Below are 72,089 nucleotides of genomic sequence, written 5' to 3'. Positions count from 1 at the left end.
ATGGGCTGGTCAATAGTAGGAGCTCTCTGGCTGGCTGATGTATTTGGTGTGCGAACTTCTGACATTTCTCGCACTTCTTCACATACTTCTCCGAGTCTGCCTGCATCTATGGCCACCAGTATCCTTGCAAAATGGCTCTGTAAGCTAACGATCTTCATCCTTGGTGGCTTTCGCACACCCCTTCGTGTATCTCGAACAAGAATGCTTCCACTTTGCTGGGGTGAACACACTTTAGATAAGGTCCTGAGAATGACTTTTTGTACAATGCCATAGAAGGGGAGAGCCAAAATCGCTGCGACTTTGCTCTAATTTTGTTGGCCTCTTTCTTTTCTTCTGGTAAAACGCCGTCTTTTAAGAACAGTATGATGGGATCCATCCATGAGGGGCCTAGTTCGGCGCAACATACCTCTTTTGCTTCGGGGTCTTCAATGCTTGGTCTTGGTAGGTAGTCGATTAGCAGCGGATGAGGGATGGATATATTTGCCATTGAAGCAAAGCCTGCTAGTTTGTCTGCTCTGCTGTTTTCCTCCCTGCTAATCTGTTCTATCCTTACTACTTCAAATCTCGTGATATCTTTTCTGACTAAGTCTTGGTACTTAGCCATCCTGTCATCCTTTGCTTTGTAGTCACTTGAAATTTGGTTTACCACCAGTTGTGAGTCGCTGTAAACCATTAGCTCAGTGGCCTTCATGTAGAATGCTGATTTGAGACCTGCAAGAAGTGCTTCATACTCTGCTTCGTTGTTTGATGCTGGGAAGCCAAGGTTGACTGCTTGCTCCACAACTAGGCCGTCTGGTGAGATGAGGACTATGCCAAGTCCTGCGCCGTGCCGGTTAGATGCTCCATCTACGAAGAGCTTCCACATCTCTCTAACGAACAATTTCCAGCAAGTGGAGGAGTCAGATGATACCGTGGGGTCAAGAATGTTACTGGTGTTTTCTTCAAGGTCCATGCTTGCTGTCCGCCCCTCACTATCTGATTGTACCAAGTCTTTATTTGTTGGTGAGTCTTGGCTTGGTGTAGCATGGTTCGCTTCTTCCTTGCTTTCTTTACTCTGGTCTGCCTTGGGGTCTGACTGAGTATCCTGCACCAGGGATTGCGATATTCCGGCATCAACTTCTATCCTTAGTTCAGTTGTGTCAGTCAGGTCGACTGGGCAGATATGATGACTTCCTGGGGTGAATTCTGTGACAAAGTCTGCCAAAGCTTGGGCCTTTATCGCAGTTCTGGGTTGAAACTTGATGTCGAATTGTCCCAACTCTACTGCCCACTTCAAGATTCGCCCAGAAAAGTTCGCCCTCTCAAACAAAGCTTTTAATGGGAAAGCTGTGAGGACGACTATGGTGTGGGCGTGAAAGTAATGTTACAACTTTCTTGAGGCCATCATCAAGGCCAAGGCCAGTTTTTCCAGTGGCAAGTACCGTGTTTTGGCGTCCAGCAATGTCTTGTTGACATAAAAGATGGGCAGATGTTGGATTCCTTCCGCACGGACCAACACTGCGCTAATTGTGTGCTGAGAGACTGCCAAGTACAGGAAGAGTTCTTCTCCAAGTATTGGGGTGACAAGCAGTGGTGGATAAGACATGTATTCTTTCAAGCTTTTCAGAGCGCGGTCGCATTCTTCGTCCCATTCGAACTTGGCTTTTAATGCTTGAAAAAATGGTCGTAGTCTATCTGACGACCGGCTTATGAATCGGTTGAGTGCAGCTGCCATACCGGTGAGATGCTGCACTTCTTTTACTGTTTTAGGCCTCTCCAGATCTTGAATAGCTTTGATCTGGGAGGGGCATGCCTCTATACCCCGGTTGGTCACTAGGAAGCCCAGGAATTTGTCAGATCCCACACCGAACGCGCACTTAGATGCATTAAGGCGCAACTTGTGCCTCTTCAGAATCTGGAATATCTCACCTAGGTCCCTTAGATGGTGGTTCTCGTCCTTTCTCTTGACCACCATGTCGTCGATGTAAGCCGCCATTGTTCTGCCTAACAGCGGCTCAAACATCTTGGTGACCATTCTCTAGAATGTTGCCCCTGCGTTCTTTAGGCCAAAGGGCATGACCTTGTAGCAATACAGTCCTCTTGGAGTTGTAAAGGACATGACCTCCTGGTCTGGTTCGTACATGGCGATCTGATGGTAGCCTCTGTACGCATCAAGAAAGCTAAGTCGGTTGTGCCCCGCCATTAGGTTTACCAGTTGATCTATCTGTGGTAGGGAGAAGCTGTCCTTTGGGCATGCTTTGTTGATTGTCTTATAGTCGACGCAGACGCGCCATTTGCCATTCTTCTTTGGCACCACGATGGTGTTGGAAATCCATCTGGGGTAGTGCACCTCTCTGATAGCTCCTGCCTCTAGCAAATTTCCCACTTCTTCTGCCACTATCTCGGCGTGGTGGAGTGCTGATCTGCGAGTGCACTGAATGATTGGTCTGGCGGATGGGTGGACATTGAGTTGGTGACAGATGAAGTTTGGATCAATGCCTGGCATGTTATAGGGTGTCCAGGCGAACACTTCGATGTTAGAGGTCAAGAATTCCAAGACCTTTAATCTTTCAGTGCTGGACAACGACGAACCGAGCAAAAAGAACTTATCCGGGTTCTTTTCATCTATTCTTACCTCTATCAAGTCTTCCACCGCTTTCTGATTAGCTGCTTTGCCGACATCTGCAAACAGTTCATTGTTCTCAGGTTCTTCCACCGAATGAACATATCCCTTGGCAGCGCGGCTGCCATTAACCGTGACAAAGCATTGCTTGGACATAATTTGGTCTCTAAAGACCTCTTCAATTACCCCGGTTTCGTTGGGGAATCACATTACTTGATGGTAGGATGAAGCTACCGCTCGCAAGGCATGCAGCCATGTTCTTTCCAAGATTATGTTGTAAGTGGAAGGGACCTTCAACACCCAAAATTCCACTTGTTTTATCATGCTTCCTGCCCTGACTGGAAGGATAATCTTACCGACTGGCCACTCTGGCATTGAGTTGAATCCGATCAGGGGGGATACAGCTGGTGCCAAGTCTTTGTCCTCCAATTTCAGTTGTTTGAAGGTGTCGTAGTACATTATCTCACATGAGCTCCCTTGGTCAATCAAAATCCGCTTGACGTCAAAATCCTTGATTCGGAGAGTGACGACCAGTGCATCATTGTGAGGGCAGTATATCCTTGCCAAGTCTCTATCTAAAAAAGATATGACGTTTGTGGCTTTTGTTTTTCCCTTTTTAATGGTGGGCTGCACACTTAATACCTCCCTTAAGTGCTCAGCCTTCTTTATCATGCCCCTGAGCTCACATACTCGCTCAGGCTCGAATACCCCATGTATTACGTTTATCACGCCTTGAGGTGGGGCGTCGTTCGGTGTTCCGTCTGGGTGGTCGTGGTTTTGGGGGGTTGGCTGCGTCCCTCCTTCTATGTACCGGTCTAAGTGACCTGCTGCCACTAAGTCCTCCAGATGCTGTCTTAACGGCGTGCAGTTTTCAGTGCGGTACCCCTTTTCTTTATGGAAGGTGCACCGAGATCTTTCGTCGTAGTCCTTCTGTGCCTCTCCTAATTTAGCTGGCCATTTGACGAAAGGTTCATCGCGTATCTCACTGAGAATTCGGTAGATTGGTTTCTTGAATACTGTGGTAATAACAGTGCGGACTCTCAACCATCTTTTATCTCGGTCCTCTTCGTTGTCTCGCCTGCCTCGTCCATTCTTGTTTTGACATTTTACCGTATTGACCTTTGCTGTAGTCTTCTTATCTGGTGTTGCTGTTGCACCAGATTTTGCTTTGGCACGGGCGCCATCCTCCTCCACCCGAATATGTTAGTGCACTCTCTCCATCAAGGCTTCCATCATGAGGGGTGAAGTCATTGTAATTGAATCCCTCAATCTGTTTCCAACTGGAAGTCCTCTTTTATATTGTTCGATGGCGAGATTTGTGGGGCAGTCCCCTATCTGGTTGAATGTCTCCCAGTAGTGACTGTTGTAGGACCTTAGTGTTTCTTTGTCGCCCATGTCAATGGAGAGTAGCTGATCAATCTCCACTGGCGTCTTGGTGTTCGTTCTGAATCTTGTCACGAACGCCTCCGCTAATTGCGCCCAGGAGGCTATGCTGCCTTCTAGTAGCCTTTCGAACCAGGTTAAACCTAGGTCGCCAAGGCTGGATGGGAATAGGATGCACATCAAGCTTCGTTCCACTGGTATACCGCCATGACCTGGCGAAAGTGGCTTAGGTGCATGTAAGGGTCTGTCTTCCCTTCGTACATGGTAAATTTAGGCTGGATGAAGCCTGAGGGTAATGGTGCGTTCTCAATCGTCGGAACGAACGGCGAGCTATGTAGTCTTACCAACACTTTATCTGTTGGTTCGTAAGCAAGGTGCGGTATTGGTATTCCAACCTCGACGCTTCCATGCGTCCGATGAGCCAATCGCTGAAGGGCTGAAATTCTGTGTGGGCCGCGTGCCCTGGCATCCTCCTTCTGTCGCGCCCTTTGTTTAAGCACAGTCCATAAGTCGGACGATCTAGGCAACTTCATTTGCCTGGATGATGTCTGGTGCATATGTGAGGGCCGATAGGTACTTCCATCAGTGTAAGACCTCAATGATCTCGTTCTCTCAGACCTGGAGTAACAAGTTCTGGAGGTCCTTGATTGAGTGTCGCCTGTTCTGAGGCTTCTACTCTCTGCTTACGATGGCATGGTATGCCTACCACGATCTTCTGAGTGGCGAGGAAGCGTATTGCCTTTGCGCCCTTCTCCTGTCGCCACCCCTTTTCCCTTGATCTGGTGCTTCATAGCCTTCATGTTCGCCGCCATCTTCCTTATTAGTTCATCTTGCTCTTTTACATGATCCTCTAGAGCTTGAGGGTCGATTCTTCACCTTTGCCTTTCAGGACTTGGTGAGTGAGAGCGACGGGGACTGTTGTTCCACCTCCCTCTTGCATCCCTCCGGGGATTCTGTCGCTGGGGCTCTAAGTCCGCCATGGGAGGGATAAAGGGCAATCCTTCGCACCTCCCACCCCCCTCTAGGGTTTGTCCGTCAATGGCGGACTACGGCAAATCTTCGTTGTACGCCATTCAATTAGCGAGGGAAACTTGATCAAGAGGTTTTGTTCTTTATCTGGTATTCCCACAGATGGCGCCAATTGTACAGGAAAGAAATAAACCTTCTCGTATAATCCTGTTGATCAAGTCTGCGCTCCTCCGTACGTCGTCGCTTTACTTCCTGAAAAAACAAACGTGAGCTAGCCGGTGGGTGTGTGTCGGATACCTCTCCGATGCCTAAGTCAACAAAAATAGACAAATAGACAAAGCTCTGTGTATTCGAGAATCAAAGTTGTGTTACCTCTCCATAGGTGATGTTGTGAGCTTTTATAGGTTCCATGTGGCACAATCCTCGTAGGACTCTTACTCCTCCATGTAGAGTCCTCTTAGGAATCACATTCCTGAAAGATAATACGTATCCTTCAACACCCCCCTCACTGCTTAAACCAAGTGAGATGGTTTTACCTAGATCGGATATCAATACGACCGGGATAACGTGGCCATGCTAAAGCCGCAGACTAGACCGAGCTTCACCTAGCTCGGTTCTTCCTTTCGCAGCGTGTACCTCGGCTCGACATACTCTAACCAGGCTGTTGAGATCATGCTAACCATACTAAGCTAGGACCGAATTAACCCATAGGATGGTTCGGAGGAAAGCTTTACATACTCTGGCTCAATATGGTATGACCGGGCTAACTGTTACCACGCCGACCGTGGTGACCGAGCTAACCACCAAGCTCTTTCGGACCGGGCTAACTGCAAGGCACCTCTGGACCAGGATAACAATAAGGCGTTCTCAGGACCGGGCTAACTCCAAGCCCCTGTTTATCCAGCCCTTCTTATCATGGCCCAATGAACGGCCCATTACCCAGCTCGGCCTAATTTATATATAAATTACCCTCTCAATTGTCAAATGATATGAGCTTCAATTATATGATCATTATGTGCTATCATTTTTTTGGGTATCATAGAGCTACCTTGATATGGATGATTATTTGTGTTATAATGAGACTTACATTATTTCATCCTATATGTTGTACCATACTCCCTCCTTGTGCTTGATTTTGTTGAAAATGTCATCGGGGGAGAAAAAGAGACTTGATGGTTTTAGTATCTCTGATTATTTTGGTATCTCTATGCTTTTGGTATCTTAATTCTTACAACATGACCTTTGAGCTGATTAATTGTTGATAATGTAAGAGGAAGATCGTTTTCCTCAAGGAAGAGTGACTTGAACTTTAGCTCTATATTTATGCTCTTGCTTGACAACCTTGTTTGATCTATGCACTGTTATGTCTATTGTAGTCTTGAGATTGGTATGCTCTTGCTTAAATCTTCATATTTGTATGCTCTTGCTAAAAAATTGAGAATTAGAACATACTCAAATGTTTCTCATATACTCATTAACAATTTGGTCTCTCCTTGGCTCTTGCTTAAAAATGGATTGAAATAGCATGATAAAAACAACAACAAATCAAAATACAAATATTTACATAATAAAAAAAATAAAAATAAAAAACCTTTCATTTTTTTTTACGGCCATACGCCAATCAAAATAAACATTAAAAAAAAAAATACAACAAACCCTTCATTTTTTTTTTCCGGCTCTACGCTGATCTTACTTACTCGCCTCTTCCACCACTCTTTTCTTTTTTTTATCACCTTGGCGACCCTTGACGCCCCTGCCCCCATGCTTTCGTCAAGAGCGACGACTCCCCGCTGACTATCAAAGGCCAAGAACGACATTGCTCCAAATCGGGCCATGGAGGTGGTCTTTTGTTTAAGCTCTTTATTTTCGGCCTTCAGTGCACCTATTTCTGTTCGCGCATCCTTGTACTTGCGCTGGAGCAGAAAAAGTTGGACGTTGACCTGATGGAACTTACGCGTCCTGTTCTACAATTGTACGAGCACGAAATAATTCTTCTCGTATGATCCTGTTGATCAAGCTTGCACTCCTCCAAACGTCATCGCTTTGCCACCTGAAAACACAAACGTGAGCTAACCGGCGAGGATGTGCCGGAAACCCCTCCGATGCCTAAGTCAGCACAATAGACAATAGTCACAAAAACTCTGCGAATTCAGGAATCAAAGTTGTGTTATCTCTCCATAGGTGATGTTATGAGCTTTTATAGGTTCCGTGTGGCACAATCCTAGTAGGACTCTTATTCCTCCATGTAGAGTCCTCCTAGGAATCACACTCCTGAAAGATAATGCTTATCCTTCAACACCCCCCTCACTGCTTAAACCAAATGAGATGGTTATACCTTGGTAGTATGACCATGTAATCGAACTAACAATACCTCTGTCATACCCAAACCAACATCTTCACATGCAACACATAGCTCGGTTCTTATTCACTGATACCTCGGTTGAGTCCATTGAGACCGAGCTAACTACAGCAAGTTCTAACCGCGCTAACCAAAGCAAGGTCCTCCCAAAGAAGCCATAATACCTCGGTTCCAAACACTGCGACCGAGCTAACTATACCTCCGACTGGGGTAACCGAGCTAACTATAAGGCCCTTTTTGACCGAGCTAACTTTATAAGGCCTTTTTACTCAGCCCTTTTAACTTCGGCCCACAGAACGGCCCATTACCGCGCCTTGGCCTAGCTTGGCCCTAGTGCATATAAAAACTCCTTCTCAATTGCCCCTTAATTCCATCTGCGCAGCATGACTGGGATTACCCGTCACCAGCCGAGCTAAAAACACTTGCCTTTCAACCGAGCTATAATGCTGTCGGGCCACCGATTGGTACGGTTACAAAACGTCTCTTCAGTCACTGTAACTGAATCGTTTCCCTCGCCATCGACACATGGCAAACTCTCATTGGCCCAGCATAGCTGTCACGCTGTCTTCGTACTCCGAAATTTTTGAACAGTCCCGCATTTTCTTTATGCCTTATCCAAAACAAAACCCTATTTTTCGAATCAAAGTACCACTATTCATCTTCCCTCTCTCTCTTTGGGCCTCCATTTTTCCAAACTCTTGCCTGCGAAGCTCGTGCTCTCTGCTAATACTGTGTTCACCCTCGATTCCTTCATTCTGAACTGGTATGTAGCTCTAATCTGTTTCTCTTTTTGTTCATTTCGTACTTTTTTTGTAATACACAGTGTAGTATCTATGTTTTTTCAAAACACTTTGTAGTTTCCATAGGATATGGCTACTTTTGCCCAAGAACCATATAATAGATCCACCAGATTCACGAACAATCTGGGAAACAATGCTTTTGATCCAAAATAATACTTCAACCGAACTAGGAAGTTGTTTGTATTAGGTGCAAACTTGGCCAAACTGAACAACCGAACTAAAACTTCATACCATACCCCTAGTTTCAATAGGTCCAAGTACCTTCTGTTTTATTTAGCCGTGCTAAGGAACTGCATTAGGCATGCGTACCACCGAACTAAAAAACCTTAACCAAAGACTGGGCTATCACTTGGCCCCAAACCAGCTCTTTTACTTAATAAAAACTAAATTAAGAATGCTGCATCATAGGCTTCAACCGGGCTACGAACTTCTCACTCCACTAATCCGAGCTAATGTCGTTCGCTCCCACCGAGCTAAGGACGGATAGTATCCCACATAGCCGAACTAGGACTCCATTTATTTTGCCTCTATTTCTTTTAGCACGGTCCAACGATCTGTGCTTAACACCTTTCTTCTTCACTTTGCAGACTGACTTAGGCTGGCCAGGCACACCATTGTACGCTCAACCGAGATACCGAAGGTCATCTCATCGCCGAGCTAAATTATATATAACTTAAGGCCACATGGGGAAGTATCGATTTTTAGTGAACTCTCCAGGGGCCATAGCCGAGTTCCCAAAGGATTACCAAATTCCGGATGACGTCCACCTCTCCTTAGCCGAACTAGATACCATTCCATGGGGAAAACCGGGCTTTGTCCTTTTTAACGTTATTTCCATCGTAGAGGCCGGTCTCTGCTTTTTCGTTCAGCCTCTTCTCTGTGAATTCCTCAGACAAACAAATCTTTGCCCTACCCAGCTTTCAACAAACTCATACCGAATAATAAATGGCATTGCCGAGCTAAACCGCCGACTTGGCCTCAACCTCGGTTTGGCCGAGCTATTTCACCAGTACTCTCTAGGCCAAAATGAGGACGGTTGGGTTTACTATTTAAGGATAAGGCGCCGTCGTGAAAAGATAATAAAGAAAACCCCAGACAAAGATGTAAACGACGATGATTTTTTCTGGGTTTCTGGGAATTTTGAAGACCATGAAGCCCAGATCCCAGGCGACCGAATAAACTGGAACAAAGGAGTCGCCGGTATAATTACCTCGGCTTAATTTCATGTTTTTCTTTACTTCGTTGCTTATTTTCAACCGTACTAACCGTTGTCTTTTTCCTTTATGCAGACTTGGATTTTCAAAAGTCGTTGTATAGTTACCCCAACCTTGATGCCCTTTGTGCCGCACTAAGATACCGTAATCGGAATTGGGCCGAGCTACTCAACTTTGAGTCAACCTATCGATACAACAGCCGCAGAAAGACCAGGGTGACCGATTTCTTGTTGGAGCCCTCACCTGAGCCTGATCTTACCCTTCCATAAATCAACCTCGTTCCATTAATAGCGGCGCAAGAGATGGCAAAAAAGAGAGCAGTGAGAGCCCTAATTACCGAGACAAACCTAGCCGAGGTACAACAAGCCGGCCAAACTCAAGAGACCGTGGTGGCACTTCCAACCCATCAGCCTTCATCATCTCGGCTCCGCAAGCACGCTCGGTCTTCTACAACCAAGCCATGCCTTGCCGATGAGGTCGAAACTGTGCTTCCCCCAACCGCACCACCGAGCCCACAACCTGAGAGCTCAGACTGAGCTAACTCTTCTGGTTAGGCACCGAGATTAACATACTAGAACCGAGCCATCAAAAAGACAGATTCAGTGGTGGCAGACAAAGGCCATATGCTCGCCTTCAACCTGGCTAAGAGCGTGTGCCTGCCCCTTGACATGGATCACCATGTTCACCTCACCGAGCTAAAAGCTATCCGCTCGGCCACCAAATCAATGGTGCTGGTGAGTACTCTTTACTTTTTTTCTCCACTTTGTGCATCTGTTAGCTCGGTTCTTACTCCAAATTTGCTTACCACTTTTATGCAGGCCATGCAGAAAAATCATATTGCACATAAGCGTGTGCTAGAGCTTCGCAAAACAACAAGGCAAGTTGTGGCTGATGCTGATAAGAAGACAGCCGAGCTAAACGAGGCCAAACAAAAAATGGTCAAGCTTCAATCAGAGGTCACCAGGCTTGGCGGGCATGTAGATTCGACAGAGGCAGAAAAACAGAAAGCCTTGACCAAATTAAAAAATCGTTCTCTGCGTGAGCTTGCCACAGTTGAACAGAAGAAGAAGGCCGAGATAACTGAGTTGGAAAAGAAGATGGAAGACGTAAAAGACCGCGGCTATAAAGAGGGCGAAGCCACCTACATCAAACAATGTGAGGCTACAAAAGATATTTTCTTCAAATGTGGATGGAAGGTGGCGGTCGCACAGCTCGATCATGATCCAGAGACCGAGGTCTTCCAAAACCCTCATCCACATTACATACTGAGCTACATGATGGAATATGCTACAGCCATTCAACAACAATTTCTTCAAGAAGGGGAAGAAGAGGAAGAATCTGAGCCTAACAATGCCCCAGCCGTCGTTAATGATCTTGTCGTTCAGTCAGCTCAGGTGGAGCCACCGATGGAAGACTTGACGACCGAACTATCAGCTGAAACCGGGCTCTGAGTTGAACTGGATGCGGATCTTGATGACCTCTTTGCTTGATCTTCTATTTTCTTCTCTTGTATTTTTGAAAAGAAACGGTAACTGGGCAGAGCCCCACTTTTGTAACTTTTGCATTTTGAATGAAATCTCCTCTTGTTTCAACTGTTAGTTCGGTTAATTATCATGCTGTGCTGGTATTTACTTTCCAATTGTAATCTGAATGAGGTATAACATTTTCTGGCCGAGATACCTATCTTGGTTCTTAACCTTGTAATCTGCTTTATTCATTCTAGCCAACCACTCCTCAGCCTAAATCCTTATCTCAGCTGAAGAGTATTAAGAGTTGGTTTTTTCAGCCAACCACTCTTCAGCCTAGATCCTTATCTCGGCTGAAGAGTACTAAGAGTTGGTTTTTCCAGCCAACCATTCTTCAGCCTAGATCCTTATCTCGGCTGAAGAGAACTAAGAGTTGGTTTTTCCAACCAACCATTCTTCAGCCTAGATCCTTATCTCGACTTAGAAGAGGTAAGTGTTGGTTTTTCTATCCAACTTCCTTCAGCATAGATCCTTATCTCGGCTTAGGAGAGATAAGTGTTGGTTTTTCCAGCCAACTTGAAGTGTTTGGTTATTCCGGCCAAACGTCCTGCAGCCTAGATCTTTATCTTGGCTTAGGAGAGGTATTGGTTTTTCCGGCCAACCTCTTCAGCCTAGATCCTAATCTTAGCGGAAGAGAGCTCAAAGTCGGTTATTCCTGCCAACTAAGAGCGAAGTGTTTGATTTTTCTAGCCAAACGTCCTGCAGCCTGGATCCTTGCCCTCGGCTTAGGAGAAGTGTTGGTTTTTCCAGCCAACCTTCAGCCTAGATCCTTATCTTAGCTGAAAAGAGCTCAAAGTTGGTTATTCCGGCCAACTCTGAGCAAAGTGTTTGGTTTTTCCAGCCAAACGTCCTGCAGCCTGGATCCTTATTCTCGGCTTAGGAGATGTGTTGGTTTTTCCAGCCAACCTCTACAGCCCAGATCCTTATCTTAGCTGAAGAGAGCTCAAAGTTGGTTATTCCGGCTAACTTTGAGCAAAGTGTTTGGTTATTCCTGCCAAACGTCCTGTAGCCTAGATCCTTATCCTCGGCTTAGGAGAAGTGTTGGTTTTTCCAACCAACCTCTTCAGCCCGGATCCTAATCCTAGCTAAAGAGAGCTAAAAGTTGGTTATTCTGGCCAACTCTGAGCAAAGTGTTTGGTTATTCCTGCAAAACGTCCTGCAGCCTAGATCCTTATCCTCGGCTTAGGAGAAGTGTTGGTTTTTCCAGCCAACCTCTTCAGACCAAATCCTAATCCTAGCTGAAGAGAGCTAAAAGTTGGTTATTCCAGCCAACTCTGATTTCATTGCCCCTAGTTCCCTAAAATTATTTTTACAGAGGAAAACAATGCCTGCTGAAAAAAAAAACTACTTATTTTATTGAAAAAAATAAAAACTACAAGTAAGTTTAAGGAAAAGTTAAAAATAAAATAGTTTGAGATTGGCAGTGTTCCATGGCCTAGGAATGGCTTTGCTATCTTCATCTTCCAAGTGGTATGCCCCTTTTCCTGCTAATCCAACCACTTTATAAGGTCCTTCCCAATTGGGCCCTAACTTGTCATCTCCGGGTACCAGGGTGTTTCCTATTACTTTGCGCAGCGCCCAATCTCCGATCTTGAATTTCCTTGGATGTACTGTCTTGTTATATTTTCTGGATAACTCTTGCTGGTATGAAGCAATGTGAATCGGTGCTCTTTCTCTTCTTTCTTCTGCAAGGTCGAGTTCCAATGCTATGGCTTCTCCATTTAACTCTGGGTCAAAATTTTTGCTTCTGATGGTGGGGAGGCCAATTTCCAGTGGGATTACAGCTTCCATGCTGTAGGCTAAGGAGAATGGCGTTCCGCCAGTTGATTGCTGAGGTGTGGTGCGGTAAGCCCATAAAACATGAGGAAGCTCTTCAGCCCACTTTCCTTTTGCTTTCTCTAATCTTTTCTTCAATCCATCCAAGATGACTTTGTTTGATGCTTCCGCCTGGCCGTTTGCTTGGGGTATGCTGGTGTAGAGTTGTAGAATTCTATCTTGTACTCCTCACAAAAGCCTCTGAAGATTTTGCCATCGAACTGAGTGCCGTTGTCAGATACTAGAGCCTTGGGTATGCCAAATTGAGTGATGATATTCTGCTAGACGAACTTCTTCACATCTTTCTCCTTTATTGATGCGAGTGCTTCTGCCTCCACCCAGTTTGTGAAGTAGTCTGTTGCTGCGAGAAAGAACTTTCTGTTGCCGGGTGTCGTTGAAAGTGGCCCTACTATGTCTAAGCCCCACATTGCGAAGGGCCATGGGCTAGTTAAAGGTAGAAGCTCTCTGGCTGGCTGATGTATTTGGTGTGCGAACTTCTGACATTTCTCGCACTTCTTGACATACTTTTCTGAATCTGCTTGCATATAAGGCCACCAATATTCTTGCAAAATTGCTCTGTAGGCCAATGATCTGCCCCTTTGGTGGCTTCCGGATACGCCTTCGTGTATCTCGAACAAGAATGCCTCAACCTTGCTGGGATGGACGCATTTCAAGTAAGGTCCTGTAAAGGATTTTTTGTACAAGACCATTGACGGGGAGAGCCAAAATCGCTGCGACTTTGCTTTTATTTTGTTGGCCTCTTTCTTCTCTTTGGGTAAGATGTCGTCCTTTAAGAACACTATAATGGGATCCATCCAAGAAGGACCTAGTTCGGCACAACATATTTTGGCTTCTTCGGGTTCTTCAATGCTTGGTCTTGGTAGGAAGTTGATCAGCAATGGATGCGGGATGGATGTGTCTACCATTGAAACAAATCCTGTTAATTCGTCTGCTCTGCTATTTTCTTCTCTGCCAATCTGCTCTATCCGCACTACTTCAAACTTTATGATCTCTTTTTTGACTAACTCTTGGTATTTAACCATCCTTTCATCCTTTGCCTCGTAGTCGCCTGAAATTTGGTTTACCACTAGCTGTGAGTCACTGTAAACCATTAGCTCGGTGGCCTTCATGTAGAGTGCTGATTTCAAGCCCGCTAAAAGTGTTTCATACTTCGCCTCGTTGTTTGATGCTGAGAAGCCAAGGTTGACTGTCCGTTCCACTACTAGGCCATCTGGTGAGATGAGGACTATGCCGAGTCCTACACCGTGCCTGTTAGATGCTCCATCCACAAAGAGCTTCCACATCTCTCCAACGAATAGCATCCAACAAGTTAAGGGGTCGGATGATGTCTTTGGGTCATGAGTGTTGCTGATGTTTTCTTCCAAGCTCACACCTTCTGTTTGCCCCTTACTCTCTGACTGTACTAGGTTCTTGTTTGTTGATGAGTTTTTGGGGCTTGGTGTAGCATGGTCTGCATCTTTGTGCTTGTCTTCAGGCCTGTGTGATTCACAATGTGGCTGAGTATCTTGTATTAGGGGTTGCATGTTTATTGCGACGCTTTTCGTCGCCATTGTGGTTGTTCTAGTCAAATCAACCGAGCAGATGTGATGGCTTCCTGGCGTGAACTCAGCCACAAAGTCCGCCAAAGCTTGGGCTTTTATTGCGGTTTTGGGTTGAAACTTGATATCGTACTGCCCTAATTCCACCGCCCACTTCAAGATTCGTCTAGAAAAGTTTGCCCTCTCAAACAAAGCTTTTAATGGAAAAGCTGTGAGGACGATTATGGTGTGGGCATGAAAGTAATGCGACAACTTCCTTGATGCCATCATCAAGGCTAAGGATAGTTTTTCCAATGGAAAATACCTAGTTTCTACACCCAACAAGGTCTTGCTGACATAAAAGATGGGCAGGTGTTGGATTCCTTCCGCTCGGACCAACACTGCACTAACTGCGTGCTGTGAAATTGCCAGGTACAAAAAGAGCCCTTCTCCAAGTATTGGGGTTACTAGCAATGGTGGAGAAGACATGTATTCTTTCAAACTCTCTAGGGAGCGGTCGCATTCTTCATCCCACTCAAACTTGGCCTTTAGTGCTTAAAAGAATGGTCGACATCTGTCTGACGACCGACTTATGAATCGGTTGAGCGCAGCTGCCATGCCAGTGAGATACTGCACTTCTTTTACTGAGTTGGGCCTCTCTAGATCCGGAATTGCTTTGATCTGAGAGGGGTCTACTTTTATACCTCGGTTGGTCACCAGGAAGCCTAGGAATTTGCTAGATCCTACGCCGAACGTACACTTGGATGCATTAAGGCGCAACTTGTTCTTCTTCAGGATCTGGAACATCTCATCTAGGTCCCTGAGATGGTCCTTCTCATCCTTGCTCTTGACCACCATGCCGTCGATGTAAGCCTTCATTGTTCTGCTTAACAATGGTTCAAACATCTTAGTGATAATCCGTTGGAATGTTGCCCTTGCGTTCTTTAGGCCAAAGGGCATGACCTTGTAACAGTGCAATCCTCTGGGCGTTGTAAAAGATGTGACCTCCTGGTCAGGCTCATACATCGCAATCTGATGGTAACCTCTATACGCATCAAGGAAGCTAAGTTGATTATGGCCTGCCGTCAAGTCTACCAGTTGGTCTATCCTGGGTAAGGGAAAGCTATCTTTTGGGCATACCTTGTTGACTGTTTTGTAGTCCACACAAACGCGCCATTTTCCATTCTTCTTTGGCACCACCACTGTATTGGATATCCACTTAGGATAGTGCACTTCTCTTATAGCTCCTGCCTCTAGAAGGTTTCCCACTTCCTCCGCCACTATCTCAGCATGGTGGAGTATCGATCTATGAGTGCGCTGTATAACTGGTCTGACAAATGGATGGACATTTAATTGGTGATAGATAAAGTTTGGGTCAATGCCAGACATGTCATACGGCGTCCAGGCGAACACTTCGATATTAGAGGTTAAGAATTTCATGACCTCTATTCTCTCAGTGCTGGACAATGACGAGCCAAGCAAAAAGAACTTTTCCGGGTCTTTTTCATCTATCCTTACCTGTACCAAGTCTTCCATTGCCTTTTGATCAGCTGCTTTGCCAACATCTGCGAACAGCTCATTACTTTTAGGTTCTTCCACCATCTGTACATATCCCTTAGCAGCGCGACTGCCATTTACTGTGACGAAGCATTGTTTGGACATAATTTGGTCTCTAAAGACCTCTTCAATTACTCCAACTTCGTTGGAAAACTGCATTACTTGATGGTAGGTTGACGCTACCAATCGCATGGCATGCAGCCATGTCCTTCCCAAGATTATGTTGTAAGTGGAAGGGACTTTCAATACCCAGAATTCCACCTGTATCGTCATGCTTCTTGCTTTGACTGGGAGAATTATCTTGCCAGCTGGCCACTTTGGCAATGAATTGAATCCAATCTGGGGGGATACGGCGGGTGCCAAGTCTTTATCCTCTAGTTTCAGTTGTTTGAAGGTTTCGTAATACATTATCTCACATGAGCTCCCTTGGTCAATCAAAATCCGTTTGACGTCGAAATCCTTGACGCGGAGAGTGACAACTAATGCATCATTGTGAGGGCAATATATCCTTGCCAAGTCTTTGTCTGAAAAGGATATGACATTCGTGGCCTCTGTTCTCCCCTTTTTGGTGGTAGGTTGTGCACTTAGTACCTCCCTTAAGTGCTCAGCCTTCTTGATCATTCCCTTGAGCTCATATACTCGCTCAGGTTGAATACCCCATGTATTACGTTAATCACGCCTTGAGGTGGGGTATCGATCGGCATTCCATTTAGGTTGTTGTGGTTCTGGGGGGCTGACTGTGTCCCTCCTTCTATGTACTGGTCCAGGTGCCCAGCTGCTACTAACTCCTCCAAGTGTTGTCTCAATGGCATGCAATTTTCGGTGCGGTGCCCCTTTTCATCATGGAAGGTGCACCGGGACCTTTCGTCATAGTCCTTTTATGCTTCTCTCAACTTAGCTGGCCATCTGACGAAAGGTTCATCGCGTATCTCACTGAGAATTCGGTAGATCGATTTTTTGAACACTGTTGTGATGGCAGTGCGAACTCTTAACCATCTTTTGTCTGAGTCCTCTCTGTTGGCCTACCTGCCTCGCCCATTCCTGTTGGGGAGTTCTACCGTATTGACTTTTGCCGCAGTCTTTTTATCTGGTGTTGTTGCTGTGCCAGATTTTATTTTAGCACGGGCACCATCCTCCTCCACTCAAATATGCTGGTGCACTCGCTCCATCAAGGCCTCCATTGTGAGGGGTGGCGCCATAGTTATTGAATCCCTGAACTTGTTTCCGACTGGTAGCCCCCTTTTGTACTGCATGATGGCAAGATTTGTGGGGCAATCTCCTATCTGGTTGAAGGTCTCTCAATAACAACTGTTGTAGGATCTCAGCGTCTCCTTGTCGCCCATGTCAATGGAGAGTAGCTGATCGATCTCCACTGGTGTTTTGGTGTTCGTTCTGAATCTAGTCACGAACGCCTCGGCCAATTGCGCCCAGGAGGCGATGTTGCCTTCTGGTAGCCTCTCGAACCAGGTTAAGCCTAGGTCGCCAAGGTTGGATGGGAATAGAATGCACATCAAAACCTCGTTCCACAGGTATACTGCCATAACCTGGCGAAAGTGGCTTAGGTGCATGTAGGGATCTGTCTTCCCTTCTTAAGTCGTAAACTTAGGCTGGAGGAAGCCGAAAGGTAACGGCGCGTTCTCAATTGCCGGAACGAATGGCGAGCTATGCAACCTTCCTAATGCTTTTTCCGTTGGTTCAGGCAAGGCGCGGTATTGGCATTCCTACCTCGACGCTTCCGTGCGTCCGAGGAGCCAACCACTGAAGGGCTGAAACTCTGCGCGGGTCACGTGCCCTGACATTCTCCTTCCATCCTGCCCTTTCTTCAAGCACAGTTCGCAAATCAGACGATCTAGTCAACTCCGTCTGCCTGGATGACGCCTGGTGTGTGCGCAAGGGCCGATAGGTGCTTCCTTCGATATATGACCTCTCAGTTCTCGTTCTCTCAGACCTGGAGTAACGAGTGTTGGATGTTCTTGTTTGAGTGTCGCCTGTTCTAAGGCTCCTACTCTCTGCTTGTGGTGGCGTGGTGTGTCTACCATGACCTTCCGAGTGGCGAGGGGGCGTACTGCCTTTGCGCCCCTCTCTTGTCGCCACCCTTTTTCCTTTTATCTAGCACTTCATCAACTCCATGTCAGCCACTATCCTTCGTATCAACACGTCATGTTCCATCATGCGATCCTCCAGAACCTGAGGGTCAATCCTCTGCTTCTGCCTTTCGGGGCTTTGAGAGTGACGGGGGCTGTTACCCCACCTTCCCCTTGCATCCCTCCGGGAGTTCTGTCGCTGGGGCTCTAAATCCGCCATGAGAGGGATAGAAGGCAAACCTTCGCGCCTCCCTCCCCTCCTCTGGGGTTTGTCCGTCGATAGCGGACTGCGATAAGTCTTCATTATGCGCCATTGATCTCAACTAGAGAGGAAAGTTTGATCAAGAGGTTTTGTTCTTTGTGGAATTCCCACCGACGGCGTCAATTGTACAAGCAAGAAAAATTTCTTCTCGTATGATCCTGTTAATCAAGCTTGCACTCCTCCAAACGTCGTCGCTTTGCCACCTGAAAACACAAACGTGAACTAACTGGTGGGGATGTACTGGAAACCCCTCCAATGCCTAAGTCAGCACAATAGACAATAGACACAAAAGCTCTGCAAATTCAGGAATCAGAGTTGTGTTACCTCTCCATAGGTGATGTTATGAGATTTTATAGGTTTCGTGTGGCACAATCCTAGTAGGACTCTTATTCCTCCATGTAGAGTCCTCCTAGGAATCACACTCCTGAAAGATAATGCTTATCCTTCAACACCCCCCTCACTGCTTAAACCAAGTGAGATGGTTATACCTCAGTAGTATGACAATGTAACCGAACTAACAATACCTCTGTCATACCCAAACCAGCACCTTCACATGCAACACATAGCTCGGTCCTTATTCACTGATACCTCGGTTGAGTCCATTGAGACCGAGCTAACTACAGCAAGTTCTGACCGCGCTAACCAGAGCAAGGTCCTCCCAAAGAAGCCATAATGCCTCGGTTCCAAACACCGCGGTCGAGCTAACTATACCTCCGACCGGGGTAACCGAGCTAACTATAAGGCCCTTTTTGACCAAGCTAACTTTACAAGGCCCTTTTACTCAGCCCTTTTAACTTCGGCCCACAGAACGGCCATTACCGCGCCTTGGCCTAGCTTGGCCCTAGTGCATATAAAAACTCCCTCTCAGCAATCGGTGAGCCAATTTTGTGACTGCAGTCACCGTCTCCATACAGGACGTCAGTGTGAAATGATTGGCTTCAGTGTCTGATTGAGTTGCCATTATTTACTCAATCGACATCATAGGAAGGTTGGGAAGAGTGGGAGCTGGGACACTCGGCCCAGCAGAGCTTATGGGATCGTTCAAGTCCAGAAATTGAGTGAGGGGACGAGATGAGGAAGCCATGGTTTAGAGGTGAGAGGTGTAAAAGAAATGAGTTGCGAAGAAACAGAAGAGAGTGGTGAAGAAGAGATAGAAGAGAATGGTGATGAAGAAAATAGAAGAGAGTGTGATTAAGAAGAAAGCTGAAGAGAAGAGGCTAAAGAGAAGAAGACAAGGAGGGAGAGGTAACCGTGGTGAGCGACAATCGAGGAGAGCTGCTTTTGTCGGTCGGCTAATGCAAAAGCGAGGACGCGTGTTCAGCGCGATTTTTTCAAAAAAAAAAAAGAGACGCGAGCGAATCATATATATGTATATATATATGTTTTGATTATCTTTTTTTTTTTTTATGCCATTTATCACTATCCTTTTCCTCCTCCTCCTCCTCCAGATTCTGACCTATGATTTCCTTTTGATAATGTAACAGGGGAGAAATTATATGATGTTATGTATTATGCTATTATTTTCAAACTAATCTGATGTTATGTATTTATAATTTGATATCTTAATCTTATATCATGTTGTTGATTAAAGCTTATTTATTACACATGTGCTAAACTATGTGTTTATAAATGAATTCAGGAAGTATGACTTGAGGGGGAGCCTTTCTTACTCCCAAATCAAATCAAAACATCATTGTGTGCCATCATCAAAAATGGAGAGATTATTAGACTTATTTATTTTGATGATTTATTTAATTATGTTTTAATTTATTTGGAAGAAAAAAATAGAATCAAAATTTATTTTGATGATTTTATTTGAAAAAGAAAAGTAGAATCAACATTTATTTTGATGATTTATTTAATTATGCTTTAATTTATTTGAAAGAGAAAAATAGAATCAAAATTTATTTTGCCCCATTATTTCTCACCTAAACCTTTATCCTAAATATTGTTAGAATGTATTTAATATTTGATTAAATCAGGAATTCAAATAGCCCAAAAATAGAGGTTCCAACAGCCCAGCACAACAACAGTTCAAAAGGTTTAAGTGGAAGATATTCAAATTTGTAATGATGGAGTAGAAGGTATTCAAATTAGTAATGATGGAGTACAACGGCTATAAACAACTATAAACTCAAATGAATAAAAATTTGTAATGATAGAATGGAAGATATTCAAATTAGTAATGATGAAGTACAACGGCTATAAACGGTTATAAATTCAAATGAATACAACGGCTATAAACGGCTATAAGTTTCATTATATATACCAAAGTCTCTAACGTAAACAAGTTAGAACAAAAAAAATCAGAAAAAATTCTCTGATCTATAATCACTCACGTCTATTCTCTGAAAAATTCTCTGAGAAATATTCTTTAATTTTTGTTTACATCCTCTCTCAGAAATTATACACTAAGCCTTATAGCTTTAAGCCTGTCTTTCCTGTGTGATTTACAGAAAAACCAGAGCTTCATTTTGTATATCCATCTTTGAGAGATATTTATTGTAAGCTTTCTTTGAAAGCAAAAATACCATTTCATCTTGTAAAAGTGTTGCAAACACTGTGTTCTTGAAATCTTGAGAGTGATTGTGAATCACCTAAGATTTGCAAGGGTTTGGGCTTGTGAAGTCTGTATAAAATCTATAGAGGATTGCTCTATGTTTATAAGGTTGCTAGCACCACTACGAAGCTAGAAGATGGTGAAAAATCTCAGTGAAGCTTGAGGAGTAGATGTAGGCTTGGTTGAAGCCGAACCACTACAAATCTGTTTGTCTCCGTTCTCTAATTTCTTTACTTTCCTACTACTGCTATAGCTATCTAACATTCATGTGTTAATCATTTGATTTACCATGTATGTTAGTTATACTTCATTGTTATTTTTCTTGATCATTGACTGCTAAATTTATCATTGTGCTTGTTAATAATTTGTTGTACTAGTAATTAATTTTATTGAGGTATTATTAATTTTAATTTATAAAAACCTAATCCATCCCCCTGTTAGATTGCTTTTTAGGTAACAGATATTATATGTAATCCAAGTTTATAAACGTATACAAATATTGCATGACATTAATGGGGAGCTAACTCAATTGACCAAAGAGAGTTGAAGGCAAGACTCCTATAGCTCCATTGTAAAAAAGAAAAAAGAAAAATATACGAAATTTTACTTCGATCTCCATAATTTTAATTCATCAGTTTATATACTGCACTTCCATTTTCATTTCAATGTGATCCCTCCTTCAATTGTCATTAAAATTTTGGACCCCACATGCAACTCATATGAGAATTTCAGTAATTTCCATACAAGAAATAAATAAATTGCTATGTTGATTTCTTATGGTTTTTTCAAATTTCAGTTTGATCCTCTAATTTCACAGATGAACTACATTGAAACAAAATTGCAAGTGTGGAAATTAAATTAATAAAAAATAGTTTTTCAAGTTTTTGATTCGTATTTTTGTTTCTTTAATATTTTTAAAATATTTTAATCAGTTTTTTTTTTTAAATTTAGATCCACTTAATCTTAATATACTTAAAAAGTAAAAAAAATTATGCAAAATTTTTTAAAAATTCATTGAATAAAACAAAATATAAAAATATTTTGAATTTTCCTATTTTTTTAATTTTTTTTTTTTTTTTTTTGTGTTTAGTGATTTTATTTTTGTTTAAAAATTATAAATATTATACTTTTAAACATATTTAGATTAGGTGAATTTAAAAAAAAAAATTTGTGTGAAATATTAAAGAAATTTACTAAAAATATAAGAAATAAAAAAAAATACAATTTTTTTAGGAAAAATTATTGATAAATCCCATTTAGAAGTGTTTTAACCCAAGAAGTCCATGAAGGAATTTTTTAACCCATTTAGTCCCATGTATGTATAGTTTTATTCCATAAAGTCATTTTTCTTGATTTACACTATTTTCTTGGATACTTATGCCCTTATATTTAATTTTGATACCCTTATAAATATTTTTTGAACGGTTAGCAATTTTATGATGTGAACATTCATATTTTAAAATTCACATTGGTAGGAATGTAAAATTGGCCCGTAGGCGGCCCGAAACCCGTCTGTGAGCCGGGGCGGGCCTAGCCTGTTGACAATGTGAATATTCACATTAACATGTTAACATTCACATTAATAGGAGTGTAGAATTGGCCCGCGTCCCGTGGCGGCGCGAAACCTGCCTGCGGCCCATGGGCGGCCCAGGGCGGGCCCGGTCCGGGCCGTTGACAATATGAATATTCACGTTGACATGTTAACATTCACATTGATAAGAGTATAAAATTGGTCCGCAGCCCATGGGCAGCCAAAAGCCCACCCGCGGCCCGGGGCGGGCCCAGCCCGGTCCATTGACAATGTGAATATTTACATTGACATGTTAACATTTACGTTGATAAGAGTATAAAATTGGTCAGCGTCCCGTGGGCGGCCAAAAGCCCGCTCGCTGCCCGGGGCGGGCCCGGCCTGGCCCGTTGACAATGTGAATATTCACATTGACATGTTAACATTCACATTGATATAAGTGTAAAATTAACCCGCGCCCCATGGCTGCCCGAAACCCGCCTACGGCCCGTGGGCGGCCCGGGACGGGCCCGGCCCGTTGACAATGTGAATATTCACATTGACATATTAATATTCACATTGATAAGAGTATAAAATTGGCCCGTGCCCCGTAGCTGCCCAAAAATCGCCCACAGCCTGTAGGCAGCCCGGGGCGGGCTCGGCCCAGCCTATTGACAATGTGAATATTCATATTGACATGTTAACATTCACATTGATAAGAGTATAAAATTGGCCCGTGCCCCGTGGTTGCCCGAAACCCGCCCATAACCCGTGGGCGGCCCGGGGCGGGCCTGGCCCCGTCTGTTGACAATGTGAATATTCACATTGACATGCTAACATTCACATTGATAAGAGTATAAAATTAGCCCGCGGCCCATGGGCAGCCAAAAGCCCGCTCGTAGCCCAGGGCGGGCCCGGCCAGGCCCATTGACAATGTGAATATTCACATTGACATGTTAATATTCACATTGATAAGAGTGTAAAATTGGCCCGCAGCCCGTGGACAGCCCGAAGCCTGACCACAGCCTGAGGCAGGCTTGGCTCGACCCGTGACAATGTAAATATTCACATTGACATGTTAACATTAACATTGATAGGAGTGTAAAATTTGCCCGCTGCCCAAAGCTCGCCCGCGGCCCGGGATAGGCCCGGCCCGTTGACAATGTGAATATTCACATTGACATGTTAACATGCACATTGATAGGAATGTAAAATTGGCTCCCCGCCCGTGGGCTACTCGAAGCCCGCCCACGGCCCGGGGCAGGCTCGTTTGAGTCCGAGCACGAGCATGTCCGAGACCCTAAGCTAGGGCCTAGGCCATCACTTTGAAGCCCAGCCCGACCAATCGGCCCGCTTAAGGCCCATTCAAGGCTCGGTCCGAGGCTTAGCCCGCCTGAGGCACAATGTCGTTTTTTGGGGAAAATAATAAAATTTTGGTAGAAAAAATTAAAAAGAATTAAAAAAAAATGGCCAGGCCAGCCCAAGCCCGGCCTAAGCTCGAGCCTAGGCCTAGGCCCACCGGCCCGACCCGAGACTGTCGTCTTCGAGCCGCGGCCAATTTTATACTCCTATCAATGTGAATGTTAATATGTCAATGTGAATATTCACATTGTCATGGGCCGGGCCGGGCCCTCCCCGGGCAGCGGGTGGGTTTCGAGTCGCCCACGGGCCGCGGGCCAATTTTACACTCCTATCAATGTGAATGTTAATATGTCAATGTGAATATTCACATTGTCACGGGCCGGGCCGGGCTCGCCCCGGGCCGCCCATGGGACGCGAGTCAATTTTACACTCTTATCAATGTGAATGTTAACATGTCAATGTGAATATTCACATTATCAACGGGCGGGCTTCAGGTCGCCCACAAGCCGCGGGGCCAATTTTATAGTCCTATCAATGTGAATGTTAATATGTCAATGTGAATATTCACATTGTCACGGGCCGAACCGGGCTCGCCCCGCGCCGTCCACAGGCCGCGGGCTAATTTTACACTCTTATCAATGTGAATGTTAACATGTCAATGTGAATATTCACATTGTACATGGGCTGGGCCCCTACACATTGACGATATGAACATTCACATTGACGGTGTGAACATTCACATTAGGGGTATTTTGGTAATTATGTCACCCATAGGACTTATTGAAACATAAGAAAATAATATGAACCAAATAGAACACAAGTAGATGAAAAGGGTATTTTGGTCTTCTTATCTCAAATAGGACCTAATGGAATAGTCAAAAAGAATATGGATTGGATGGAACATAAGTAATTAAAGATGGATTTATGGAAAAAGCTTCCATTTTTTTAATAGTGGAGTCAATTTTGTGAGACCAAACCTGTTGAATCATTCTCATCTACAAAGCTGTATATTGTAGGAAGGAGATGTGTATTCTGATAGAAAGCTGGTAAGGTGTACCATTATCCATCAATTAATGTGCCTGTTTCTAAGAAACACAAAAAAATCTTCATTAGATACCCACATGAGTGAAAAAAAAATCTTGATTTATATAAGATTAATATATGGGAAAATCTCTTTTCAAGTGTTTATATTTCAATTAGTTCATAAAATATTCTTATATTTTAATAAATCTTATTATTTGAACATTTAATCTATCAAATCCTAATTCTCATATTTAAAGTATTTTATTGACATTTTTACCCTTACAAATATTTTTTAAATGGTTAACAATTTGGTAATGTAAACATTCATATTTTACAATATGAATATTCATATTAACATGTGAATGTTTACATTGACAGCGTGAACGTTCACATTGATATGTTGCCATTCACAGACCGAGCTGTAGATGATCGGCTGGGTATCTCGGAGCTTGGCCAGTTGGTAGAAACTGCTCTTGTAGATTGCCACACACTGGGTTGTGGATAACTTAACAGGGACTGCTATATGGCCAATTGAAGAGCAGAGGAAACCCATTATCTGTACACGTCAATATCGTTTGGCTGTTTTGTTGATGCTGTTTGGCAGTATTGTCGCGTACACATGTGTAAAACGATGAGAGGATAATACATCTAAGTGTCGAATAAATGATGAACGAGGTAGTGCATGCACAAACTATATAAACCGTATAGCACCTCCATGCAACAGGTTTGCAATCTTCCTTACACTGAGCTATCTTCTCTTTTGTCATCTTCTCTCTAAGGGTGCTAACTTGACCGTTAGAGAGGTTTTTCGGTAACACTTGCTAGGTAGCTCACCGTCACTATGTTCTTAGCTTTAACAATGTTGTTCAAAGTGACGCGTAAGGAATACAGAAGCCTAAAATATTTACTCCCTGTACTGTATCAATGAATCAAAGATTTAATGATTCACGGGCGCAAACAAGGACAAAACTAGTGACAAACACACGACGGTAGTAGAGATCAACAATGAGAACGCATATTCGACATCCATGTCGCGACTGTTGGTGTCAGAGCTATCACGAATTCTTGAGCCGATATAGTAGCGGAGAAGATTGCTACAGCAAAGAACACAACCAAAGCCTTGAATGAACTCATGTTCGCCATTGCAGATCGATTATATGTATATAAGTATATATAGAGAGAGAAAGTTGGCCCTAGATCTAGAGGATGGAAGAAGAGAGAGAGAGACGCGATCAATCGACGGGACAGCGGTTGCGACAGTAGTTAGTCTATGGCGATGGCGGCAACAGAGGTGAAGAGAAAGAAAGAGAAGACAGAGAGAGAGAAAAGAAATGGGAGGAATTTGTGCTTCCAAACCGTAGTTACAAAATATATATACACAAGGGTAGTTTGGTCATTTCATCTAAGCATGTCCTTATGGACAAACTATTTTAGAGCTTGAACTTTTGACTAAATAAAATTTAAATTTGAATTTATGGACTGAGTGCCCTTTAATTTATGTAATACTTAATTCCTTTTTTATTAATAATTTATTAATTGTATAGATGAAAAATTAATAATTGTATAGATGAAAAATTAATAATGTCATATTTTTTATACTGAAACATTTATCTTACCTTTATTTATTTTTGTGTCTACAAGGACAAACTATTTTAGAGGTTGGACTTTTGACTAAACAAAATTTAAATTTGCATTTATGGACTGAGTGCCATTTAATTTATGTGATACTTAATTCCCTTTTTATTAATAATTTGTTAATTGTATAGATGAAAAATTAATAATGTCATATTTTTTTATACTAAGATATATATCTTACCTTTATTTATTTTTGTGTCTACAAATTATATGTACTAGTTTCAATCGTTTTAGTTTTATTAAAAGGAAAGTTGATGTAATTACGTCAAATTTATAGTAATTTATTGTAATTTTTTCTTTTAAAATCTCAAAATAGCTAGTGTAATTTACCCTTTTTATTTTTATTTTTTGTTTTGGGTGCTGCCCTAACAAGGTTAGTTTTGTTTAATTAGTTCAATTTCTTATAAAACCTTAGGTAATTATCAAGAAAATTAATAAGAGAAAATGACTTCAACAAGAGTTCATATTAGGGTCAATCATAAAGAAGCAATGAAAATGGGAGACTGCGGTAAGGTACCATATAAATGTGGCTTTTTTTAGACCTTTTACTAGTGCCTTTGACCTAACTTCACCCATCACCAGCCATTATAAAGAGAACCCAATATATATATATATATATATATACATACATAATATATATTAAAAATCTTGGATGTGGATTGCACATCATATGTAACTTTACACAAAATGACGTACAGTTTGTTTGATCATAACTTAAGATTCACTTCTCAAAAAATTAAGCTTTTTACTTTTTGTATTTTTTTTATTTTTATAGAATTTTTTTAATATTTTAAGTAATTTTTTTAATTTTTAAATATACTTAATATAAATACACTTAAAAAGTATGATGTTTGTGAAATTTTTTTAAAAAAATTCACTAAATACAAATATATATATATATATATATATGAAAATTCAATTCTTGTGTATTTATTGATGTTTTAAAATATATTTTTTTTGGACAAATATTTCACTTTTTAAATACATCTGACTAAGGTGTATCTAAAAGAATAAAAAAAATTGCTTAAAATTTTAAAAATATTCAATAAAAATAAAAAAATACGAAAAACAAAAAACTTAATTTCTAGAAAATTGAAACCAAACACAGTCCACACAAACTTACATAAGTGGCCTCAAAAATGTGCAAGTTCAACACAAATTCGCGTAATCATATAAGTTTTCATGAACTTACATAAATTTATATTCAACTTATGTATTTTTGTATGATCACTTATGTAAATTCATGAAACTTACCTAATTTTGTGTAGAGTTACATACACTTAAAATTGCACACCGGAGCATTAAAACTCATATAAACACACAAAAATGTTAAATAATAATAATTCAGATTTTAGTTTTTCATAATGTCTTTTTTTATGTTTAGTTTACTGAAAAAAAAATGCTTAGTAGCTCGAATTTATATGGTCCGAATGACTCGAATGTATCAAAATGATATCGTTTTACTTTCAAAACGACGTTATTTTGAGACATCTGAGCCATTTGAACTATGAAAATTTGGACTACCAAACATTATTGTAAAAAAATTACTTTCAGTGTGTTTGGTTTGAGTTTTTTGAATTAAATTTTTTGAAAACTGAGTTTTTTGATTTTTGTGTTTTTTTGTTTTTAGTGAATATTTTTAAAATTTTAAACATTTTTTTTTACTTTTTTAGATGCATCTTACTTAGATGTATCCAAAAAGTAAAAAATTTGTGAAAAAATATTTTAAAAAATTAATAAATACATAAAAATACAAAAAATGTACTGAATTCTCGTATTTTTTTTATATTTTTGGTATTTAGTGAATTTCTAAAAACTTTTTTTCAATTTTTTTTTTTTTTTTTGTGCTTTTTAGGTATATTTATGTTAGGTATGTCTAAAAACTAAAAAAATTATTTAAAATATTAAAAAAATCAGTAAAAACAAAAAAATACGAAAAATAAGAAAGTAGAATTTTCTGAAAAGTATTTTTAAAAAATGATAACCAAGCAAGGTGTACAATTATCATTCACCATTATAAAAAAATAATAATTTCATATAAAAGTTAAAGAGTGTGACAATTTTATTTCAATAAACCAAACCCTACCAAACCTGTTGGTTAAAGAGGCTCTTTAATTAGCTGCATAGAAAACTAGAGTAATCAAGCTGGACCTCCCCACTCACACGCCAGCAGTGCCGTGCAATGAACCAAAGGCAAAGTTAATTTTAGATGTTTTCCACTGCACCCACATGGGTGATCAATATGTTTCTTTGTTTGCGAGTTTTCAAACATCCTACAAACAAGCAAGCATTTATTCGATAGTCTCAAAGCACTCACGGGACACCCATTTACTGTGATATGTAAACTTATTTTTGTTAAGTAATTAAAAAATATTCATTTATTATGTGTTACAATTTTTCATTAATTAAAAATACTAGTAAACAATGCCACATAACATTATAGTATGAGAGTTTTGGGAAAATTACACTGGTGTCAATAAAAAATATATACAAAAATAGAAAATATAATAAATATTAATAATTAATATCATAAACTTTTTCACTATTATGTAATAATTTTTAAAAACTGCCCCGAATAATAATTTCCCCAAAAATTATTAGTTTAGTACTATTACATACCTATCCCAAACAAAATGTCAACAATTTGAAATCAATGGCAAGATTTATAAAGATTTGGTCCCACAAAAAAAAAAAATAAATTAAATTAAATACACATCAAGATCTATTTTTTATGGTAATTTTTTGGGGAAATATTACAAAAGTGGGAGGTTAAAAAAATAAATACAAATTCAGAAAAATATAACACTCATTTGCAATTATTTTTTCTTCTTCTCATTTTTTTTAATCTTTTCCCAATTTTTTTTTGGTTCCTTAGGCTTTTTTTTTTTTATTAGTTAGAACTAGCATATTACCCGTGCTATGCACGGATACAAATAAATAATCTAAAATCAATTTTTAAATTAAAATAATGATATAAAATTTATTTAAATTATGTAGTAAAAATGATTTATAATCAATTAAATTTTATTCATTTTTTTCCAAAGTTACACATAAGAGAAGATTTTTATTCTGATGTCATTAATTGTGTGCTCTAAATTCTTAATAAAAAATTACTTGTCATCATTTAATTGGTAAAAATTAAAGAATAAATTACAAAAATTATATTTAATATAAAATATAAATACATTTCGTTTTATAAGTTTCATAATTTTAATTTACCATACGATAGTAGTAAATTACATTTATTAATATACTAATTTTTTTCTTATTTTGTTAAGCTTAAAAATTTTTCTACTCAAAATTGTAAATTGTCGTATGTTATAACTCTTACGTAAAAATAAATTAAAATTGAATTGTGGTGTTTGATTAAATATTAGAAGTGACCTAGAAGCTACTTGACTCAATATTTATATGCTAATATGACATTCATCTAATCATTAAAAATTGTCTTTATCGGTTCGTGTCCAGTATGAATTAATTTAGGAGTTTCAATATTAGATTAAATATTAAAAATTAGCCTAAAAAATCTAATTTGAGTCGATTTTTTTCCCAACAATTTCTGGTTTAAGCTATAATACATCATATTTTAATAACTCAATATCATAAAAAAAAAATAATAATAATAATATTAATGTTTATGGTGCTTTTTATTGATCAATAAAAAAATTTATAAATATTAAGAGAATTACATTTGAACAAATTCTAACATAAAATTTTTACTTTACAACTTTAAGACAGCAACTAAAATAAATTTCAATCATTATTATATGGAGAGACGTGTGATAAAAGTATGTAATACACAATTTTAAAAAGTAATATTAATTCAAAATTTTTAGTATGGAAAATGTGTACCCAACTTTATATTATGTTTGATTCATTGATTTGGGTAGAAATTTAGAATAAGAAAGAAGCAGAAAAAAAAAAGATGAAATGTGAATGAAATATAATTACATTTTATCCAATTTTACACACCTTTTCATTTTTCTTTTGAAAATTTCTATCCAAAATCATGAATTAAGCACATCATCAATGTTTGAAAGGAGTTTTGGATCCTTTATTGTATTAATATACACTATCCAAAAAAAAATCTATATAAATTGATACGAGAAGCAAATTCTTAAAATGAATCATTAATCACATTAGAAGAGAATAAAAGTTAGCTAATAATCTTTTTTATTATTTAAAAAATTAAATATCAAGAGAAATAAATTATGGAAGATATGAATTGATTCATATATTTTATTGGTACAAAAATCTAAATTTTAAAACTGTTCATTTTCAAATTTCTAAATTTAAATTTTTTGAAATCAAGGCATAATAAGATTTTTTTTAAATGATTCAATAAAAACTAAGTCTTTTTTTTTTATTATTTTAACACTGATTAGTTAACTTTTTTCTAAAATTTCTAAATTTAAATTTATAAATAGATTAATTAACTTTCTTTTGAAATGTGTAAATCAAGTTATAATAAGATTTTTTTTTAATAATTCAATAAAAGTTAGAAAATAGAAGATTTTTTAATTATTTAAAAAATAAAAAATTTTAAAAATTAGTATGAGAGTTTTGAGTTTCACAAGTTTCTTCTCATTAGAAATCTTATTTTCCTTGATATATAGTATAGATAGATGTAATGTTTCATTATCTGCACGATATTTTTTTATCAATAAAAAACAACACCACATGTTAAGTAAGTTATATTTTGTCTCTTAACTACTTAATAAAAGTGAGTTATATATTTTTTTTACGTAATTGATTCGGAATACTAGGGTGCCACATGATAGTACTACTCACCAATCACAAATCATTATGTCTCTTTTATGTTCTTCAATCACTTAATATAAAATCATAAGCTCTATCACATTTATCAATTACAGTACATGCACAGCATTACGCGACTAACCGATAACTTCTCGTTTTCTTGAAACATGAGACATGGTAAATGCAGCACTCACATCTCTGTTAACAAAAAACGAGACCAGATTGAAACATAAATTTGCCATTTTCACTAGTTTTTCTTTCTTTGCCACCGGATTATAAGGTTTTTTTCCCGACTTATCTTTGCTTTTACTATTTTTTTTTTTTAAAAATAATGTCAAAATTTTACATTTTGTAATTTCATTTAGATTAGATGACTTTAAATTTTTTTTAAAACTTCACTAATGATGGAAAAAATTATAGTACACACCTTTCAAATGATATGCATCATATATATTTTATAATTAAAGAAGTAAAATTGCATAATTTTATATTTTTTGAGTCTTAACTAAAATAAAAAATAAAAAAGTAATAACTAAACACTACATAAGGCATAACCAAATATCTCATGAATTATAACTAAAATAAGATCATAACTGAAGAAGAAATGATATAACTTAGGGATGCATATGGTATGAGGTGTTTATAGTATAATTTCCGGATAAAAATAACCAAATTTTATCCACAAATATATTTTTAAAAAAAACATATAAAAGTTGTTTTTTTATTTGAAACGTATACCTGTTTTATTTTGGAAAAATTGTTGGAAAATGACTTTTGTATTGCCTTATTTTTTGCTAACTTTGATCATTAATTAAGGTAGGACCCAAGCATTATTTTTAACGTTTCTAATTGGATTAATATTTAATGCCGCGTAGTGAATAAATTCATGTATTTGGTTGCTCAAAATTATTTCCGGATGAATGAGAATTCAACTTGCATTTTCGGGTTCGTGAAAATGTTTTTTCGTGGGTTTACTACACATTTGAGTAATGTGCTTGTCCCACATTGGAAAGGCTTAAGGAATTGTTTGGGTTTATAAACCTCAACATTGGATACTTGGGATGGGTCTCAAGGGATATCCAAGTGTGTAGAAAGGTGAGGTTATGAGTGAAGTGGGCTAGACCCATTGAACCGAAAATTAAAATCACACGAGGGCAAGCTGGGCTTGGGCACGTGTGCGAGGCCTTTTTAAGCCAAAAACTTTTGTAAATTATTTTTTATTTTTAATTTTGGTTCAAAATTCAAAATAAATTGGTCTAGAATTTTTTTTCACCCAAACAAGTCCCTTTCAGGTCCATACCACCCGAATTGGTTCAACAGGTTCAAACAGGTTTCTACCTATTGCATTCCAACCGAATCTGTCCAAATAGCTTGTCTATCTGTCCGAATAGTTGCCTATCTGTTGGCACCTGTTCGAAACAACCACCTTTCTGTCTATATAAAGCATGCTCCTAGTAGTTCATTTCATTCAATTTTTTCCTTAGATTTTCGTCCTTTTCCTGTTCTTCCTATGCTCTCGCATCAGTTTCTGCATTTATTTTTAGGAAGAAAAAAAGAAAGTTTACAACAGAGTTTTGGTTCGCCAGACTTAAATTTGTAGTGCTGCAAATTTAAGTGTTAGTCGTTGCATCCTGAGAAGTAGACGCCGGTAAAACTCAAAGCACCGAAGCGATGGCGAAATCTACTTTAAGGAGATTGTGTTCAACACAAGCCTCGACATTATTTTCTATAAGCATTTAATTCAGAGAATAATTTATATAATTATTTTCTGAATTATTTTATTTTATTGTTTATTTATTTATACATTTAATTTACACACATACACCTTTTTGGGTTCTAACAAAAATATTTGAGACCCTAAATTTTTTTTTTCCCTAGTCTGACTCACAATAACATGATAAGTGTCAACTTTTGATTTATCATACACTCAAACATATATAGGGTCTAACTCACTTGTCAAGTCATTGTGGATAAATTTATAAGTATAAATTGTAAGCTTTTAGTACTTTTCTTAATTTTGGCGTACTAAAAACATAAAATGTCTCTACTCAAATTGAAAATAATTCACTAAAAATAAAAATAAATAATAAGAATCTCAATTTATAAGTTGCAATTAAAAGAAAGCAAAAGCTCTTAAATTCCTTTTGGTAAGAATGGAATGGCAAAAAAATAATTCAGATAACCATCCGGACTCAATTGGGATGCAAGACTTAATTTAATGAATAAATTACATTGATCTCCCCAGTGCTCTCCAATTTTAGCATATTGTATTAAGTGTTTTTTAAATTTAAATTTATATAAAATGGAACTCCATTTTTAACAATAATTCATTAGTTAAATAGGTATATTTCTATATATATATATGATACTGAAATGTATTTTTTCTTTATTTATCTTTGTGTTTTCATAACATGTACACTAGTTTTGGTTTAGTTAGTCTTATTAAGATTAATGTAATTATGTCAAAATTATAAAATTTACTATTTTTTTTTTAAATTTTTTTTAGAGAACATCAATATAATTTACACTAATTTAGTTTAACTATTAAATTGATTTGATCATAAATAATGAAAAAATTACAAAAATGGGAGCAAGACTAATACTATTTTATTAACTAGGTTAATGGGCCCTACTTTTTGAGTTTCGTAAATTATGCATATAACATGTTATATAAGTTGCTTAGGTAACACTACAAGGACTCAAAAATTGCATGTTAAAATGGTTTAATTTAGAGGCATCCCTTAATTTTATTGACTTTATACTATGCGTGTTGGTCCATTCCATATATTCTCATTGTTTGAAGATAGTCACTAAGGACACCGTAATCTCTTGTGTCACCCCACTAATTAGCTACATTACAAGCAACCATATTATTCTAAGCAACCTATTATAAATTAAAAAATTAAAAATATATATAGAGTAATACTCTAAATTCAGAAAAATTATTCAAAAAATACTTCAAAAAAAAAAAAAAAAAAAACCAATTGCTTACATTTATTGCTCATATAACCCACATCCCATTAATTTTAAATTTACACTATATGCTCAATTTTAGGATAAGATATGATTCAAAATAAAGTTTCGTAAACCATAACATTTATATATATACTAGCGACAAACTCGTGCTAGCATGGAATGATTTTTTTTTAAAAATACAAATATTATAAAATAAAATAATTCATCATATTTATTTGAATTCTATAAAGCAATTTTTATTAAAATAAAATAGTTCAATAATTTTAAATTAACTATTAAAATTTAATTGTTAAAACAATGTCAAATTTCAATAAGAACTATTATATTTTATATTGATTAAGTGAATTGTCAACTAAGTATATTTGGTATAGGGATATCAACCGAATTAAGGTCAGATTGAGCTGAACTACATAGAAAAATTATATGTCAAGTCAACCCCAACACGGCATTAGGATTAATATAGACATCCTAAACATAACCTTAAAAAAATTTCTAACTATTGAAAAGTACCACTTTACCCCCTAAACTATAAAATTGTATAAATTGACCTTCTAAACTATTTGCGTGTTTCACTTTGACCCCTTCTGTTAGGGGATCCAACTGATACATTTTTTTTATAATTTAGGGGATCCATTTGTATAGTTTTATAGTTTAGGGGGTAAAGTAATACTTCTCAATATATAGTTTAGAGGATCAAAATGATATTTCTCAATAGTTTAGGAGTTTTCATGCAAATAACCCTAATTGTAAATGCACCTAAAATATAAAATTTGTGAAAAAAACTGAAAAACATCACTAAAAATGAAAAGGTAAAAAATAAAAACAAAAAAATGATACATTTTTTTGTAGTGTTTTATTTCTAGTAAAATTTTTTATTTATTTTTTCATAAATACCTTAGTTTGGTATATTTGACTGAAATATTTAAAAAAAAAAAAAAACTTAAATGTAAGAATTTAAAATACAATATTGAAAATATTTCCATATTAGTCTTTCCATATCGTTTTTCTTAAATTATGTTGTCATAATTGCAATGCAATATAATTTGAAAATAATTCATTTTGTATTATTTGTAAATAATTCTTAATTTGGAAAAGAAAAACCTACACCTACAAAGTCAATTGATCCATTAATAATGACTTTACAATTTTTCTTTAATTATATTGTTTCCAAAGACTAATATGGAATGATTTCAAAATTGTATTCTAAAATATAGAAAGATTTAGGTGTAGAGTTTCTTTTTCCAAATTGAGTATTATTTGCAAATATTACAAAAGGAATTATTTTCAAATAATATTACATTGAAATTATGGCAATACATTTTAAGAAGAAATTTTTTTTTACAATAACTATTATCATATCTAAAATAATTAGAATTATATAAATTTAATTTAAAATTAAATTTATATAAATCTAATTTTGATAATAATTGCAAGACACAATGATATTTGGAATATTTAATGATGTAAAATTTACAAAAAATAAATATATCAGAAAGTAAAATGTAAAAACATTCATCTCTTAGTTTTTAATTTATTTAAAATAATTATGCCTTATAAAATATATGTTAAACCAAACGCTTTGACAGAAATTCTTAAAAATATATGTATAACTGAATAAATCACATCAAATACGAGCTATATTCAACCCATGCAAATTTAAACTATTTTAAAAAAAATGTTTGGAAACTGTATAATCCTAATAATAATAATAATATTTTGACTTACTAATTTTGTACAATTTTGCTATTCTTAAACTTAATTATCATTGATTTTAAAAATCTGCTAAAGTCATGTATAACTTGCTTCTAGTGAATAAGTTTAAGGCATTTAAAAGTATCTATGAATGGGGTTACAACCTTGCAAAAAAAAAGTACCAACATGTTATAGTGAAAACAATTAAAATATATATTGTTAAAAAAATATAAGCATACAATTTTTTTATTTATTATTTTTTAAATGTGAACGCGGAGGATTTTTTTTTTTACACATATTGAATCATCACAAACACTCAATCATATTTCTCTAAAAAAATTTAAAACCCCCAAAACATTAACTTTTTTAATAGAGATGATCTACACTTTAGATTCATTGATGCCGCCCTCCCCTCTCGACTCCACAACTATCAGTTAGCCATGAATTTTGAAGAAAAAATTGGGACATAATTAATAGAAAATAATAAAAATTAACTAACCTTAAATATATCTGCCAAATGAGTTTATAAAAGTGTTGCGGTGATCTATTGCATAAAATAATATTTTGAGTGATAAGCAAGTTTTATATGGTGTGAAAAAAGGTTTTGATTGTGTAACAAATAGAGTTTTGTGTAGAGAGGAAATATTGGAGAAAAAAGCGAAGAAAAAAAAAGTTTAATCTATCGTTTTGAATTTTTATAAGAGATAATAAGTTTGGACAAATCAAAAAAAGCTTCTATTAACCTTCTTTTTGAAAAACATAAATTATGAAATAATTAGTATTTTTATAATTACATTAATCTGTTAGCCAATATCATTTTTTAAAATTATTTTTTAATTCAAAATTTTAATTGAAATTTTTGAAACTCTCACAAGGTTTTTCATTAAAATCCCTCTACCCATAAGATGTGGGGTCACTGCGGTAATATGTAATAAAGATAGATATGCTACAATCACGTAAAATGGATATTTTCGAATGGTAATTCATTAATCATATGCAAATATGATTAATGAGCTAGATCAAGTTGAACAAAGATCCTTCATCTTAAAACTACATCAAATTGCATGTGCTAAAAAATATTGATACGAAATGAGATCCACCGCTCAAAAAACATAAAAATAATAATTCAGTGTATGTTTGGAAAAAAAAAAATGAGATCATTAGTAAATTTTATAAATTTTAATAATTAAAGTCTTAAAATTTTTTATTGTTCTATAATTATTTTAGAAAGTTACTATTGAATTGTAATTTTTCCTTCAAAACAAATGTTTGTCCTTATGTACCACCACTTATCACCATGCGATATGATTTTTTAAAATTTAAATTAATCAAAAATCATATCACCAAGTGCATGGAGTAGGAACTTTTTTTACGACAGAACATCTTGTATCTATAAGTTTAAAATCATCAATACTAAACAAAACACAATTTATAATTGGTTCAAAAAAGTAACATCGACAATTTTGCAAATGGTGAATACACATCTTACATGAGAAGCCCCAATATTTTGAATGAATCACAAAATGTGTGCGAAAATAAAACCAATTTTACTAAACTCCCATCTTAGAGATTGACCATCACCCACGTGTTAATATATCTCAAAAATGTATTGTAGTGTTATAATAAAATTCATACGAGTTCAATCTAGATCACATTATAATAAAATTATGAATATTTTTTTTTAAGTACAAAAAATAGTGAATTTAAAAAGTAGGACTAAGTATTTTTTTTTTAATAAATTAACCCTTGAGAAGCACGTTGGACGGTCTGTAATTACGTAATCATGTTTATGACTTTGTGAGTGATTAGGCCGTCATGTTAAAGAAGAAGCAAAGTTGGAACTATATAAAATAGAGAATTGAGCCTTTGTCGTATACTTGTTATTTTGTTCTATTTGTTTTTTTAACAAACTTCCATACTATATTAACAAAAGAACAGAAATCTTTTGTCTACAAGGATGAACATCTTCGTGCACGCCAAGGCATTGAGTTTTCTACCACCTAAGCCTATTAAAGTGGAATAAGAGTGCATATACATTTACATGCATATATATATATATATATATATAGAGAGAGAGAGAGAGAGAGAGAGGGGGGGGGGAGAGAGTTGTGCAAAATATAGTTTAATCTGTTAAAATCGCACCAATTCGCATCAATTTATGTCATTTTATCCGCTAATCGCAGATTGAATTTAAAATTTATAATCTGTTTTCGAACCCGTTCCGTTGTAGTTAATACATATATATTTTTAACCTTTAATGAAATATTAAAATAAAAATAAATCTGAGAAAGATTTAAAATATGAAATTTGTTACAAATTAATAGTTATATATATGAAAAATATTATGTAAAATTAGTTTGTATTATATATATATGAAAAATATTATGTAAATTAGTGTTATATCACTACAAAAAATTAAGGTTTAAGAGACAAAATTATTTTTTAGGGACCAAATATTTTTGTTACGAAAAGTGTCGTCATTATATTTTTAGCAATGAAAATTCGATATTAGTGATGAATTATTATTATTTTGGGACCAAATTTTTTGTTTCAAAAAATAAAACATTTTGAGACTAAATTATTTTGTCCCTAAAAGCCATGTTTTTGTTTTTTTGGGACGACCTTTTAGCGACTATTCTCACGACAATAAAAATTAATCCCTAAATGTCTTTTGCAACAAAATTTTCACTTTTATAGATCAAAAAATTTGGTCTCTAAAACTCTTATATGTTGTAGTGTATATTATGCAAATGCTTAATAATTGGTTAGAATATTTTTCAATTCTTCAATCCGTTCAAACTGCGATTTATCAATCCGTCAAACTACCATTCAATTTACAATTTTACTCTCAAACCGTTCGAACCGCATTAAGCACGCCCCTATATATATATATATACATAGACATACTGCGCACAACCCTATATATATATGTTTTTTTTTTTTTTCCTGTTTTAAGAATTCAAAATACGGTTATATCTAGCATACTCGTAACAGGAGAAGGGTTGTTTCGGCCAAGGGGTCCACTATGGACTGCATTTCGATAATTCAAACCGTTCATTTTATCAGGCATTTCGTATATTTCATCCACAAAAAAATATTAGGTCGATTCAATAATTATAATTTGTTCAATTTATTATTTTTGTCATAAAAAAAATGTATAGTTTATTTTTTAAAAGCACAATTGTCATCCATTTTTTTAGTGAAAAACATGATAAATTAAACAAGTTACAGTTAGCGAATCGACCTAATTTTCTTTTGAATGAAATACACAAAATGCCCAACAAAATAAACTATTCAAATTATCAAAACAAGACCCATAATGAGTCTCGAAAGAATTCCCTCCAATCAAGATTTTGGCCCGAAAGGAATCCCTCCCACCCTTAAATATATACAAAAAAGGGATTCACTATGTGGCACAGCGTTAGCACCCTAAGACTTGGACACCTAGGTTGGCATGCAGTGGCATCTTGCACCTATGCCAACTGTCCAAGTCAAGTATGAGGGAGGCATGCCTAAGTCAAGGTAACAATGTGGCAGTGGCAATGCCACCAAACTCAAAGGCAAGTGATGCTTCATGTGGGCAAATGCACAGCTATACTTAACCCAAATGCTGCTGGCAACATAGGCTTGTTGGGTCAAACAGATCAGTGGCCATGACACTTTATGGCAGACCTAGACTTGTAATTTCGTGGGTTAGACTCAGGAGGGTTCAAAAAGCTGAAATGGATAGGTAGTTCAAATTAGTTTTATTTGGCATGATGCAAAACTGACAGACAGAACAGTTTATAACAGTTATGCTTGCAATAAGTCATGACAAAGCCTACTAGAATTAAGGAACTGGTCCAAGACAGTTCTAGGCAGTTTCCAGCAGTTACAATCTGCAGCAGCCTTGTTGGTTTGAATATACCCTAGCAGTTGGGGGTGTCAACTGCTCATAACTGATTTGTAAAATGCCTATAAATGTTAAGGCATAGAGGGATTTAGATAGATCATGTTATCTGTACGAATACTCATGTATCCTTGTATTATCTAATGATAATAAAGGTTGGGAATGGTTCCTGTAATCTATTTGTGTATGCTTGCTTGTTTATAAAACTTATAGTGGGTAATTCGTATATGCTTGGCTGACACTAAGTACTGCAACTTAGTGCCATTACAGGCTGGAAATGGAAAACAAAAATTGACCCTGTAATAATTGGTATCAGAGCACGGTTATGCTTTAATGGTTTCTAGCACGGGTACCTTGAAAGAAAGAGTAACGTAGTTGGAAAATCTCGTGGGTGACCCTGCTGATGAGAACCACTCGTTGACAGATCAATTGGATGTTGTGGCCTCAGGATTTCTTGCCCTTGAGACCTCAACATCAAATCGGTTCAAAGACATGCTGACAGATATGCTTGCCATTTTCAGATTCTTGGAAGGACAAGTTTCAAGAAGTTATGGACGAACTAACCCTTCTAAAGAAGGTTGTCTGCGGGCTTACGAATTCTGACAAGACTCCTTTAAACATCAAAGTTCCAGACCCTAAAGCTTTCAGTGGAAATCGGAGTGCCAAGAACTTGAGAACTTTTTGTGGGACATGGAGCAGTACTTTAAGGCTGCTCATGTGCCAGAAGGAGAGAAGGTTGCAATCACAAGCATGTACCTTACTGGTGATGCTAAACTTTGATGGCGAACACGTGTCAGGGATGATGCTCGACCAGAGATCTCAACATGAGAGACTCTTAAGAAGGAAATAAAAGAACAATTCCTTCCTTGCAACACATCTTGTGTTGCAAGAGACGCCTTGAAACGGTTGAAGCATTCAGGGATCAGTGGGGGACTATGTAAAAGAATTCAGTTCTTTGATGCTTGACATCAAGAACATGTCAGAGGAAAATAAACTCTTCAACTTTTATGTTTGGGTTGCAGAATTGGGCCCAGTTAGAACTTCGGAGACTCGTTGACAAAGATTTTCCCTTTGACATGGCTGCAGCGGATGGGTTACTTGACTACAAGTTAAGCAAGGAACCTACGACTGAAACCAGCAAATTCAAGAAGAAAGGAAAAGAGAAGACGGGAGAGAAGAAGTCTGGTTTCAAGAAGGGAAAAGAGGGTTCCAAGTACAAGCAAAAAAGGATTCTCCTCAGACCAATGGTTGGAAATCTAACAAAGGGTGTTTCATCTGTGATGGACCCCATAGAGCGAAAGACTGTCCCAAGAGTGAGAAACTTAACTTTATGGTCACGGAAGATAACAAGAGGGAGTCGGATTCTGAGGGGTCGACTAGGGTAAATCCCTTATAATTGCTCAATGCAATTCATGCGGACAAAACCCCTATGACTGGTCTAATGCACATCAAGGTGACATTGGCGGGTACTGACATTGCGACAATAGTAGACACCAGTGCCACGCATAATTTTCTGTCGGAAAAAGTTGTACAGACCCTCGGATTGCAAGTTACCCAAAGTGCTAGTCAAATCAAGGCAGTAAACTCAGTGGCTTAATTGGTACAAAGAATGGCTTCCAAAGTAAAGATCACAGTTGGAGATTGGACTGGACGGATTAACTTGATGGTGGTTCCTTTGGATGATTTTGATATCATCTTAGGAAATGATTTCTTTGTGACTGCAAAAGTGGCTTTGATGCCATATTTGGGTGGGATACTTATTTCGGATGAAGACAAGCCTTGCTTTGTCGTTGGTTGCAGTAAATCAGACAAAAGCAAGGGCACAAAGAGGAAGACAGAGACCCTCTCATTAATTCAAGTGCACAACGGTTTGAAAAAGGGCGCAGAGACTTATCTTGCTGCCTTGGTGGAAATCAAACCCGACCGGTCGATAGAAGTGCCGGATAAAGTGGCAGAAGTGTTGAGGGAATTTGAGGATATGATGCCTCCGGAGTTACCAAAGTCTCTTCCTCCTCGGCGTGCCATCGATCACAAAATAAAGTTGATTCCGGGTGCTAAGCCTCCAGCGAAGGCACCCTACAGAATGTCCCCAATGGAACTCACGGAGTTGCGAAGGCAACTGATGAACTTATTAGATGTTGGACTGGTTCAGCCATCCAAGGCCCCTTACGGTGCCCCAGTGTTTTTTCAAAAGAAGCAAGATGGAAGTTTGTGCATGTGTGTGGATTATCGGGCTCTCAAAAAAGTGACTATAAAGAACAAGTACCCAGTCTCTTTGGTGGCAGACCTATTCGATTAATTGTGCAAGGCCACTTACTTCACAAAATTGGATTTACGTGATGGCTATTGGCAAGTCCGAGTGGCAGAAGGGGATGAGTCAAAGATCACATGTGTTACAAGGTATGGGTCTATTGAGTTCCTAGTAATGCCGTTTGGGTTAACTAATGCCCCGGCTACATTCTGTAATCTTACGAATGATGTATTCAATAATTATGTTGATTAGTTTGTTGTTATTTATTTGGATGATATTGTAATATATATTGAGTCCCTAGAGAATCACTTGTCCCACCTTCGAATGGTGGTCACTCGATTACGAGAACACCAGTTGTATGTCAAGAAAGAAAAATGTGAGTTTGCCCAGCGGGAAATTAAATTCTTGGGGCATGTAATTTGCAAAGGCCTCGTAAATATGGATAATAGAAAAGTGCAAGCAATCATGGATTGGCAAGCACCATGCAAATTGACTGAGTTGCGCTCCTTTTTGGGTTTGGCCAACTATTATAGAAAATTCATTGAGGGATACTCAAAGAAGGTAGCACCTCTCACAGATTTGCTCAAAAAAGACAGACCCTGGAAATGGGATGAAAGTTGTCAAGCAGCCTTTGACAAATTGAAAGTGGCTGTTGCAAGTGAACCGATTTTGCGGTTACCTGATTTTGAACTTCTATCCGAATTACACACTGATGCCTCTGATGAGGCTATTGGCGGTGTTTTGGTGCAAGAGGTGCACCCGGTTGTGTTCGAAATTCGGAAGTTAAATGATGCTGAAAAGAAGTATTCTGCCTATGGAAAAGAAATCACAGCGATTGTGCATTGTCTTCAGATTTGGAGAGTTTACCTGCTGGGAACCAAATTCGTGGTATTGACGGACAATGTGGCAAATACTTTCGTCAAAACACAAAAGAAGTTGTCTCCAAGACAGGCTAGATGGCAAGAATTCCTTGAAGAGTATGACTTCGAATGGCAACACAAACCTGGGCGTCATAACCAGGTTGCTGATGCTTTGAGTCGAAAGGAAATTACGGACTATGTTGTTGCGATATCAAACATTGAAACCTAACTGTTGGAAAGGATTCGGGCAAATGCTGCAATTGATTCTGAATATCAAAGGCTAGTTCAGTAAGTGAAGGAAGGCACTGTGCGTCGCTATTGGTTGGAAAACGATCTACTCCACGGCAAAGGAGATAGATTATATGTCCCTAGTATTGGTGGGCTAAGATTAGAGTTGCTTAGAGAAACTCATGATCCACAATGAGTGGGTCACCCCAGACAACAACGCATGATGGCTTTACTGTCTCGTTCCTATTGTTGGCCAAAAATGGAGGAAGATGTAGAAGCTTATGTTAAAACTTGCTTCGTGTGCCAACTAGACAAGACAGAGAGAAAAAAGGTGGCTGGACTGCTGCAACCATTTCCTACTCCAACGAAGCCATGGGTGTCAGTTTCCATGGACTTCATATCAGAGTTGTCAAAAGTGAACGGTATGTGTTCTATTATGGTTGTTGTTGATTGTTTCTCTAAATATGCTGTATTTATCCCTGCCCCTCATGCTTGTCCCATCGATGTTGCGGCAGACCTATTTTATAAGTATGTGGTGAAATATTTTGGTTTGCCCGAGGATATTGTTAGTGATAAGGATACCCGATTTACGATACGATTTTGGACTGTGCTATTTAACTTGATGGGATCCGAATTAAAGTTTTCTACAACAAATCATCCTCAGACGGATGGACAGACCGAGAAAATGAATGCTTTGCTGGAAGAATACCTCTGACATTATGTGACTGCAAGTCAGAGGAATTGGATTGACCTGTTGGATAGCGCCTAGTTTTGTTATAATCTACACCGGTCATCTGCCACAGGCATGAGCCCATTTGAATTAGCCACACGGCAACAGTCCCTCACTCCGCATGAAGTGGCACGGACTGGCTCAGGGGGTAGATGTCCCGCAGCATACCGGTTTGCAAGAGTTAAACAAGACATGCTGGATGAAGCATAAGATAGTTTGGCTAAGGCAAACAAGCTGATGAAAAAGTATGCTGACAAAGGGCGGAGACCATTGGAATTCAAAGTGGGAGACAAGGTGCTGCTGAAGCTTACTCCACAAATTTGGCAAAAGATAAGTAGCAAGACAATGCACCGAGGCCTTGTTCCAAAATATGATAGACCCTTTGAAATTCTGAAACGTGTGGGAAATGTTGCTTGCAGGCTTAAGTTGCTTGACCGGTTGAAGATACACCCAACAATCCATGTTAGTTTCCTGAAACCTTATCATGAGGATTAGGTTAACATAACACGAACGCAAGCTCAACATGCTCCTCCGGTGATTAGAAAACAGTTTGATAAAGAAGTGGAACAGATTTTGGACCACAAGACAGAGGGGCAAAGCAAGAAAAATCGAAGAACTCATTACTTGGTTAAAGTGGAAGGGTTCTCCTGAAGCGGATACGAGTTGGAAAAAGGATGTGACTCTATGGCAGTTTGAGAAACAAATTATAGACTACTTAGAGGCCTTACCGATGAGGACGTCGGCTTCTTTTGGTGGGGGTGGTTTGTTAGCACCCTAAGACTTAAACACCTAGGTTGGCATGCGGTGGCACCTTGCACCTATGTCAACTGTCCAAGTCAGGCATGAGCGAGGCATGACTAAATCAAGGTAACAATGTGGCGGTGGCAATGCCACCAAACTCAAAGGCAAATGATACTTCATGTGGGCAAATACACGGCTATACTTAGCCCGAATGCTACTGGCAGCATAGACTTGTTGGGTCAAATAGATCAGTGGGCATGACACTTTATGGCATACCAAGACTTACAATTTCGTGGGTTAAACTCATGAGGGTTCAAAAGGCAAAAATGGATAGGCAGTTCAAAGCAGTTTTATTTGGCATGATGCAAAGCTAACAAACAGGGCAGTTTATAGCAGTTATGCTTGCAAGAAGTCATGACAAAGCCTGCTAGAATTAAAGAATTGGTCCAAGACAGTTCCAAGCAGTTTTCAGCAGTTACAATCTGCAGCAGCCTTGTTGGTTTGAATTTACCCTAGTAGTTGGGGGTGCCAACTGCTCATAACTGATTTGTAAAATGCCTATAAATGTTAAGACATAGAGGGATTTAGACAGATCATGTTATCTGTACGAATACTCATGTATCCTTGTATTATCCAGTGGTAATAAAGTTTAGGAATGATTCCTGTAATCTATTTGTGTATGCTTGCTTGTTTACAAAACTTACAGTGGGTAATTCGTGTATGCTTGGCTACGACTAGGTGCTGTAACTTAGTGTCATTACAGGCTGAAAATTGAAAACGAAAATTGACCCTGTAACACACAGGCTGATGAATTTACAACAAATGACAAGTGAAACAAATATGGAATAATGAAACTCTGTCACAGCACCTTGCTTCTATCAAAGTTTTGAATGCCCAACCTCTCATACGAGACTGTCTAAGAGGTGTCATTGGACTACAAAACTCTCGAAAATATATATTTTAAGGCCGAATGAAAGGAATTTTTGGCCATAGACTCCTCTTAATGAAAATATATTGCGTGAACATCTTTCCCTAGGACTCAGAAGCCTGGCCCTTCACTAAGTCCTTTACTTTTTTCAGGATTCAAAAAGCTAAGCTACTGGGAAGGTGAACCCGCAATAGGTAGCAAATGATACAAATGGGGACTAATCAAGTTCTACCACTCAAGCGAGATTTGAACCCCAAATCTCTTATGTGAGTGTTGGAGAGGTGCCAAATGCAGGCCGAAAGAAAAAAAACACCCCTATACATATAATGTCTTCCATTTCAAATTATTTCAAAACTTTAAAATATCACAACTTTTGTTTTTATCTAAATGCGATTTGATTCTTGGATTCCATTTTATTCTTACAATGCAGCATTTGTGAACCATGCTATCCCCATAATGTGCTCCACTCAAAATTTTATTCCTTTTTGTTTCCTTCCAGCACTCCACACAGAACTTCCATTATTGTCCATCAGAAAAAACAAAAGCAGAAAATAAATTACAAACCCATTGTTGAGGACAATTTTTACATTCATTCTCAAGTTAAAGTTACAAGAAATACACTCCAAACTTTACTGATCTCAGTATCCACCTGTGACAATAACAATTTACACCCTATTGCCCCTACAATCTCACCAGGTAAACCAAACATGCTCCATTCAAATCGTTTGCCAATTTGGAAATGTTGATTGGGCGGTGTTAAGTTGCTCGCATACTCCTTAATCAATTGTTGTGAAAATAACTATACCTGCTCGGCTTCTATTTCCATTGTTCATTCACTTCAGTCCCAATGTGTAGCTTCACTGGAAAGTTTGTCATCCGCAATTGCTTATTCCTGAAAAAAAAAAAATAATAAATAAATTTGATCGGAATTGCTTTTACACTATAGTGCTCTAAGAGAAGCAACTGATTGCAACAACAAAGAAGACCACACCAAAATCAAAATGACCACCAGTTTACCATCACTTAATGCTACAAGTTTCCATTTATGCTGGTGTTACCTAGGAGGAAGTTTGAAAGCACAAAAAAAGGGACAATCCACTGCACGAGGGTCCTGTTAAAGAGGGGGTCTGGGAAAGGCAAGATGTACTCAGTTTTCTCCCATTTTTTTATAGGATGCTTCTATGACGTTAACAGCAAGCCTTACCGTGGACCGAGCTGCCCTAAAGTTTGAAAGCATGATATGAATAAATCAAAGTTAATAAAAACTGGACACTACCACATAAGTCAATAAAAGGCCTGAATGCCAAGTACTGGTCCAACTTGAATTTCCGGGGTCCATCATCGCAAGATGTGACTTGAGTATGCATCTACCTACCTCAGCCCTCCTCACTTGGCTACTTCAGAACCATCGCCATGAAGCTATTAAGAAAAGTTCACCAAATACTGATATCATGATATGGTAGATTAATCCATTTTTCAAAAGGCTTTCAAACAATAACATTATAATAATCCTAGTGTAAATCCAATTCAGCTACCAAGGACAACATTGTAACAAGCTGTGAAATATATTTGAAAACTGCCTCACCAAAAACAATAACTGAGAGGCTAACTTTCCACACAGCATAAAGAGGTAAGATTAACCATAACAGTTCTATTTGCACAAAAACCAATCACCGAGGATTGTGTCCGGTTCTGTAATCGGTTTTTGTGTTCCTAGACTTTTTCTAACTATCAACTTGAGTTCATACGGTCTCATCACTGCATTCGAACCATTTCTTATTACTTGAAGCTATTGATTAATATTGCTTACCTCACAAAATATGCTGTTTACATGTTGAGCAATGAAGGATTGAGGATTTTTACTATCTCCCTTTTTTAGACCTAAATGCAGTGTAATTGCTTTCTAGGTTTCAAACTTGGAGATAAATTGAGCATATCATAGCATGCAATTAGAAAAGGAGATGAAAATGGCATGCGTGAGAATGCCAACAACGATGCAGCATTGGTATTATCTTATAAATTTAACCAAGATGCAGACTTATAAACTTTTAATGGATATCTCGTGACTCATGAGGCTACCTTCTCTGGATCCTCATGGAGATTTTGATCACCTCTCGCATCCTCAAAATTAGCAGAAACTTCACTGCTTTCCATCTCAAGGACAGAAGTCTTCTGGTCTTCCTTTGAGTCCACCGTAGAAAGATCACCGTCCACGACATGATGTCCGGTACCGGACGAATTGCAAATCCCACTCATAGAGTTACCACTTTCAATCTCGGTATCACTAGACTCAGCTCCAGCTCCACTTTCCCTCTGAACTGAATTCCCTTCGTTCTTATGTCCCCCGTTTTTCCTCCATTCTTCCTCTATCTTCTGTCTTCTCCTTGCCTCTTGGTCTTTTATTTGTTTAAATCTAGGAAACACCGATACCTTAACACCATAAACAACAGTTGCCATAGCAACAATGTAGTCAGGTTACAAAAAATCAACTATTATTAACCTTTCACCAGGACGAGGCCCCTCTGAAGTCAACTTCTCCACTTTGAGCTCTGTTTTGGTGGTGCTCGTTTCAAGTATGGACTTTCGGATTTGGGATTGCTCCTTGATAATGTTATCACTGAACTTACTCACTGGATTTTTGGCACCCCCCAATTTTTGAAGCCACACCTGTTGTGCTGTGCCCAATATGTTACTTGTTAACCTGCACAAAGCATATGTCAAATTCTGCTGTATTCGTGGAAGTTAAGGTAGCAAATAGACAGTTTTTACGATTGGTCATCATGACAATAGAAGTTCTAGCCAAAAAAAAAAAAAAAAGAGTTTTTATTAATAAGGGAGCATACAGTTGCTCACCAATAAAGGCTTAGCCCAGAAGGAACTGAAAGAGAAAAATAACCGATCATTAAGGGAAGAAATTTCGTAATGGCTTGAGAATTCTTCAAGCTTGGATCATTACCCTGAAAGTTTAAGAGACATATTAAATAATATGGGAATAACAATCCGTGACTGTGATTAGTAATTCATACATCATTATGGTGGAAGTCACAAGGCCCACAACATTTGCAGAGAAACTAGATTTAAGATGAAGGGATAGATTCAAAGAGCAGAAGTAATATCTGAATACTTAACTAGCACAGACATGCGATGCAACACAACAACAATTTTAAAAACTTGCAAGAAACAATTTGTTTCTAAACTCCTGGACTCCTCAAGAAATTCTAATATATATATATATATATATCACTTTCTTACTATATTGAAATATGGAGCACCTATGTTATACATTCCTCAGTCTAGCCCCTTATCCTAAACAATGGAGACATCCAGCTACCGGGGAATGAGCAAATATGTTTTATCTTAACAAAAATAGTCGTTCGCACTCTTGGATATTTGCATTTTGTTAAATTGAAAAAAAATAAAAAATAAAAAATAAAAAGCTAGTGGCATATCATTTAATTTCCTGCAGTGGGTGTATTGAATACAAAACTGACTAAAAGAACAATCAGTGGTAGAATGAGAAAAAAATTAAATAAAAAAAGAAAAGAAAAAAGAAGATGACTTTGGTTTAATCATTAGCGACAGCCATCAAATGCACAAGTAAGAAATCACTCGCCACCATATAAGGAATTATAGCAAAAAGTAAATCTGACACAAAGTAAGTAGGCCAAGCCTAAGTCCCAAGGGGGAGATCATGGGTTCAACTCTCTTTAAAGGGGAGTTGAATTGAGAGGCAAACACTTAGTGCTTTGCAAGGGTGAAGAGGCAAACTCCCATAGGTGCGATTCTAACAGCAACTAACAATTGACTTTCGTGGATCAAAAAAAAAAAAATTTAATCATATTGTTGAAGCAATGAAATAAAAAAATAAAAAAAAGAAGAAGTGAAATTTGAGATATCAAAAGAGATCATAAACATCAATCAAAAAATAAAATCCTAACCTGTGATGACTGCATGATTTGAACAGAGATATACTGTGAGAGAACCAGCAACACAGGCAGTATAAGATATGGCAAGGTATCTGACCATCCAAGGGGAGGATGACCATCCTGCAAAGAAATTTGAGCATCCAAGGATGAGAATATTGAAGGCAACTTGTATAAATAGCAAATAAAATCCCTAGTGAGGGAAGCATCAGAGATACTGTCCTAATATCAAATGAAACCATAACGCCCAATTAGTACACATTAATGTGTATTTGGGAGGAAAAAGATTGAGTACACACCTAACCTTGCATAGTGCACAAAGTGGTTGTCCCGTGATTTGAACCCATAACCTCAAGTTTATTAGGCCAAAGTTTTACCATTGGACCAATGATTGCCCCCTAACATATACATGTTAATTATACTAAATTGTAAATAGGATATTGTGTACTCGTTCAACAGGGATACATTTCTTACTACATGGCGGACCAAAAAACATTCATAACTAGTAATGTAGAAAATAAAACTTACAATATGCAAATAACTAATAATCTATATTCTAAATGAAACTCACAAGCCAAATGACTACATAATTTCGGCGAAAATCACACAAGACCCATATGAAAGAATACACAAATTTAGAATGGATGCAGCACTTACTACAAAAGGAAAAAGCCAAGAGATGCCAATGCCATTTTGTCGAGCAGCAATTGTAGTCGGACCAGACAGGGAGGGTATCCAGAAGAAGCCTTCTGTCAAGAGTCCCTTAATATTATAATGAACATTAAATTAGATGCCAAAGATGCTTCAGTGAGAAAATAAAAGCAGAAACAACAAAGGTCACGAGGACTCAAAAAAACATATTAGCATGTTACCTCATCTGCTGCATTTGATAGGACTCTATAAAGTCCAACCCAGATGGGTATGGTGGCTAGAGTTGGCAGACATCCTGGCAAAGACAAAAAAAAAAAAGTTACATGAGAATAATTCTAGGTTTACAACCACAAAGTGTATCAGGAAGAACAAGACCTCAAGAAATCAAATATTTTCATACAGGCCTAATTGCAAAAGACCTAGAGGAAAAGCTAAAGTCTCATTAATGAGCTGCTCGAAATACTCTACCTGTAATATTAACAGAACCATGTCCAATGGTTAATGCCTTTCAAACTTCTTAACATTTAACACTTAAAGACGAAAGGCCATATGTTTTTCAATGACTACATATATATATACATAACAGTATGAATTTGCAATATATCCAAATTTTACAGTCAATTCAGTGAAAAATCATTTAAAATGTACAGAATATATCCTGTTAGTGGCATATATTCTGTAATATGTCCATTGATTGCAATACTTGAAAAGCAAACACACTTTTAGTGGCATATATTCTGTTACTCTCCCTTGATATACTTATTTCATTAATACAGAACATCATATCATGTGTCTTCATCGATAAATGATGGAAATGTTCCATGAATACAAATATGCAATCAAATCCCTCCACAATAAAACTCAGTTACTAGGAAATGAGCAAGAGTATACCTGCCAATGGATTTATGCCAGCTAGTTTATACAATCGAGCAGTTTCAAGATGAATTCTCTCCTGCAATCACATACAAATGTGAGGATTGGATATTGATAATGCGAGAGCTCTTTTGTCAACACACTTTGAACCATCACTGGCTTTTCATAGGGCAATAAACGAATGGTTCACATTATAGGCCAAGATGCTAAGTAAACTAGCAATTATTTATAACCACTTAATTTGCTGAAGTCATGTCAGATCTAAATGTTGTTTACAAATACTCAAAAAACCAGCTTGAAGTGTAACTATTAACCAAACAAAAATTCTGTTGTTTACAAATACTCTCTCTCTCTTCTTAGCACAAATTCTGTGCCCCTTGCCTTTGTGTTTATGTGTAGTTTTATATATCAGAGCATATATAAAAGCCGGCACTGATAATCTGATTCTGTGCTACGAAGAAAATGTTCCAACAAAGAACGGGATGAAAGGTAACCTGGTCTTCAGTGTACCGTTGCTGAATGGCCTTTATTTGCGGTTGTAGGGATTGGATTGCCATTGCAGATTCTACCTGCCCATAATAATTTTAGAAGACATTCATTATAATAACTAAAACTTGAAGAGGATCTCATTTCCAAATTTGGATAAGTTAGCCAACTTAAAGCAAAAAGTTAGATTTTGAGGAACTCAATCAATCAGCTTAATATAAGAAAATTCCAATTCAAATTTAGCAAAGACAAAAGAAAAACCTGTTTCTTTGATAAAGGAAAGGTAGCAGCCTTAACGAGTACAGCGAGGAGAATAATTGCGAAGCCATAAGCATAAGGAACATGTAAAGTAGCAAAACCATCCGCCAAAACCTGAAAACAATAAAAATAGATTTTGAAAACCCATATGACTTATGGGACATACTAAATCACTGGTTGGTAAATTATACACAAAACAGTAAACAAGGTTAACTTTTGATGCAGTTAGTTGGAAGGTTCCAACAACTACAATAGGAAGGGAACCCAAATAACACTATGATCAAAACTGAAAGTATGCAAATTAAACTTTAGGACTGATTTATACAAAGTCCAGCAAGTAAGAATCGAACTTGATGAAGCTATGGGTCTCAAACTAACCCATAGAAGTACCAAAATATGGCTACAATAAAAAAAAAACCGAAAGCTGAACTTTAATTTCTCAAAAAACTAAATAAACTAAAGTAAACTCTTGCAAAGGAATGATTGCAGCATTATACGTGAATAGCTAATGAGGCACCAAAGGGGTGAAATCTATGCACAAAAAGAAAGAACTATATCAACTATATACTGAAATCCTCTTAAAAGTCTATACAAAATGCAAAAATCGGTTCAACTAACCGGTGAACAAATTTGGTACTTCAAGATTATGACAACAGCTCAATTCTACACATAGTAGCTCATTTACTGACTTAGCGACAAACATCAGCTCCATTACTTAGGTTGCTAACTACTGTTTGATAATATGCCTCTTAGACTCACTTCTCTATCCTTTCACAATAGTTTGGACTTGTATTAAACATCTCCAACCCAGACTAAAATCTTTTATCAAATTTAAATTTGATGAAAATTTAATGAAAACGTGTTCCAACCGTTTCACCAAATTGGTATCAAATGAAGTGAGTCCTACCTTTTTCATCAAATCAAGGAACGTTTAACCTTCCATCAAATCTTGTGAAACTTCATTTGATACACTAGGCCGGACGACCGCCCAGACATCCTCCCAGTCGACCTCTCGGTGGACTGGTTGTTTGATGGAAATTGAAAATTTAGCATTGGAACTCTAATGAAACTTTTAACCCAAATCTTTACTCAAATTTGATTAAAAAAAAAAAAAAACACAGCGTTGGAGATGCTCTTAGCATTAAATCAAATATACCAATGCTGGCAATTATTGATCCAATTTTACATAAACACATTACAATAAAAACCAACCTCACTTCACAAACTGGCAAATACAATAACTAAGCAAAGTTTGAATCTTGTACAAACCTTAAGAACATTTTCCATGTAAAAAGTAATTCCAGAAAGCCAATCACTGCTCTGTTTGGTGCTAGCAGCGGCATCGGCAATCGTGAAAAGAAAACTTTCTGATCTTCCAAACAGGTGCCGAAGCAGATTCTCCACACTATCAGGATCAGGAAATTGTACCTGATTGAACCCTAGCCTGACCAAACCCAGTGTGCCCCGAAGGAAGGGACTATGATTCGATAAACCCAGATGGTGGGTTCGGTGGAGAAGAGGGTTTATGGTCCTGGTTCGGTCAGGGAAGGAAGAGAGGACCGAATTTGGTCCAATTGTGAGGAGAGTAGACATATTGGGGTTGTTGTGCAAACCCTAGAATGCAAAGGCAATATGTATATATACATACATACATATGATCTGAGATTGAATGGGAATTGAGAAGGGGAGAGGTTGATTTGCCACTCTGTGTTTTTGAGTTCTGAAAATGAGGAGAAAGAGCCAACAACATCGGACACTTACCCTGTTTCCCATTTCATCCCATATTTTCTCATGGTTGGCGTAAATCTGGGCCCAGGCTTGCCCACTGTTGGGCCGGGCTAGTTCTCGCTAAAATTCGGACTGAACTGGGTTACATCATAGAAAATTAGGCTTAGGTTTGGGGGTATTCAGGCTTAGAGAGGGTTGGGGGGTCAGGCTTGGACCTGTGCTTGGGCTTGGGCAGGTGTGGACCAGGCTTGACTATTTTTTTTCATTTTTCCATCAAAATTTTATTTTATTTTTTATCAAAAATGGCATTAGGCCTCTGGCGAATAGGGTCACGAGTAGGTTGATAGGCTGGGCTTTGGGTTGAGCCTAGCCAGCTAGGCTCATGGATCGGACCGAGCTTCAAAACAAGACCCAAGCCCAAGCCCAGGGTCTCGGGCTCGGCTTGGCCCGGGGCCTAGACAAGCCCAGCTAGCTGCAAGTGGGCTTCGGATGCACCGCAGACTAGTAGGCGAAATTTACACCCCCACCCCTTGTTCATTTATTTTAGGATAAATCATTGACGCTTTAATTTGAATAAATTTTTATTTTAACTTTTGTACTTTCAATCTCATCAATTATATCACACTTTAAGTTTGTCTTTCATCAATTTAAACAGTTAGCATTTTGAACAGATTAAGCCATATGCAATTCACCTGAAAAATTTATCAATTCCTACACAAGAAAGAAAAATAAATAAATTACGTCAGTGACTTATTTTTTTTTTACAAATTTTACTTTAGTCTTTTTAGTTTCATCCAAGTTATTTCTTGTTTAAAATGTTAACATCAATTGAAAGAGATTACATTAAAATGAAATTGAAAATTTAGTATTTAAATAAATAAAATTAAAATTACAGAGATTGCAAGTGAAATTTTACTCAAATCAAAGAGGCCAATGATGTAAATTACCCTTGATTTTACAAGAGGTACGGGAATAGAAATGAGAGAGAAGTGAGCACCCCACGCACACTCATACAGTGTTTATATGATTAGCCCATGGATGAGGGTGGGATTGGACCATCCATCCCGGCTCATAACTTACATGGATTGGATGACTTCATAAAGCTTTGTTGGCATACTTCAAATATTCTTATTCTCATTCTCATTGAATTTTTTTATATGGTACAGTTGTATTATGTGTACATAAAAGAATGCGATACAAAATACACAAATGTGAAATAAAAATTATTCTCATCTATAGTTGTAAACATGTTTGTATTTATAATTGTAAATATTTTATCTCACATTCATTCAATATTTGATTTTCTTTATGCACCTAATTTTTTTGGATAAATTACAAATACACCTCCTGAGGTTTGCTTAAAATACAAATTACCCCTATGGTTTAAAAAATTACAAATACCTCCATGTCATAATTTTTTATTTAACAGAATTAATTAAAAAAATGAAATTTCTGACTGTTCACCTATACAATAATAAAATTATCTAAATTATTAATTGAAATAAAATTTTAATATTATTAAAAACTATTAATTAACTTGATAATTTATTAATAAAATGACCTAGTTGTCATGAAATTAAAAACTATTAATTAACTTGATAATTTATTAAAAATCAACTATGCTGCAGACCCCCAGTGGGGGTCGCACCCCTAGTGAGGTGGCGAGCCCTCACTAGCTGAAACTCAAAAAAAATAAATAAATAAAATAAAACAATTTTTTTTTTGTCCAATCACAACGCGCCACCACACTGGGGGTCGACCCCCAGTGGGGGTCCGAAGCATTTTTCATTAAAAATCTTAGGAGACATAATGTAATTTCCAAAATCACAGGGGATAATTTGTAATTTACGTAAATCTCAGGGGATGTGTTTGTAATTTACCCAATTTTTTTTGTATAAAGTAATTCTAATTTTTTTATATTAATGACAAACTTTACTATAAGGTCAACTAGTGAGTTATTATTCTAACATTTCCAAAATAAAAACAAGTGATTATCTCACTATTTCTACTCTAGATGGTCTAGATTCACTATGGACATCTCTACCCCTTGATTCAAACTTACATTACATTTAAATTTGGACAAAAATCACTTAAAATTCTCGACTCCTCAACTCAAATTTGTATCAAATTAAGTTTTATCCATTTTTTTCCCCCCCAAAATTTAGGAATACTCAAATTTTTACTCGAAATTTTTAAAAAGATTTTGTAATTTTCAAATTTAGAACTATATCAATTAAAAGTTTGTCTATTGAAGTGGTCTCTAGGAAATCCTTGAAGACGAATAAGTAATATTGAGAATTCGTTGCTTAATTGGAAGAGGGATAAAAATACTAAGTGCTTAGCAACAGATACACTTTAGTGGTGATGAAGTGATAAGAAGCTTTGTTGGGGGATGAAATATGAGGTCCATATCTCACCAATAGCACTTTGGATAAGGGAAGCAATCCACATATCACAATTCTATTGGATCGCATTTTTCCATCACAGCCAACCCTTGAAGCTATTCTCTCTCCTAAGCTTTTCTCTCATCTCACAAGCCTTCCAATCCCACCTACAGAATAAGCTAAAACTAAGCTCAACAAGAACACACGACACCAATGGCAGCAACTATAGCAACGATGGCCATGCTCAATGCCAAGTGCTTCACCACCCCTAAAACCCACAACCCATCTAAGCCAACAACAAAACTACCCACCACCACCACCTGCACCTCCCTCCTCTCCATCCAAAACCTCCCAAAAGGCCTCACCATCTCTAACCCATCACCCCTATCCAGCACTGCCCTCGCTGGAGCCATTTTCGCAACCCTAACCTCATGTGATCCAGCCATGGCAGCCCAACAAATTGCCGACATCGCTGAGGGCGATAACCGGGGCCTAGCACTCCTCCTGCCAATCATTCCAGCCATTGCTTGGGTTCTCTTCAACATCCTTCAACCAGCTTTGAACCAGGTCAACAAAATGAGGAGCATTAGGGGGGTCATCATTGGGCTTGGTGGGATAGGTGGGTTGGCTGCTGCCTCAGGGTTCATGTCAACCCCTCATGCGATGGCAGCAGCACAGGCTTCAAGTGACAATAGGGGGCAGCTCCTGTTGTTTGTCATTTCTCCTGCTATTCTTTGGGTTCTTTATAATATTTTACAGCCAGCTTTGAACCAGCTCAATAAGATGAGGTCTGAGTGAAATGGGTTTTGGATATATGTGGGGGATTGAGGTGAAGAACTAGTTGTAATTGAACCTTTTGTTAATGAAACCTTTGTGTTAAATATGTTTTTTTGGGGGGTTTGTTAATGGATTTTCTAATATGATCATGCCATGGTTGTCTCTACTTGTATTTGAGATTTCTGTATAATTATTGCGTGTATAGCATAGCCCAAGCTGATCTCCAACTACATGTATGTGGTTTGTTGCTTAATTGTATCCTTGTGTGGTTATTGAGTAGTTTGGGAGCATTATCGTAGCATGTGTATATGATACTCTCAATTACATAGGTCACACAAATGAGATGGATGAGATTAATCTTATTTCCTATTCTATCGACTAAGATTATTTAGATCAACTCCATTTATTTTGTGACTATTGTTCTTATCAATCCAAAAGTACTATGTTATTGTGCTAAGTTCATCCAAAAATGGTGCTCTCATATTGGTAAGAGTAATCATCACAAAATGAGTGGAGCTAATTTAATCACTGTGCTCAGTAAGATAAAAATAAGATCAATCTAGTCCATTCCTTTTACGCCACCTCTATAATTAGAAACATCATGTACACATGTCACGATAGCTTCATAGCCCACCTATTACATCAACTTCCCCTTCAAAAATTATGGTTGAATAGTAAACCAAACCATGCTCTACCTTCCTTGGTTGGCACTGTGTTAGTTAGGGGCCTATTAATTGTAGGGCTGCAGCCTTCACGCAGTTAATGAACTAGAGTGAATTGGTGTCTCAACCCCAATATGAAGCCCAATTGTTCAATGGGCTTGACCTTAGGACCCAAACACAGCCTTAAAGTTTTTTTATTTTTTATTTTTTTAACTATATATTGAAACACTAATTTACATGTTACAATGGCAGAATTATATTTGAAATTGTATTTTGCTCATAAATTTGAATAGAAATTTGAAAAGAGAATCGGAAAGGAAAACTGTGAGAGAAACGTAAATAAAGGGTAAACTAATTTTTTTTTCTTCATTTTTCTTTTTTTTTTTGTAAATTTTTTTCAAATTTATAATTCAAACACAATGTAAGTATGAAGTTTTTATCACAGTACCCAAAAAAGGTTTTTGGAAATTAAAAAGTTCATCAAATATATAAGGACTATAGAGATATATACAAAGTCCAAGTACCATTAATATCCAAATATTTAAGGGCTATAGAGATATATCCAACTGTGCCAAGTAGGTGGCCCAAATAAGGCCCATACCTAGTTCCAAGACTAAATGCATCCATTTGTCAAGAATTGAAGGATGCCATTGGGCATTTCAAAACGAAGAAACATGTTTGGTAAGTTTCCGAATGCGGTGGCTAGCGGCAAAGGTGGCTGGAGATCAGAGGGGTGGTTGGCCGATTGCCGGAGCTCACCGGATCACCATCAAAGATTGCAAGAGGCTTGCCAGAGATGTCTGGTAGAAGGAGTAATGAGTGAAAACTTATTTTAAAAATAAATGAAAACATACTTTTTTTGTTTCAAAAAATTTAAAAGTTTTGGAATTTATTCCACTTTTTTAAAAAACAAAACTAATATTTACCCAAAAAAAAAAATTCATTTTTAATTTACCAAAAAAGAAGACAAAGATGAAAGCATTGTCGATAAAATTTTATGAGAAATTTGATCAAAAATTCCTCACTATAGTTTTTCAATGGGGAAAAGACTCCTTAACAGTTTTTAATTAATAAGCTCCTCTATTTTTGAATTTTAATGGATAAGGTCCACATTTCCCATATTTATAATTTTTTTCTTGAGACTGATTTACCGTATTTATAATTTTTTTGAGATCCACTGTGGTTAATATTTTTGCTAGCGACAATAAGAGTTAGAATAATGCTATATATATTAATTAATATACACACTAGTGTACTGATAGATGATGCGATGTCATTTATATGGTTTTGGGTATTTGTAACTTGTATAATAAATATGGTCAATAATAATATCATAACATTAGTTGGTACACTAATGTATATACTAATTAGCGTATGTAGAACCACCGTAAAAGTTATGGTATGTGCAGTGGTTTGAGATGGTATTGGCGGTATGCTTTCACTATTTAACTGTTAAATTCATTAATGTTCATAGGTTGGTTTTGGTTTGGTGTGACATTAAATTTGGAATTAATCTAATCATAATCCTTCTTAATTTTTACATTTAGAACTAAACAAATCATGCACTAAATCAACCCAACCTAATCCAATGTAGCTTGGGTTGGTTTCGGGGTTAGAATTATGGTTTCACTATATTAAAAATAAGCAAATCAATCAATAATAAATAATTAAAATAAATAAGTATTTAACATTTAAACATTACACAAATAAAAAGCAAAATATTATTTAATATAAGTCAATATAAATTAAATTCAAGTCAAGTTTAAATATAATCAAATACAAATTAAATTTATTAATACAACCGATACAAATTAAATCACCTACCAAATATGACTCAAACTTCTAGTACTTATTTCGTTTGCCTAATAATTTTTCTATATGGAAAATTATTAGGTGTAATCAAATCCATTTTAATATAGCTGTTTGCACCATAAATATTTTTTCTGTCGATTACGACCTATTGATTGTGGCTTATCGATTATGACCAAATATAATTTTATGGATTGTAGCCTGTCAATTGTAACCGGTCGATCATGGCCAAATCTAATCTCATTGATTATGGTTTACTCATTTTGGTCTGTCGATTCAGACCATAAATTATTTTTAAAAACCTATTATGACCACATTATTATTATTATTATTATTATTATTATGATTCGTTTGGTGCAAGATCATGGTACCAATTTACCAAGGAAGTGGGACAACATAGATTGTGGCAGCAACGTTTGGTCATGGTGGAGCAGTTTGTGGCAACGGTAGCAACATGTTATTATGGTGGAGCAGTTTGTGACAGCATGGTTAGCAACAGTTTGTGGCAATGCCAAGCCTAAAAATAGGCTGAAGAAGGAATAAGAGTAAGCAAGGGATCAAGAAATCATCAAATTCATTAGAGTTTTTTCTTTATTTTTAGGAGTACATTATCTTAATTTTTATGAGTCGTTTTCTTTGTAATTTGTGACTTGTAGTTCTTGTAAACTTAGATAATTTATTTGGAGTTGTCTTTGTTTATTTGGATATTTCACGCTTTCAATTGTTAATTGTTCTAAAGAAGTCATTGTACTTTCAATGCAGTTTAGAACCTTTGCACAGTCATCTGATTTTCTATTTGGTTGTTTAGTTAAAATTGTTGTTAAGTCTCTGTCAATAAAGACTTAGCATAATTTTTACTAACAATAGCAATAAGGTGAAAACATGTCAATATAAATAAAATTTTAAAATATATATACATATATATAGGTTCAGTTTACGTAATACCTAAACCAAGAACCAAACTAATTCTATCGGTTTGATGGTCTGAAAATCCAAAACTAAACCAATGCACTCAAAAACCAAACCAACCCAAAGAGATTGATTTGGTTCGGTTCTTCAGTTTATTGGCTAATTTGAACACTACTAAAATTCATATAGTAAAATTTTATTGTTCAAGCTAACTTTAAGATAATGAAATTTTCTTAAACTTAGTTTATTTAAAATATTTATAGAAAACATAAATCTTACTCCATAGATATCAACAAGATAATTACAAAAATGCTATAAAAATTTATGAAACTTTAATATTTGAAAAACAAAATGAGCATTTTCACGAGAGAAATACAAATTGTACACATATGTACATTCCGTCCTTGGTTGTGGCAAAACACAAACGGCTATCCCATTCACATTAAAATTTTACGACCCATAACACAGTAGTGACAACAAATTCTTCGAGAGAAGTAGATCGATCAAATTGGGTAGTTAATATAATGTCTTCAAAAAAAACAAAAAAAGTCTCAAAGCTTTGAATGGTTGCATGACTTTCGTGACTGCATATTATATGCATTGTTTACCTACAATTAGAGAAGTTATTGTGAATGAGTGAATAAATGAAAGTGCAGCAAAATCGGGTGAGGGGTTAGACAATTTAACACATTGTCCATGTGCAGTACCTACCGACAACCAACAAGCAAGAGCCTTCCTGAATTTTTACTCTTTTAACACTTTCTTTGCATTAGAATTTACATAGGAATAATAAAAAATAAGAGAGAAAAAAGAAAAAGAAAAAAAGACTAAACTATATTTCATTCTCATTATTTATATCTTTTGTCCTTTTTCTTTTTAAATTTTTAGCTAAATCTATGATCTAAGGCTCCATTTGTAAAGGCATTTTCATTAGCGGTAAGCATGGTCCAGATTTGGTTAAAATCAGGACCAATTCGTTTTCTACTGTTCCTGAAAAATTAGAACAATTCCAATCCAATCCATTTAAATCATGGAACCAATTCATTTAAATACAGATTGGATCGGTTTAGGACCACGGATTCACATAATTAAATAACAAATATATATATATATATATATAATACTTTAATTTCATAAAAATATAAACATAGCGCTATATTAGTTCCACAATAGCAACATTGTCACGATCCAACCCCAGGGCTTAGGGTTGGAATCGCAACTTGCTAACTTATTCTATTCGTAGCAAATTAAATTGCGCAAGCGGAAATAAAAATAATTAAATAGGAAATTACTCCATTTTACTATTTTAATAAGAGAAAATACATCTATTGGGCTTTTATTAATTTATTATTCAGGGACCGGCCCCGAGTAGAGACAAAAGGGAGCAAAAATATATAATAAAAAAAAAAAAGAAGAAGAAAAGAAAGACAAAATAGTGGTTCAACATCAATCCTTGTGCGGGTTCCATTACGTGAGGTTATGGGTTCTCCCTACATCTCGTCACCTGAAATGGTAACAGCTATAAGCACAAAGCAGAGTGAGAAATATTATGCCAAGAGTATAGGGAACACAAAATAACCATGGATAGTTAGTTAGGCCAAAACATTTACATAACTCAATTTGGTAAATAAATCATTTAAATGGAAGAAACTGAAATACAAAAATTATGTAAATAAATAACCATAACCACGGTACTGAACAGAACAGAGGTTACAGAAGTGACAATCAGAATAGAGGTCAATGGATCCATAACAAACAGAGGACTACAAAGTGGCCAAACAGAGGTCAATGGTTATTTTAGTCCGCCAAGGCGTGGGACTCCCGTGGTGGTACTTACAAAACATAATTGTTTATAAGGTCATAGTCAAATGTATACTAAATTTAAACAAACATATCCATAGGTTTCATTTTAAAAATAGAGTTTAGAAAATAACCCACGTAATTGAAATATTAATATATTTTATAAAACCTAACTTGTATAAAATAAATTATGGTAAGTCAAAACATACGTAAAATATACTATAACGGCTCAAGGTATAATATAACTCACCTTAATATTGAGTCTTACTAATTGCTTTCTATTTTTGCTGTACAGCCCTGCTACAGAGCCCGAAAGCCCCGACTCGAATTTGAGAAGGAAGAAGGAGGAAGAAGAAGAAGAAGAAGAAGAAGAAGAGAAGGAAGAAGAAGAAGAAGAAGAAGGAGAAGCAGAACTGGAGGGGCCATCAAAATCGAGCTGGAGGCGGAGGCCGACAGAGGCAGAGACGGGGCTGCGATGCGACGATCGGCCGATGAGCGACGAGTTGCGACGACTCTCTCTCGCCTCTGTTTCTCTCTCTCACCTCTGTTTCTCTTCTCCTGTGTTCAAAACAAAGAAGAAGAAGAAGAAGAAGAAGAAGAAAAGAAAGAAAAAGAAGAAGAAAAAAAAAATTGAAACCCAAAATGACGTCGTTTTGGGTTTCGAGCCGAATTCGAGCCACTGATTTCGGGCCCTCAAACATTTTTCTTTGTTGTATTCTCTTGCTTCTATCTCCCTTGCTCTCTCTTTTTCTTTCCGTTTGGTCCCTTATTACTTCACAGGCCCCTCCCTGTATATACACGTTGCTTAGTGCTGATTCATCCCGTTATGATGGCCCCATATTGATGACTCACCTCTCCTATTTGTTTAGGTGGCATAGGTGGCTTAATACTCTATATCTCCAGGACAATTGCCAAATCTCCTCTAATTAATGTTTGTTTTGCTAATCTCTAAAAAAATCTCCTATATCATACATAAGCTAAAGGCAAATTGATTCTTTTATATATATATATATATATATATATATGTATATATTATTTTGCCTTAATTTTACATTAACTCTAATTAATAAATTAAACTATATTTTATAACATACCATCATAATATTAATTATTTTGTTTTACTATTACGTATTATTATTATTCTTATTCTATATATTACTACATACAATCATAATTACATAATTATAAATATTTATGTGATATTTAATTAAACGCTCAGGGTGTCACAAACATGTCTTTCTATAATAGCGACATACTGTTCTAGAATTTAAACAATCATAAGAAAATTGGTTTCACCATAAGTATTTAGACCATTACAAATTAAAATTAAAAATTAACAAACAAAAGTATTAAAAGAAGATATTATGTAGGTTTAAGTTTGAGTTTAAGTTTTATATGGAATAAGAGAAGATACTATTGGAGAAGATGTATAATAAAAATGTAACATGTTTGTATACAGTCCGAATCGATTCCAATCCGAAACCGTGAGGTTCAATTCGGAACCAATCCGTGAACTACGAATTTTTAATTCTTCAATCCAAAATCGAACCACGAATTTAAAAAATCAATCCAAACTATCCGAATTAGATTAGACTGGATCGGATTACGAATTTCACGAATTCCTTACTCAGTCCTACTTTTCATCCAGAACCTCTTCCATTGAATGGCTTGGAGTTTGACTTTTTTTTAAAGATTTTTTGAATTTTTTTTGTAAGTGAAAAAAATTATTTTGTTTGAAAATGACTTTTTAATTACATAAAAAACCATGAATGAGTGAGATGTATGAGTTTCTTTTTCTTTAATAATTTTTGAAGTTTTTTTAAAAAAAAAAAAAAATTAATCAAAAAAAGCTAACTTTCCAGTATCTATATATACTTATTATTATATGGAAAACACTGTGTTATTATATGAAAAATGTTAAAAACAACATTTGAGGTTGCTGTTAGTATTAAAAAAGTGTGGAAAATGTATATAAAAATGTATTAAAATGTGTGAAATATATATTGAGATTATAAGTTTTTGGATATTTATTTTTTTATTAACAACTCTTAAGACTATCATTAACAAACTCTTGTGTTATATAATATACTGAAAAAAAACAGTGTGGGGTGCATTTCTTCTATAAATGAAAAACATATAACAAAGAATCCTTTTTCTTTTTAATCCAAACTTTGAAGTACCTTCTCCTTTGCTGAGCTAGGCTTGATTTGAATACAGGTTTTATGACCTAGGACCTGCTTCGTCAAATTCAGCAACAAGTCATAAGCCAAATCAAACGAAGAATTATCAACCATGACCTATGGTATTCTTCTTCGATCTGGGATGAAGAGGAGCGCTTTGACCTATCGTAGCTGGCACGAATGGAATCGATAGCAGGATAAGGAAAAACCTTTTTAAACCAACCGCTTGAAGAAGCAATTTGTGTGTGAAAATAAAGTTGGGGAATCCAATGCAAGCTTATCCTTGACTCTTTTTTAGAGCGTACCGGTATTTTGAAATAATAAAAAAGGGTTTATGGATGAAGTAATCGGAATGACAAATGGTTACAGTTGTGGAAACTGGAGAAAGTAGTCTTAGGAGGCGGACTTCTAGTTCCCGATTACTAGTTGACATCGACTAAAACTGAAAAAGTCTTTTAAGGGCGGAAGATCTTTCTTTCGAAATAACTAATTTAGCTTGACTTTTTTTTTTTTTGTGTTTTTAGCTAATTTAGCATGGCTAAATCAGCTTCATTTAGGAAGAACTCTTAACTTTTTTGGTTTTGATATGATAATTGTGGGGATATATTTTCTGAGTCCCAACACGTGGCCAAGGTGACGCCGACGTGTCAGCCGAGGTGTCACGTGTCCAAGTTATCAAAACCAAGGTTATCTTCGAAGATAACAAAATCCGAGATAAGCGGATAAGGCACAAGAGTCCTAGAATGGGGAAGGATTTTAGCATGGATAAGGATAACACTCTTAGGAAGTGTATCTTTATCTCTTGGAGAGTCCAGGATAAGCACTGAGCAAAAGTTCATTGAAGCTAGGCTTCTATGGGGACTAGGATTGAGTTAACTATAAAAGAAAGGCACCCCCGATGGGTCTAAGGTACGCAATTTATACTCAGAACAGTGAGTTTAGCAATTGATTATCTCTGAGAGATATACTGACTTGATCGTCGGAGTGCCCCCGGGTAGACGAACCACTGCCGAAATCTTCTCTTTCTGTTGCAGGTCAGCCAGGTGTCATTTATTCTGCCAGTACTCTCTAGCTGAATACTAAGTTGGCAGTGTGATCGGAAATTCACTCACATAATTTGGCGCCGTCTGTGGGAAAGAAAGGAGAATAGATGGCCAACGATGGACAGAAGGATAAGGTTGGAAACGAAACCCCTGCCGAGAACGGTAAGCACACTGATCCTAACATGGAGGGAGATGGTCACAACGAGGAGACTCAGAACTAGAATAACGGCAGGAGAGACGTCGGCCAGGGTGGCGACGTGCCAAGGGAACCAGATCGGAGCGGGTACTACAACGAGGATGACCTCCAGTTATGGAAGGATAGATGCGTGCGGAGGGACGAAGAGGTGAAAGAAATGGCAAACAAATTGGCAGACCTGCAATCGGTCGTCAATTTTATGATGCCAAACAACGTCATGCAGCCACCATTCCCGCTGCAGGGCACGCTAATTCCAGCGGCCAATGCCCAGAAGGGAGGGCAGAAAACAGTCTCTGCAGCCCCTCAGCACACCAGAAGCGAAAAACACTCTCATCGGCCTTCCAGGGAAGTCGGGCGAGGAGAGTCAAGGAGAGAAGAGTCACAAAGGACACATCGCACTAAAGAAGCAGACCCCAGAGAACATCGGCATGTTCAAAGGCAGGAACTGTGCTTCGACACAATTCATGCAGAAAGGTCGAAAAGGGCCCACAACGAAGCTGAGAGTAGTATGCCGAAAAGACTGAAGTCGAGAGATAGCCGAGCTCCTGGGCGGAGCAAGGAAGACTTGAGAGATTACCTCAAGAGGAAACAACATAATGCCGATGCTGAGGTAACTTCACCTGTTAAGCCGAGAACACCATTCTCAGTGGAATTGGACAAATTTGAGACGTCGAAGAGATTCAGTATGCCGAGGTTCCAAATATACGATGGAAAGTCAGACCCCAACTTCCACGTTGGATTATACTTGAACTCAATGGCATTGTATAGTGGGAACGAGCCATTGCTCTGCAAAGTGTTCCCCTCATCCTTCGGGGAGATTGCATCAGATTGGTTCCACAAACTGCCGAAGGGAAGTATGAAGACCTGGGAAGGCCTGGCCGAGATGTTCGTGGCCAGGTTCGTGACAAACAAACTACAACCATTGAGGGTGGACGCATTGATGGCTCTGAGAATCAGTAAGGATGAAGGCCTTAGGGCCTACGCAAAAAGGTACTACGAGGTGTTCAACCGAATACCCGAGTGCAACCAAGAGGTGGCGGTCGTATCTTTCAAGAACGACCTAAAAGACGACTGCCTACTACGAAAGTCTTTGGCATAGACATTGCCAAAAAGGATGGAAGAGCTCATGGCCAGAATTGAGAAGTATGCCAGAGCCGAGGAAAACACCTCAGGAGATAAGGAGACAAAGCAAGAGAAGGGTAACGGCTCGCCGAAGCGAGGCCGAGGTAACAACGGGTCCAACAAGGAGATAGGACTGAGAGCTACACAGGCAGTCACAACTGTGTTCCGAATCCCAATTCATAAAGTCCTAGACAAAATCCGATCCCAGCCCTATTTCAGAGCACCAGCCAGGGTGCTAGGAGAATTTATGAGAAGAAGCCTTGGTAAGCATTGTGCTTACCATAACGAAGATAGGCATACAACTCAGGGTTGCAGAGCCTTGAAAGCACACTTGGAAGACCTGGTAAGGCAAGGCCATTTAAAGGACCTTGTAGATGAGGCCAGGACAAGAGAAGAACAGGCAAGATTGCCTCAGGCACCAGCAGCTCCACCACCCCCAGCACAACAACCGCAGGTAGGAGGACCTCGGGTAATTAATGTAATTCACTCGAAGGTCAACGAAAATGAAATACGGGGGGAGACCCAGAAGGTAAAGCACTTGCAGCACGTGTACCAAGTCGGGGAGAAACGACATCCGACCGAAGAGTGTCAGGGACCAGTAGTGTCCTTTACTGAAGCCTACCTTGAGATGGTACAGCATCCACATAACGATGCCTTGGTAGTATCCCTCTAGGTTGGGAAGTGTCAAGTGAAGCGCATCCTGATTGACCAAGGTAGCTCTTGTGACATCATGTATGTCAGGTGTTACAAGGAGCTAGGCCTTCACCCAGACGACATGGAGCAATCCAGTGGCACAATGGTCGGGTTCAATGGAACGCCGACGTGGCCACTGGGAACAACGAACTTGGAGGTGCAGGCTGGCACCAGGAAGATACGGACAGAGTTCACCGTAATCGACACACCCTCCCCTTATAATGCAATTCTGGGGAGGCCATGGCTGCACGCAATGAGGGTTGTTCCCTCAACATTGCACCAACTACTGCGGTTCCCAATAGAGCATGGGATAGAACAAGTCAAAGGAGATCAGCTGCAGGCAAAGAATTGCTCCATGGTAGCAATGAAATCTACCTGCAGCATACAAAAACCAGAGAAGGCAGAAAATCGAAGACGAGGACATGGAAGTCCTAGAAGATGTTGGCAAGGAGCCAGCCGAGAAAAGTGAAGAAATACTGAAGAAAATCCTCGTCCAGGAGGGGGATGAAGAACACTTCTTCTTTCTCGGCTCAGGCTTAGCTGAAGAAGAGGAAAAAGAGTTGGAGGCTTTCCTGAGAGCAAACATTGAAGTGTTTTCCTGGACGCCTTACGAAATGCCTAGCATTGACCTCGAGGTCACTTGCCATAAACTGAACGTTGACAGGTCGGCCAAACTTGTAATCCAACGAGCAAGAAGACCGACGTTGATACACGTCGAGACAGTAGAAAAGAAAGTAGACAGACTTCTGGAGGCCAGGGCCATCCGAGAGGTAAACTACCCGACGTGGCTGTCAAACACAGTGGTAGTGAAGAAAAGGAATGGTAAATGGAGAGTCTACGTAGACTTTACCAACCTAAACAAGGCCTGTCCCAAAGACAGCTTCCCTCTACCCAAGATTGACTAGCTGGTGGATGTCACTTCAGGGCATGGAAGGATGAGCTTCCTGGATGCCCACAGGGGGTATCACTAGATAGCCATGTACCCCCCAGATGAAGAGAAAACTGTGTTTATCACCCCAAAAGGGCTGTACTGTTACAAAGTGATGCCTTTTGGGTTGAAAAATGCAGGAGCAACTTACCAAAGATTGGTAACCAAGATGTTCGGACACCTGATCGGCCGAACGGTGAAAGTTTACATCGACGACATGGTTGTGAAGACCAAGGAACCAGAAGGTCATCTGGCCGACCTAAAAGCAGTCTTTGAAATCCTTAAAGCATATCGGCTCCGACTCAGTGCATCGAAGTGTGCATTTGGAGTCGAATCTGGAAAATTCTTGGGATATCTAGTAACCAGAAGGGGCATTGAGGCCAGCCCAGATCAAATCAAGGCCATCCTGGAACTAAAGATCCCGACATCGACTAAACAGGTGCAAATGCTGGCTGGAAGGGCCGTAGCCCTGGATAGGTTCATAAGCAGAAGTTCAGACAAGTGCAAACCTTTCTTTAACTTAGTGAAGAAAGCCACAGACTTCTTATGGATCGAGGAGTACGAAGCCGCCTTGGCTGACTTGAAGAAGTATCTGACCACAGCTCCAGTTCTTTCAAATCCAGAACCTAGAGAGGAGCTGTTCCTGTACTTGGCAGTTTCAGAACATGCGGTAAGTGCAGTGGTAATCCGAGAAGAAAAATGTGAACAAAAGGCTGTTTACTATGTAAGTAAAATCCTAACTAATACAGAAACCAGGTATTTACCCCTAGAGAAGTTGGCGCTAGCATTAGTAACAGCTTCAAAGAAGTTGAACCATTACTTTCAAGCCCACAAGATTGTGGTGCTAACAGAACATCCATTGAAGTCCTTGTTGCAGCAAGGAGACCTAACATGAAGAATAGCCAAATGGGCAGTGGCTTTGGGCCAATATGACTTGGAATACAAACCCAGAACAGCAATCAAAGGCCAAGTCTTGGCCGACTTTGTGGCCGAGTTCACACCAGGAGCCATCGTATATCGGGCTCCGTTGAGCCGAGATAAACAATGTCAAAGCAAACATAGAGAAGCCCAGCCGGGGGCAACGGAACAAAGGAAGGAAGAAAAACTCAGACCCTGCAGCATTTACATCGGCGACTCCTTTCGACTGTTTGTCGATGGGAATTCAAACTGATAGGGAGCAGGGGCAGGAGTAGTACTGATATCCCCAGATGGGCAGGTACTAGAACAATCGATTCGTTTGGGGTTCAAGGCCTCCAACAATGAAGTAGAGTATGAAGCGCTCATTGCAGGACTAAAACTGGTAGCAGCAGCAGAAGCAGAAGCAGATGAGGTCATAGTCTTCTATGTCTCCCAGCTCATAGTTAACCAGACAACGGGCGAGTTTGCAGCCCGAGATGAAAGGATGTCGGCCTACGCAAAGAAAGTCAACAGGTTAGTGGCCTTGTTTCAGAATTGCCGACTATATTAGGTTAGCCGAGATCATAACAGTCATGCTGATGCACTGGCCAATCTGGCCAGTGCAATGCAACCTGGAAAAGCAAGGACCATAATGGTCGATTACTTGTCGGGCCCCAACATCGAGCCACTGACCACAAAGCGTGAAGCAATGTGTGTGGATAAGGGACCAAGCTGGATGGATGCAATTGTAGCATTCTTAAAGGAAGGAAAACTGCCAGATGACCACAAAGAGGCACACAAGATCAGATTGAAGTCGGCAAGATTCAGTCTAACAGCGAAAGGATATCTCTACAGAAGATCCTTCACTGGACCCCTTTTGAGATGTGTACATCCTTCACAAGTTGAAGATTTTTTATATGAAATACATGAAGGAATTTGTGGAAGCCACACTGGGGGCAGATCACTAGCTCATAGGGCTATCACCCCGGGATATTGGTGGCCCTACATGCAGAAAGATGCAGAAGCCTATGTCAAGAAGTGTGAAAAGTGCCAAAGGTTTGCACCCCTGATACACCGGCCAGCAGCAAATCTAAACCCAGTATCTAGTCCTTGGCCGTTTGCCCAATAGGGCATGGATCTTGTTGGAAAACTGCCCCAAGCAATTGGGCAAAGGAAGTACTTGCTGGTAGCAACAGATTACTTCACCAAATGGATAGAAGCTGAGCCCCTGGCCAAGATCCGAGATGTGGACGTGAAGAACTTCATATAGAGGAACATCATTACCAAATTTGGGATTCCAAGAGCAATAGTTGCCGACAATGGAACACAATTTGACAGCAAGCTAATCAAAAGCTTTAGTGCAAAATTCAAGATCAAGAATTATTTTTCAACCCCAAGTTTTCCTCAAAGCAATAGACAAGCAGAAGCATCCAACAAAGTTATCCTGGATGGGATAAAGAAGAGACTGCAAGCAGCAAAAGGAAAGTGGGTGGATGAATTTCCAAGTGTACTCTGGACATATCGGACTACGTCGAGAAGATCAACAGAGGAATCCCCCTTTGCCATGGCTTATGGCACAGAAGCTGTCATTCCGCTGGAGGTCGGGATCCCAGGAATCAAAACCCAGGGAGTAGAAAACGGAACTAACGATGTACTTTTAGCCCGAGATCTGGATCTTCTAGAAGAAAGAATGGAGAAAGCTGTAATTCAGCTCGCAGCGTACCAACAGCAGCTTGCCAGGGCTTATAATAAGAAGGTCAACCCAAGGGCATTTCAAGTCGGCGACCTAATCTTGAGAAAAGTCGTCGACAACAAAAAGATCCCAGAGAGGGTAAGCTTGGCCCAAATTGGGAGGGACCCTACAGAATCACTTCGATATTGGACAATAGGGCATATCGACTTGAAGATAATGAGGGCAAAGAGTTGCCAAAACCCTGGAACACTTGTAATTTGAAATTTTTCTATCATTAGATTTTCCTTGTTTTTTGCCGAAGTAATGAATAAAATTTTAGCAGAATTCTTCTACATTTATGACTGATAAGATACTTGCCAATGTTTCTAGAATACACGCGTAATGAGAACCCAAGTGGAACTTAAGTTCACATTAGGGGGCAAAGAGTTGGAAAATAGATACGTCAACACTTGTTAAAATTTTGTGAAAAATTTACAAGTTGAAGTTAGCCGAGATAATGTTTAACACTTGTTAAAATTTGTGAAAAATTTACAAGTTGAAATTAAACTATGGATACGTCTAACACTTGTTGAAATTTGTGAAAAATTTACAAGTTGAAGTTAGCCGAGATAATGTTTAACACTTGTTAAAATTTGTGAAAAATTTACAAGTTGAAGTTAGCCGAGATAATGTTTAAACACTTGTTGAAATTTGTGAAAAATTTACAAGTTGAAGTTAAACTATGGATATGTCTAACACTTGTTGAAATTTGTGAAAAATTTACAAGTTGAAGTTAAACTATGGATACGTCTAACACTTGTTGAAATTTGTGAAATATTTATAAGTTGAAATTAAACTAAGGTTACGCCCAACACTTGTTGAAATTTATGAAAAATTTACAAGTTAAGGCCAAAACCGAGTACTTATATACTTGCTGATGTAAATCGTTAGTGGGTATAGCTGAGGTATTTGACCCCCAGAAAAATTACACAAATAGAGTACATATTGAAGAAATTCAAAATATTCTAAGTATGGAATCATACAAAGAACAGTAAAGAGTAGAATACAAGCATGCATGAAAGGAAGCTGTATTAACAATCAAAAGGAGGCACATCGGCCACATGGAGAGCTTACATTGTTTCAAAAAAGAAGAAAAAACAAAGTGCAAAGCACAAAACGAAGAAAAAAGACATCAAAATTAAGACTCCTCAACAACAGCAGATGATTGGGTTTGAAGTTCAAAAGACTGCTGGGAAGACATCTCGGCAGCCTTCTTAGCCGCAAGCTCGACATCTATTTCTTGAAGGGTTTGATTGAGGCTCTTGTCGGCGAAAGGCACATCCGATAATGCCTTCTCAGGAGTGGCATCCTTGGGAACCTCCTCACCCTCCTCATCTTGAGTCAAGTCTAGGACTTGGTCATTCTGAGCAGGGGACTTGGCCCCAACCGTTTCTTTTGATTTTCTATCCAAAACCTCCTCCTCAGACTCAGAATCGTCGTCGGATTGGCTTGAAGTTGGGAGGAATGGCAGATGAAGGACGCCGATGTTTCTGAGAGGGAGTCATCGGGGATTTCGAGCTTTTTTAGTAAAGTCATCTAACCAAGAGTGAAACCCTTGTCGCATGCCTGCTTTACTTGTTTTTTGTAATCTGCCGTGACATCGGCCACCCCCTCATTATATCCCTTCTCGTCGGCGGCCTTGACTTCGGCCTCTTTTGTGGCCAGGGCATCCTGAAGTTCTTTCTGGGCCTGGGACATCTTTTTCTCGGCCTCTCTTTTCTAGGCCTCAAGAACCTTCCTGATGTCCTCGGCGGATTCCGTCTTTTCTTCAGCGTTATTTTAACCATTA

At 38.0% G+C, this 72,089-nt stretch overlaps 2 protein-coding genes across 2 annotated transcripts; one reads left to right on the top strand and one right to left on the bottom strand.

The window, feature by feature from the left end:
- Window positions 1–45,771: 45,771 nt before the first annotated feature.
- Window positions 45,772–53,252, bottom strand: LOC114264904 (ALBINO3-like protein 1, chloroplastic). Its single transcript, XM_028205638.2, has 11 exons — window positions 52,710–53,252; window positions 51,444–51,554; window positions 51,191–51,265; window positions 50,715–50,775; window positions 50,045–50,118; window positions 49,830–49,934; window positions 49,188–49,295; window positions 48,103–48,206; window positions 47,750–47,950; window positions 47,329–47,662; window positions 45,772–46,141 (listed from the first exon to the last, which is right to left on the bottom strand). Exons 1-11 carry the CDS (start codon window positions 53,031–53,033, stop codon window positions 46,136–46,138), a joined length of 1,503 nt encoding a protein of 500 aa, XP_028061439.2. The 5' UTR covers window positions 53,034–53,252; the 3' UTR covers window positions 45,772–46,135.
- Window positions 53,253–55,633: 2,381 nt separating this feature from the next.
- Window positions 55,634–56,435, top strand: LOC114264903 (photosystem II reaction center proteins PsbY, chloroplastic). The gene has a single exon (XM_028205637.2). It carries the CDS (start codon window positions 55,766–55,768, stop codon window positions 56,348–56,350), a length of 585 nt encoding a protein of 194 aa, XP_028061438.1. The 5' UTR covers window positions 55,634–55,765; the 3' UTR covers window positions 56,351–56,435.
- Window positions 56,436–72,089: the final 15,654 nt, after the last annotated feature.

Source organism: Camellia sinensis, chromosome 10, assembly GCF_055761805.1.
Source record: "Camellia sinensis isolate YWXY chromosome 10, ASM5576180v1, whole genome shotgun sequence".
NCBI classification, from domain to species: domain Eukaryota; kingdom Viridiplantae; phylum Streptophyta; class Magnoliopsida; order Ericales; family Theaceae; genus Camellia; species Camellia sinensis.
Note: the sequence above shows the minus strand (reverse complement) of the source record. Positions and strands in the feature narration are given on the sequence as shown.

What these genes read in the sequence shown, in the direction of transcription:
- LOC114264904 (XM_028205638.2), bottom strand. Translation starts at nt 53,033, where the DNA reads ATGTCTACTCTCCTCACAATTGGACCAAATTCGGTCCTCTCTTCCTTC. An exon ending in TGGCATAAATCCATTGGCAG is followed by an intron (nt 50,119 to 50,714) that starts GTATACTCTTGC and finishes TGTCTTTGCCAG; the next exon opens with GATGTCTGCCAACTCTAGCC. An exon ending in AAATCATGCAGTCATCACAG is followed by an intron (nt 48,207 to 49,187) that starts GTTAGGATTTTA and finishes TTAAACTTTCAG; the next exon opens with GGTAATGATCCAAGCTTGAA.
- LOC114264903 (XM_028205637.2), top strand. Translation starts at nt 55,766, where the DNA reads ATGGCAGCAACTATAGCAACGATGGCCATGCTCAATGCCAAGTGCTTC.